The sequence below is a fragment of the Xenopus tropicalis genome, chromosome 8 (assembly GCF_000004195.4).
Source record: "Xenopus tropicalis strain Nigerian chromosome 8, UCB_Xtro_10.0, whole genome shotgun sequence".
Classification (NCBI taxonomy): domain Eukaryota; kingdom Metazoa; phylum Chordata; class Amphibia; order Anura; family Pipidae; genus Xenopus; species Xenopus tropicalis.
In genome coordinates this window covers 87,809,372-87,879,668 of record NC_030684.2, presented here as the reverse complement: position 1 = coordinate 87,879,668, position 70,297 = coordinate 87,809,372, and the positions used below count along the sequence as shown (strand labels likewise).

Genomic DNA, 70,297 nt, shown 5'->3' with positions numbered 1-70,297 from the left:
TGTGCTTGTAGACAGCCCTATAAATGATTTTGGCTTTTTAATTTCCAAGTTTTTACTGGCCCTATAACCCTTTCCTTGCCAACAAGGTAGATTCTAAGAATGGAAATTGACAGACTGCCAAAAGCCTAGAATCTGTTGTCCTGGTTTTAAGGTTCCGCTATGGGAAAAAAATGCATTGTTGAACAATCTGCAATTTTTTTAGGGCACCTAAAACTAGCCAAATGCTGTCAGGGAAAGCTTATAAGTCATCTGCTGCAACTTTACATACATTAAACAATTACAGTTATTTGTAATTGTGTCAGCTATTGTTAGCAGTATGTGTCTGTTTACATGCACTTTTTGCTCTGACTCAAAAATGAAAGCAATGTAGCAGCAGCCAGTTGATAACACACCTGGAGGAGAATTATTTCAAGAATCACAACCAAAGAACAGAAAGGGTTCACCAATACTGCATTCAGCGGTAATCACATTTACAAATAACTTTAAGAAGATTGGAATATTATAAAATTCTGTAAAAACATTTTTTTGGGCAAAGATCCCGTGTGATAGTGATATTGTACACTAATGCCTCTGAAGTCAGATTAACCATACCTTGCATTGGTAATGTAAGTAGTGTAAGTGCTAGAGAGGCAAAAAATAATTAATAGTGACAAATCAATGCAAATCAGTCCTTTAGGGAACATAAGGCAATTTAATAACCCTGAGCAAATTTGCACCTTGCAGTAAAATATAAAATGTTACATTTTTCTACCTGCAATAGCTAATTGTTGGTTGGTTGCTTTGAGAAACGTTATAGGGAAAGTTTAGCCAGTTAGTAATAAGCTCCAGTCTGACTTTTACAGTTTATAATACAGTCCTCCCTCGTATACTAAAATGTATAATTTGTTACATTTCATAGATTTAGTTTAACACAAACCAGGGCATGTAGTTTATTTCTCTTTTATTGTTTCTGTCTGTAAAAGATGCAGAATCAATCAGTTTGTAATTTGAGTTTGAAAGTTAACAGTACACAGGCGAGATCTAGGGGAAAGGACTTAAAGTCGTGCTGGTCTGAGAGCTAAGTGTCCCTGAAGAATGTCAAACCTCACACAAGGAGGATGTTGGAAAAATGCGACCCATGCAGACCAAGGATACATAATTCCCACAGTTCAGCTTTCCCACATCATCAGCTTTCCTTTCAATTTCAGGCTGGTGCTAATATAGCTGACTATATTGTCACATAAGGGGCCCAGCTGTAAACACTGACATCTCTCTTCATTTAAACAACTCCTTTGCTAAAATAAGTAAATATTTATTATGCATGTTTCTCTATTGATACAATCTAACATGCAGTATATCTTGTATTATAACTCCTAAAAATCCATAGGCATTAATCCCCTACTATTATTATTTACCTCTCTTTTCTAAAGGAATAAAATAATTACAATTTTAAAAAATGATTGGAGGCAAAATAATCCTATTGGATTTATTTAATGTTTAAATTATTTTTTAGTAATACAAATTACGGAAGGATACCTTATCCAGAAATCCTAGGTCCTGAGCATTCTGGATAACATGTCCCACACCTGTATTTCAAGAAACATTAACAATATTTTACACTGTCTATGTAGCCACTTATATAGGGAAATAGTAAAGGCTTAATGTTACAAGTTCCTCAGTTGTTGATGAGCTGTGCATTTTGCTCCCTTAGGCTAATGCCACACCATGCATATGGCATATATTTTTGGTAAGCCGAAAACACTTGCCGAAAATATGAGCCATACGCTCCTACTTGTGCTTGCACCTGAATTAATGGAATACGCTTGGGTGCAGGTACATGTAGCCGAAATCCACATAAAAACGTGAGATAATGCAAAGTTTTGTGTTTTTATGCGGATACCAGCTACATGTGCCTGCACCCGAGTGTATTTAATTCATTTGGGTGCAGGCACGGGCAGAAGCATATGGTGCGTATTTTCGGCAAGTGTTTTTCGGCTTGCTGAAAATATATGCCATACGCATGGTGTGGCATTAGCCTTACATTTAGAAAAATTGCACATATAGTAAGCTGATCTCTGTTTTAGTACATAAGTTAATTCCCCATAATAAATAACATACTTTCTTTGGTTGCCACAATTCACACAACAGTGTTAAAAAGCTAAAAATCAGCCAGGCATCTGGATCTTGCCAAAGAAGACTAGAATTTGGCTGAATCCTGAACCAAATCCAGGATTCAAGGGATCACTAGCAATATGGAAAATGACAGCAAGATGTCCATTTTCTGTTTTCCCAAACTTGTGGTTTGTATATGTGAGCAAGCAGTCTGTTATAGTAGCTGGAGCTCTGACTCTGCATTGCTTTAGTGATGTGTGGGTCAGGAAAAACTCAACCCGCACCCAACCCTAAACTGCAAAATGCTGCTATTGTAGGACCTGCACCCGCATGTTTCTGCTCTTTGCACTGCTTCTGGATCTGGATCAAAGACTGGGAATCTTTGGGAGCAGAAAAGGGTGTACTTCCCCAGTCTGACCTACACCCAACCTGCAGTGGTCACCCTAATTTCAACACAAACCTGTCTTAACTGTGGTAAACACATAGGTCCCTCAAGGCTTTGGGTCAACCCACACATCACTACAGTGCCAGGCCAACCTATAACAGTGCCCAAGGCAAGCAGCAAAGATTGGCACCCTTCCACCACCCTACCCCCGCAAGGTGACAAGTGCAGGAGGAGGGGCAGAGACCCAAAACACCCCCACAGACACTCTTATCACCTTTGTGCAGAAAAATGCCAGCGCTCAAATGCCACCAGTTAGTGCTGAGTGCTTTCTCTGCCAAAGGCCGAACTAGAGTTAAGCAGAAAAGGTAAGTGCTCCCTCCGGGTGTTGCACCATAGGTATGTGCTTTTTCTGTCTACCCCTAGTTCTGACCCTATACCCATATCCTCCTGGTTGACAATGAATAGAAAAAAAAGGTAAAGTCAACTTTTAAAAACTTTACTACAAATTAGAAAATCTGCAAATGGAAATTTTAAGCACAGATCCATATTTTCCATTTACCAGTAATATAAGGGTGAGTGGTGTTTAAGCATTAATAATGCTTTGTATTAATAAATTATCTTGTCTTCCTGCTCAGCACAGCTCTTCATACTTACCCAGCAGGCTTCACTATAATATTAAACATTTAATTAAAAGTGACATGCAGAATGACTGTGTGCTCTGATCTCTCACGCTGCAAAGTGCCACAATGAAAAGCAGACATTACTTAATACAAATAAGATCCCATTAATGTCTTTACTTTGCTGAGGCACAAAGACGTATACCTGTTTGTTGTCATGGCATCAAATCGGCTTTTCCAGTGTATAATCTAATATATGAAATTAGCAGAAAGCAGATGAATGTGTTATCTGGTTGGCTTCTTAAGCCTCAAGCAACATATTTTCATTAGGTCTAAGAAACACCATGCCTGTCATGTCTGTAAATCAATATTCCTACTAAAACTCAATTCACTTGATGATTGTTTCATTTGACAGTTATACTCATTACTAACTATAAGCAAGGCTCCTGTTTTCATCCATGTTTTCCAGAAAGTTCCACATTCTTTAGAAAATCTTTACCTTCCTTAATTTTCTTTCACAGATTTCATGTATTTTTTGTATTTTAAAAGTTCTGTGACTGATCTTGAGTTATTTCATTTGGTGCCTCATCTAATCTTTTAATCTCTTCCACTCTCATGCACATTGATTCATACATATTGAGAACTACTGTAGGTATACCAAAATCATTTCTCAGAAATCCATCATAGAAGAGCTGCTTTGTGAGCCTGCTCTGTTCCAAACTTAATATCTAGAATTCCTGCCATTAACAAAGGACAGTGCCACTTTGCCACAAAAATACTTACCCATGCAAAAAAAGGATAATCACTTTATCAGCAGTAAATAGAAATTACTACTAGAGATTACATTATATATTGTCTTCAGGCATAAGTAACACTGTAAGGGTATAGCCTAAACATACTAACTTTAAAGTTAAAGACATTGCAAAAGATCATAGTTAACCATATTGTCCTATTACATCTACCAATGAATATAAACATGATAACATCTTCATTACACAGTTATCCACAAGTCCCATACAATAGCTAGGCAGTGAGTGTCTGGGATCTAGTCGGATCTCAACGAGCCGATGTGGTCCCTGGACCGACTTTGTCTATACCCGCCGCAATAATCAAATTAGCCTGGATTCTCCCGATATCGCCCACCCATAGGTGGGGATATCGGGAGAAGATCTGCTTGCTTGGCGACATCGCCAAGCGAGTGGATCTTAAGGTGTATGGGCACCTTTATCCTAAAGAATACCCTGACTTAGCAAATTCTGGCCCTGTAAATGCATTAGGTTTCCAACTTCCTTCTCCTTAGATAGGTACCAGGTAGGTAAACTCTGTTCCCTGCTCCTATTGTATGGATTTTAATTTAATGCATATGAACAAAACTGGAAAGGAATCATCATCAAGTCAAATGTGCAATGTGGTATCCAACCAATTGCTACAATATACAATTCTAACATGTCTAACCAGTTTTTGTTAGGGAAAAGCACTGCAGAATGGTTTATTTCCCCAATGCTGACATAATTGCTGCCAAATTTCTATCTGCTTTGGGAACACTTGTAGAGCCTCAATAAATTCCTACTCTCTTAAATTGTTTGTGACCATGGAGAGCAATATTTATCAGCCTATAGTGCTGAGAACTTTGAGCAGTTGCCAGAATTTAACATCTTTTTCAGCAAAGGAACAAAATGGGATTTATGTATTACTTTTAAAATACTGAATAAAATGAATTTCGGCTTTGGTACAGTCCAAAGATACAGGGTAAGCTCTCAAACATGCTGTCCTTCAGAGGCCTGTACATAAAGCAGATAGATGCTCTTACAACAAGTAAAATGAAACAGCAGTAGAGAGAGGCACCTTTTCCTCTGGGCCATTGTACAAGCATACTGTAGTTAGGAGCTTACAAATAGAAGGTTATGTGACCTCCAAATCAAACCTTGAAATGTGTAAATAGTTATTAAGACATTTTGAAATACCCAGGAAAAGTAATAAATGGGCATACATTAATACAGTGATCCCCAACCAGTGGCTCTGGAGCAACATGTTGCTCACCAACCCCTTGGATGTTGCTCACAGTGGCCTCAAAGTAGGTGCCCATTTTCAAATTTTTGGCTTGGAGGCAAGTACAGAGACACAGTTATACTCCAAGCAGAGCCTCCTGCAGGTTACCAGTCCATACGGGGCTACCAAATAGCCAATCACAGTCCTTATTTTGCATCCAATATAATAATAAAAAAACAACAAAACACAAATACAAGAGTATGGCTTGGAGGCAAGTACAGAGACACAGTTATACTATCAAGTACAGAGACACAGATATCTATCTGTAACTTCCTAATTTATTGCTTGTAAACACTTCTCTTTGATCTATCAGTATAAATGTTGTGCCATTTCTGTTCTCATTTGTATTTTGCCTGATGAAGGGGCCTTAGAGCTCCGAAAGCTTGCAATGTATTTTTATTGTTAGCCAATATAGGTATCATTTCTACAATACTCTTGTATTTGTGTTTTGTTGTTTTTTTATTATTATTTTTGACACTGGCTAACACGGTACTACAGTTTTTGTTTTGTATTTTGCATCCCAAAGCAGGTACTGAGGCCATCTATATAAGCAGGTCGCAAACTCACAGCATCGTGTCACAATAGCTTTAGTTGAGGTATTTATTGGGTGTTTGCTCATAAGATTTATGTATTGATTTGCCAGTGACATTTCACAAACAGGAATCCCTCTAATCAGTGGGGCAGAAGGTAGAAGGTGAGGCAGAAGGTAATTACAGGGTCCCATGCTAAACTCTCTAATTGCACTAGTTAGTTCAAAATTCACAAATTTCTGCATCCAGCATGGGTGCCAGGTTAAGAACTGGGGAAAATTAAACCTGAGGCCCATAAAAAATAAGCCCTTGTTTGTGTACATTATTAGTAGTGTAAAATAAAACCTTAATATAAACCTCAATACAGAACTGTAGATAAGATACAAATAAAATAAATAAATCAATCAACAGCAAAAAGTATATAGTGAACTCTAATACAAACAAACAATAACAACAAACTTGTGCCTAAGGTTGATGGCATACATAGAGATTTATCGCCACAAGGAAACTTCAGGCAATTTCAAAGCATGACATATGTGGCACAGTCTCCCTGTGTGCCATCATCCTAACAACCCTGTGTGTGGTACACCAATATGGGTGCAATTTATCGCTCATTTTGTTAACCACACACAATTTATGGCACATAGTTGTTCCTTTGAATTTGTATATACAGATATTGCGTCACTTGCAGTCTGCAGCATCAACATCATTCACTTTTGATTCACTTGGTGCAGTTTTGTGGTGGCTTGTGACGCAATTCACTAAGGGAACACGCATGGAATTACCACCAGGTCAATGCTGATGGTTATTTATAGGTTTCTTTTTCTTACCTTCCTGCATATTTGGCAATGTATAGATAGGTTTGCATTTATTTTAGCTCCCACTACTTCACCGTCTTCTTTTCTCCTAATTCACAGCCACCGCATGCTCTGAGCTGTTGTTAGTTAGTAATATGATTTTAGGTGACAGCACAGAGAAAACACAATATACAGTAGAGCTGTAGATTCTGCATAAGAACTGATTAGTAATAATCCTGCCTGTATCTACTGCATCTACTGTATGACAGCTGTAACCTGACTGCACATGTGCAGTCTTCCTAACAGTCTGAGAATGGACCAACAAAATTAGAAATTGAGAAGCTGTTGTAAATAACGTTGTATGCAAGGATTCTTACTTTTGTTGGTCTTCTGGACCTCTATGCTGACATAGCAAGTTCAGTATATCGAACACAGTTACAACATTCAGTATATCTAGTCATTTTTTAGGCTTTAAATTTCCTTTACGTCTTTGGGACTATTCATTTCCTGGACTTGTTATGCTGACTAGATGTCAGATGCATATTTTCTCCCAGGATCAGTGATTATTATTGGCAGGAATTCAGCTTTCAAACTATTTGTATATTTTTAATAAAATTAACATGATCCTTTTGATCAACAACAACATAAGAATGTATCATTCTTATTGGTAGCAATTTCATAAGAAAGAGAAAAGAAACTTTAAATATTTACAAATTGTTAATGATAGTAGTTTCAAAAGGTCCATCACAGCTTGGCCACAAGGCAGGTAAATACAGTGTTGCATTTAATAATGAGGAGTTGCTTAATTCTCAGAGCCACCATCTGAGATGGAAGGGGGGGGGGTCAAGTGATAGACCTGGACTGCCGTAACAGTGATGAACTTGCCAAGAAAACATTGCTGGTTGTGGTTAATTGGATGTGGAACGGCTGAATATGGGTAGGAAAGAAGCTCTGTTTATTCCTATATTTCTATGAGCTTTGTGGAGCTAAAATTTTAGACTGTATAAGAGGTGTTAATCATAGAAGACCACTGCTGAAATTAGTACAAAAACATAATTTCTAAGCTTGTCTGACAAATGATGCTGTTCATTTGCAGCTGAAGCAGAGCAAAAAAAATGCAAGCATGTCTGTAGACAATGATACCAGCTTTTTCAGCATTCTTTTTATTCTCTCTAGATTAATGATGATACTTTGGGCAGAATGGCTAGTATACATTTTCACAGCAAGACTTATGGCAGAAGAATGCAGGAAATGGAGACCTAGCTTATGTGTTTACAGACACAGCACTGTAATCAGGTTGAGCCTAGTTAAAAACAATAAGCTATGTAGAGACCAGAAGCACTGAAGCCTGCATATGTGCACTGGCACCAAAGTGCAAAGTAAAAGTGCAAGATGGCAACATGTCAAACTTAAAGTATGACATGGCTAATGCTTTACTTTTAATTAGTGGAAAATATGGTACACAAAAAGATATAGGATATATTTTCTGTTAGCGCCAAAAAAAAATCATTGCTGGGTATAGCTTAAAGGTTCGTTTTTGATATAAATACCAGTATTTTCAGTTTCTTTATTACATGTCACAAAAAACAACAATATTTTGTCAAATCAAAAAGCATTTTACATGATAAATCTGCGAGTTAATGGACCAGTAGTATCTTAGTGAGGTGTCATTTACAAATGTACAGGCACACATCTTCAGGATGGCAGCTTATATTGCAGTTCAGCAGTGCATTAGTACAATAACAACAAGATGTCTCAATGATTACTTTTTTCCTGCTAATGTTTTCTTTGTTCTGGAAGGTGCTTTAGAATCCATCCAGCTGGTGTTAGAAGGCCCATTGCGAAAACTGAAAATCCAATGATGGTTTCCTAAGAAATAACAGAGAATAATCAATACTTGCCAATTTTAGTGCTGTATTTAAGGAAATCATTATGAAAAATTGCAGGCTATTTTGTTTTGCATTAACATTCTCTACCTGAGGGAATTTATAATGCAGCATTAGTACAAAAAAATCTATTTTGACTATGACAATTTGTTATTACACTGCCCTAATTAAAACGACAACCTTTGAGCTTTAGGGTTTCATTTACTATCTGAGGTCCTAGGAAATGAGCTTCTTACAGTCTACTACAAGATAAAAAATACAAGATCTAATTAGTTGTTATTCTGAATTGCATCAGGCACATTTCCCACTCTTAATTTAAATTAAGCTGGAATTATGGCGAGAACATTGCAATGTGGGTAAAAAACATGGTGACATGGAGTCTAAAACTGCATACTGCACTTTAACTTAGTTAAGTTTTTAGCTACTTTACAAGCTGGTGAAAAAGATTGCTATTTTCATAAACATTAATAACATTTTAAGCCTTTTAAATGAGAAACAGTGGCAAGACAATTTATTTCCAAGAAAATGTATGAATATGGTGTGTGGACAAATAAAGACCTGGAAAGTCAATATTAGTGCCACTTTTCAAGCCTCCATAGGTCGTACACAATACTCCCCAGCCCTTGTATTGGTTTTACCCAAGCAGTATGACTGTCAATTAGGATATAATTCATCAACAAGACTGAATCTCCATTCTTTATTGAAACAACTATTCAGAGACAAGAGTAAAAAAAAAGTTTGAAAGAAAAGTTTGCTTTGTGTAAATGTTTAGATTTTAAAAAGTTTTTTTTCAACTTTTTTTTACAAGTTGTTTTTCAGCATGCAGGAAGAAGTGGTTTTCCTTTGTTCTCCTCACTTCATTAGTCTATGGTACCCCAATATCTGCCAGCAAGCATTACGCCAATTCAATAAATGAATGGAGAAGCCCACCCAAATAATGTTTTTTTTCATAATGTAAGAAATGACCAATATACATTAACTTTTCAACAGCAACTTTCCAATTTATATATGTATATATATATATATATATATATATATATATATTCATTATCATTTTTCAGTGATGTTAAGGTTATTTGTAAATGATATTTCAGCTGAAAGCAATCTCTGTCTGTCCTCTGCCATTCCCTTATCAGATAAACTACAGAAATCAGCTCTACTCCAGCCAAAACTCCAATTCTGACAATACCTTGCATGCTTCTGTTATTCTTCTTAGATCTGTGAAAGGACACATAGCATCGAAAAAAATACCTACAGAGTGCCTACACTACATTAGGGTAAAACAATATTTTTTTCCAAATAATTGTTAATCAGCACTGGGAGGGAGCTCCTGGTGCAGATGGCCATGTTTGGGCACTCTCATGTGCAAATGGACAAGTGCATCATTTTGCTCATTATGTATAATGTAAAGTCAGGGAGTACAGGTGTATGTTACTCACAGTTGTCATGTGGGCCCTACTATTTGTATTATAAGCAATAGTATCTTATCACAGTATTCTGATTTTAGAGTCTATTTTAGAATACTGTGTAATCTACTCTTTATAATTGCTACTATGATCAGACCCTAAATGAATGTCAGTGGGAGGCAGACAAAAAAAATTCAAACAGACAGAGCCTCAAAGTTTGTGTATAGCCTATGTATAGTGGTGGACAGGGAACTATTACTTGCACAGCAGGACAATCAGTAATTGGACGTCAAAACTTACATGTTATAGTCATTATAGCTGTGCTTAATATATATATATATATATATATATATATATATATATATATATATATTAAGAAATTAAAAATATTACACATATCTGAACAATTAGCTCATTCAGACCTGACATCCAAATATTATTGTGCAGTTTTTGTAAAATATAAACCCAAAAAATTATTAATAACTCTACAGTGAAGAAATGAAAATAAAGTAAATGAAAAAGTACTTACAAGTGGACCAACTTTTCCTTTTGGTGGTTTGCTGTGGATGCTGCTGGACCTCTTCAGAACCAGCACTTTCCAGTAAGTGAGCTGAGAAGGTTTCAACAGGAGTTTTTGAATAGCCACAGACATGATAATACACAATTAGATGAAATAAACAGTGCACTGAGAAAAGCTCTGATATCAGATCACTGGAAGGAAAGGGACAGACACACTGCTCTTTCCTGATATGGGAAGAGATAATATGACAACTAATGGAGTAAGGAGGAGTTCTGCAGAAACCTCCCACTTACTGAGACCTCTGCACAAATATTGCAACCACTGTTAAATGCTCCTTTGATTGACACTAATTCTTATCCAACTCTGTCTAGAAAAGCAGCACTAGCTAATGTGAATGGACATAAAAGGCCCCTGAGCATGCCTTATTCATCACACAAGGCTTCCGGTTGATAGCCATTTGAATTATTATCATTAATAAATGTTATTGATATAGTATCCACAATTCTTTGCTGACATTTCTTGCCCCTGTTCCAGGTTACAATCTGTTCTTATTTATTAATAATCACTGAAAAATTACATTATTGTAGCAATGTTAAAAGGCAACATGTTGTGACAAAGAATTATGAGCAAATATTTTATGCATTCCTTGATTTCCTTTCCTATAGGTCAACATCCAGTGTGTTCTACAGACTGAAAAATGTATCCCCCCTACCCCCACCAGAAATATACAACAGTACAAGTGAACATCTTTTATAACTGGTAAAGCATTTTAAATATAAACACTGACAAACTGCTGACAAATCATGCAGACTTTTAAAAGGATTCCTATTTTTAGGGGCCACAGTATTCCTATTCTGCTTCTAAGCTGTTAATAAAAAAGGTGTTAATTGTGCTTATTTTATATTGCTCTCTGTTTACATGGGTGATAGCAACAGATGCTTGTAACCTGTGATGATTTGTTATATTTATTGTATGTTATATTGCAGCTATTGAATTATCACAAGAATTGCACTAAAACTTGCACATGATATTCACTAGAATTTTAGCTTTTTGTAGTGACTTTATTTGCAAATGAGTTCTTGCTACAGACGGATTAGAGGAAAAAAAAAGTGGGTGAATATTTCCATGGTGAGCGCTCACATTTTGATAAATCTGCCCCTAAGTATGGGCCAGACACAAAATTTTAAAACGGTGGACAAGTGTATCAGACTATAAAGGTGCCAAGTACTGTAACACTGAGCACTGAATGTGCAATGCTGGCTATAGAAGATAAGCACTGGCACCATAATTCTTTATAAAGTAACCAAGTAATTGAAGTTTGCTGAAGCCTAGTCATCAGTGTGGTCTTTTAATGACTTAAAGCACCCGCTAACAGTAAAGGAAATGTGAAGAACCTGTGTCTCTGTCTTTCTTAAATTCAGGGTAGTACATAAAACAGGGCATTCATTTTAAGTTGTCGTATTTAGAACCGTAAAAATCACAAAAAATTGCAGGCAACCAGGACAGTCATCAAAACAAGTAGAAATACATTTTGGCAACAAATGAAAGAATGCCAGTGTGGAGGGAGATGTACATTTAGAGTGAAGGGTTGACCAGATGTGATGACACAGGAGGACATAAACCGTCATGTGATGTTCCCACTCCTCACACTGGGGCTTTAATATTAAATCAATATACATTTTATTCATAAGGCAGCAAATTCATTGGCTACTCCTATACAGAGGGAACAATGAAAAGAAAAAATGTCTAAAAAAACATGCAAAAGTGCGTGTCATGGCAGTACAGTTTCCCTATGTTACATTAGTAAGATGCATTGCAATTTAGGCACGATTAACCCTTCCTTGTTTGGCTTAATGAGGAATAGTTTTCACAAAACCAGGATAAAGACATTCTGTTGTCCAAAATTAACTTCCATACATAATTTAGTTTGCAGTGATTTAGACGCAAAGACATAACAATATCAACAAATTGAAAGAAATCTGATGCCATTCCTGGCTAATTGTAGTCCTAGAAAAGAAAGAAGAGACCAATAAAATGCTAACAGACCAAGAAAATAAGGACAATTTCATTAAGAGATTGTACTTAAAAATACAAATTGATCCTAGGGGAGAGGTAAACATAGGATATTGCTAGAGTGATCCAGATATTGCAGATCATAGCAGCGCAAGAGAAAGTGGTAGTGCCTAGAAATGGATTAATGGAATTTTCAATTTCTGCCTAAAACACAAGATAAATTAAATTCCTCTTTCCTCAAAACAAGTGTATTTCGATCAATGCAGTTTACAGAGGATAACTGTTCTATAACCATAAGTCTCACTGACGATACATTGCGTTCTTAGCTGTTCCAAAATAATGGATGTTGTCTCTATCTTGATCACACTCTTGTGTCTAAGAAAAATTTTGTATTGTTCAACTTCTGAATTGTTTCTTCATATCATAAAAGCCACATACTGTAGACATTTAAGCATGTATACCACAAATGTAGTTTGGTGGGGGATTCTTGGGTGATGAACACTGGCATAGCTACATAGGAAGCAGACCCCTGGGGGCTTGGCGGACAGGGGGGCTATTGCTTAAAATTTGCGCATCTGCTGCAAATTTTGTGTAGTGGGCACGCACGAGCCAGCTGGAAAGGGGAGGGTGGGTAGGCTCACCAGGCCCCCCTGATGATTTTTTTATTTTGCAGGGAGCCCCATCACCACGTCGTCATGCTTTCATATGAGGTAATTCTCTGGGTCCTAGCCATCTGAGAATATGGAAGAAAAATCAGTGCACTCCCCATAAATTTTGATAGACACGTTACCTGATTTCTCTAAACCAGTCCTAAAATTAAATTTCCCTGGTGCTCTAGGTATAAGTAAAACAAATACTGCTTTCTTGACTATTTAAGTATACTATTAACCAGGGAAAAGAGTCCATGTTGCCCAATTATAATCTGGAATCATTTCTTGAATTCCAGCTCTCAGGTAGCTGTTGGAATTAATAACACTAATAACACTTACAGGGGTAAAGACATTTTAAAGGGGTTGCCCACCTTAGAGTTAACTTTTAGTATGATGTAGAGAGTAATATTCTGAGACCATTTGCAACTGGTCTTTATTTTTTCTTATCTCTAGTTTTTTAATCATTTCAGTTTTTATTCAGCAGCTCTCCAGCTTGGAGTTTCAGCAGCTATTCGGTTGCTAGGATTTCAGCAGCTATTCGGTTGCTAGGATCCAAATTACCTTAAAAACCAGGATGTGGTTTGAATAAAAGATAGAAAAATAAGTAATATAAAGTAACAATAACAATTAAACTGTAGCTTCGCAGAGCAATAGTTTTTTGGCTTAGGAGTCAGTGACCCCCATTTGAAAGCTGGAAAGAGACGAAAAAGAAAATAATTCAAAAACTATGAAAAACTAATAATGAAGACTAATTGAAAAGTTGCTTAGAACTGGCCTTTCTATAACATACTAAAAGTTAACTCAAATGTGAACCACCCTTTAACATTTAATCATTCAAATATGATTCTCTTTAGAGACATGGGAAAGATAAATTATAATACTATGTTATATAATATTCAAAACAGTGTAGATCTAGTAGAGGAACTGAAATAGTTTAAATGACAATGCATTGTGCAAAAAGCAGCACAGAAATAAATATTCCTGTGCCGGTTTTTACACAGCTTTATAACTAAGACCATTAGTCTTTTTGAGCTTTTTCAGTTCAAATGAATGGAGCGAAGGAGTTACCAATCACATTGTTACAGGTCATGGTAAACCTAATAGCTATATAACATTTTAAAACAAGTGTGAAAAAAATAACTATGGGCTGGTTTGCCTTATTGAAGCTGCTCTAATAATGCTTAGTAACAACAGTTTTTTTGCTAGATAGCTGGGGACATACAGTCATCTCATTAATAAGAAGTGTTGATGGCCTTTCCCAAGAAATGAGCACATAAGCTTGACTTGACTATAATAATAGATTTGTAATAGCACACAGCATCACTAATTAAACTTGACAGAAACTGAATAGCTGAATTGTTAATATACTGCATATTTTCTATACACAATGCACAAAACACCCTTGTATAATTCAGAAATGAGGACAAGTAACATCTCTTAAAAGCTTTGACAATTTTGGTAATAAAGCATCCAGTCTTGTAGACAATTGTTCATTCAATACTAACATATCAATGGGCTACATAAGTAATAAATAAATACATATTGCACTTAACTAAAAGTTAGTGACTTAGATGCAAGTCAATGAACATCAATTGCTTATAAGCTATAAGGAGTATGCCAAAAACACATATACAGATATACAATATGCAGTATAGCTTGGTTTAAGTCATAGTACTAAATATATATGCACAATACCGCATATTCTCAACTAAACAAATTTAGTTTTTTTGAAATTACATCACAGTAACCACCTCAGGTATGACTCCTTACGACAGATGTGTCTGCTATGTCATCTGCTGCAATTTTCTGCTATATCCCAAAGGTATTTATAGTTTTCCTGAACAGGTTTCGAGATGAGGGGGATAATTTACCAACCATCGATTTTGTATTTTAAACTCAATTCAGATTTTTTTAGAAGTTGTAGAGAAAAAACACTGCGACTTTTCCGAGATTTACTATGTGTTTAAACAGCTAAAAATCAGAAATTGAAAATTGCCCAGATTCAACTTGCGAAGTTCATGTTGAAGTCAATGGCAAAGATCCCTTTCCTTGAAGTTCTTTCTTTTGTCCTGAAAGATTTCACTGGGTTTTGTCCGAAAATCATGTCTTTTTTTAATTGTCGCAGCAACAATTTGACAATTTAGTCGAATGTGAAAATAAAAAAAAGAGTAATTATTGAGTTCTAGTAAGTCTGCCCCGATGTGTAATAAATATCAATGGCAATGGGCAAAGTGTGCCCATTACTATAACCAACTAGTACTTACTTTATATGTTATTTGGGGAAAATGTTTTGCTATTTTGCCACCTAGTGTGAATTTTGTTCAGTTTACTCCATAAATGTGTCAAACACAGGTATATTTTTATGATACATAAAAGGTGCATTTTGCATATATTGTCTACTGTGCAGTTAAAAAACTACATACTATAAAGTAAAAAACCTAAGCTCTTAACCATGAATAAATCTCTGAGCCTTAGACACATCTAAGGCTCAGACATCTATTAAAATGACAGTATACTCCCTTATGGAACATGAATGAAATGAACTGGGCTTATACTGAACATACTTTTTAAATATGTAATCATCAACAATCTATGGTTTTATGCACATAATTTGTCTGTACACTGGTAATTGGCTAATTGGCAACCTAGAACCAAACATGGAGTAGCTGAAACACAGACCAGTGACACACACACTTACATAAATAGAGTCAAAGATGAAAAGGGGACAAGGAGATGCATTTTAACGTCTTCCTAATTTAATTTCTTTAACCAGATCTCTTGATTGATGATCGCACAACTCTTTGGCTGGCCAGGCATAAAGCACAGCGCTTCCTTTGTGCATGAATCCCATCCACTGTAAAGGAAAATATACAACCTTTTTGACATGAGCTTATTCTGCTGGGAATATCTAAAAAAACGGTGCACAAATACTATCTGAACTACGAAGAATAAATTGTTGTTGTTTACACAGACATAGACCAACATCTAGATTGTAAGCTCTACAAAGCAGGAACCACCATCCTCTTGTCTCTTAGTTCTGTGGAACCTTTAATGCAACTGTAAATGACCAGTTTCCCAACTCCCCTTAGGCTCATAGTGTCATACAACCTCTTCCTTGACTTGTTTATTTGTGATGTGAAGGATTCTGGGATTTTCCTTATCAGTAAAAGAAGTCTATAGTTTGTTCCTCACACAAGCAGTGTAGAGGCAGACCACCCATAATATTTAACTACACTATAACAAGCTTTATGTCAGTAATATTTTATCAGTCAGTAATATACCACAAGCCCCACAAAGGTGGAAAAGGTGTTCCAGACACCCCCACCCTGCTGAGGAGTGTATTTGTCTGCAACTGCATCCGCTGGACACTGATTGAAAGGAACATGTCCCATGTTATTTTCTCCTGTTTTGATAAATGCTGAGGGGGACAAGTGGAAATGGCTCCTACCCTTAGAACTAGAACACCCCTTGGTTTACATGTTGGAGACTATTCCAGGGCTCCCATGGCTTCCAGGGCAAAGTATGTCTGGTAAAACGGTTCTTCATACATGCTCACCAACAAGCACAAGCAAATTGCATGAATGGCTATACAAGGTAGACTTCCCCTTAGAACCTTCATGCATGCCCCTAACCTGTACAGGTACTTGCATTGCCCACAGTGTATTGCATCAGTTGTGAACAAACTCACTCATTCCTACAAAGTCAAATTTCACATATTACATATATATATACATTACTGATAAATCAATACGTATTCACTTACAACATCCAACTGTTCCTCAATGGTGAAGTCTAATTTGAAATATTTATTTTAAAACAAGTTAGAGCATCATACATCAAATAACCTAACAGTGGGTTACTTTTGCTAGTTTGTATATTAAACAGACCTAGTACATTGTGTATAAGATGTAAAAACACATGCATTTGCACAGGTGCTTGGTTCACTGCCCTTGATAAACAGAAAACGTAATATGACTAGCTTTTTCTAATAAGAAAAAAAGATCGATTTTTTCATCAAATATTTGTTTTATGTTTTCAAAAATGTATATGCATTTTACACAGGCTTAATAACAGGTAAATTATTTTCCATTACATAATGCTGGTTGTTGAATCCATATTGTAGAACTTTTACAGCAATTAATTCATGTTTGAAAGTCTCTTTCAGGCACCACTGGACTCATATATCAAACTTGGGGCCGCCCGGCCTACATGCAAACTGCAAAAATAGGCATAGAGGACCCTGGGTTTTTTTTTGTTAGTTTGTTTTTGCATTTTGCCCTATCATTGAAGCACAGAACTTTGCACTTCTAGAACACAGGACCTCACTGCACCTCATTCTAAATGTGAAGGCGCCTGCATATGCAGCTGTGCCCACAGGGAGGGTGGTGGTCAGCACCTAGGCATCTCCTAAAATATTCCCAACTTTGCAAGTAATTCAAGGGACAATGTCAAATAAAATAACATTTTGCTTATTGAAAGAAAATGCAATTCTAAGCAACATTCCAATATAAAGTACATTTATCACACATTTTCAGTGGTTTTTAAAGTTATTTATACATATAATTTCTATTGCAAACAACATTTGTTTGGCTGTTTATACTCTGCCCTGGTGGCTCTGACATTTGAAACAGTGTAATGGAAGCCAGCTGATTACTAGACCTGTCTTTGCTAGAGAAAAGCCGACTTTGAAAAAGTCAGAGCAAGAAGTAGCAATCAAAGAATAAATTGAAAACTCATGACTTTCAATGCTATTCATTCCATTCCCTGCACTTCACTATATCACTTCTCTTGTGTCTCCATACTTCCCAGCCAACACTTTTATTTCTCTCAGATCCACCACCTGGTCACACTAACCACATCCACTTGCCTTAAAACTTTGTTTTTCACTAGTGGTTAACTCTGTAATCTCTTTAAATTAAACTGAAAGACTGGCATAAGGGCTCTGGCACACGGGGGAGATTAGTCGCCCGCGATTAACTCCCTGTTCGCGGGCGACTAATCTCCCCGAGTTACCTACCCCTGCCATCCCACCGGCGAACATGTAAGTCGCCGGCGGGATGGCAGACGCGGCGGCGCGATTTCGCGCAAATCGCTCTTTTTCGGCGATTTCCGGAAATCGCCCCGCCGCGTCTGCCATCCCGCCGGCGATTTACCTGTTCGCCGGTGGGATGGCAGGGGTAGGCAACTCGGGGAGATTAGTCGCCCGCGAACAGGGAGTTAATCGCGGGCGACTAATCTCCCCCGTGTGCCAGAGCCCTAACATATGATTCACAACTGCAAATTGCAGCACTAATTACCCTCTTATCTTTGCCTGTAACTCCTCTCAAGGCAACTTCCGCGATTTCACTGAAATTGCACCGCCGCGTATGCCATCCCACTGGCGATTTACATTTTCGCTGGTGGGATGGCATTTCGGGGAGATTAGTCACCCGCGAACAGGGAGTTTTGCCGCGGGCGACTAATCTCCCCGTGTGCCAGAGCCCTTAGGGTGAAGACACACAGAGCTACTAGTACCAGCTACTTGTCGTGGCTACTAAAATAGACAATGCTGATCATTTACTGATAATTGTATCTATGTTTGTTTTAGCAGAGACCATTCTCACTGTTGTCTATGGTAGGGGATTTTCTGGAGTTTAGAAGCCTTGAAAAAGTAGCAGCTACTAATAGCTCAGTGCATCTTCACCCTTAGGGCTCTGGCACATTTTTTCATGTACAGGTATGGGATCTCTTATCCGGATACCCGTTATCCAGAAAGCTACGAATTAAGGAAAGCCCGTCTCCCATAGACTCCATTTTAATCCAATAATTCAGAATTTTAAAACTGATTTCCTTTTTCTCTGTAGTAATAAAACAGTACCATGTAATTGATCCCAACTTAGATGTAATTAATACTTATTGGATGCAAAACAATCCTGCTGGGTTTAATTAATGTTTTATTGATTTTTTAGTAGACTTAAGGTATGGAGATCCAAATTACGGAAAGACCCCTTATCCAGAATACCCTTGGTCCCGAGCATTCTGGATAATGGGTCCTATACCTGTATTTTTAAGATAAAATAAAAACATAATTATAATTGGTATTTCCCCTTTACTGAAACTTTGTCATTTTGTGCCCTTAAAGAAATTATAGATTATCATTACGTATCCTATCCTATAGTGCATACAGAATATTTAATTTTTGCATATTTGGTAGGATGTGAGCTGCCATATTAACTGCTTCATATGAGACTCTAGCCATATATAAATAATATTGTACAAGTTATTAATCTTTTTTTCATAAATCAATTTAGAAAGTGTCTGCAAGCATAGAACAACAATGGCTCCTACAAAGCATTTTTAAAAGGAAATATATAAGGAAGTACAGTAATATTTACTACACAGGGTTCATTCTTTATGTTTTACATGCTTTCATTTTAAATGAGCAGAAAAGGTCAACAACCTCCATAAATATAAACGCAGCTGTTACATAAATATCACAAATGGTATAAGAATATTTATTTAATAAGGTATCCCATTCAGTTAACTGTCCCTTAATCAGTTTTATTGGTGAATATATAGCTTTGGCTTTCTAAACTATTTATTTAGAAAATAAAACAGCTGTTTGGCAGCAGTGTGTTTCCATGACCTAAACTTTACCAGATGCATCTTAGGAGAACTTTCTTCAGTAAAACTATTCAGCATATTTTGTATCCCACATCCTGCTGGGGCAAAAATAATCTATGCTTGTTTTGCTACTCTGATTAAACAAAAAGAACAATAATATACTGACTATACATAACCTTAAGAATATCACTAGAACACAAATGGTTTCACAATGCTTATAATCTAAAACACAGCCCTAAAACAACACTTCAGAATACCACAAAAAGTGTAATTTGTGCAGATGTGGAATCTGTACAAAGAAACTTTTGTAACATACCCTCAGAGGTGTAATCTAAGAGTATGTAATGTTAAGAGTATCCCAGAGCAAAACTGTTTACTGCCTGTTCCACTCTCAGTCAATTTACTATGATGAGACTGCAGAGGGTAAATGCATGTTCTCCCCCAAAAGCATCTGACTTTTCTGCAGTAGTTATAAGAACTCAAGTAAGCATTTTTCTGTTGGAATCTATACACAATAATGCAGAATCTGAACATTATTATTCGTTAAATAAAACCATAGTCCAAGCACCTTATTCAATAGCGGCTATCAGTGTGCAATTTTTGCAAACAAAACTAAGTGGCTCTGAAAATTTTAGAATCTTCACAGTATATAAATAGTTAGCCATGTTTGTGAAGTTCTAATACAACAGAAAACAAAGCGTTCTGCATTTTTTTTTATAATAATCACCTTCTATAACAGTAGCTAGATCAAAAATTGCATATCTTAGATGAGAGTATGGAAGGATGTCAGAATGTTTTTTCCCCACAATGCTGTGTTTTCCCATAATCCCAGCATAAGTGTGGTCACAAACTTGTGCTGTTCCTGGCATAGTTGCAGTCAATGTGTTACAACACACACAACTTCACATACACTATGACATTAATCAGACACAGTTTCAATACAAATCTTCAGTGTCTGTGATATCATAATATATGGTGCCCTGTCTATGATTATATACTGTAGGTGCCAAGGTATTTTAGGGCAAGGAACAGTTTTGAAAACATTTAATTAATGAATGGTGCTAATTTTTGCACTGCACATTTTTCTAGATATGCACTGAATCCAATATTTTGGTATTTGTTGAAACCCCAAATCCTTTGTGAAAGATTCGGCTGAATACCGAACTGAATCTTAATTTTCATATGCAAATTAGGATGAGGTACAGCTAAAGAGAACTGCACGCAAGGTGGGGAAAAGTGTGCATCTTCCATGTTTATTTGACAAAAATACACATGATTTTAAAGATTTGGATACGTTTTGGCCAGGAGCATGGATTAGGCCGAATCCAAATCCTGCGGAATCTTGGCCGAATCCCCAACCAAATGCTGGATTCGGTGCATCCCTACTTTTTTCCCGTGGCAATTGTGTTTCCCGTACCAAATGATCCCCTTAATCCCTGTAATTCTATCTGATTTTTTTTTTTTATTAGAAAAATGCATACCCTGCCATATACAAAAAACCAAAGGCCATTTTACAAAGGACAATATATACAAGTACAGGTATCAGACCCCTTATCCGGAAACCCATTATCCAGAAAGCTCTGAATTACGGAAAGCCTGTCTCCCATAGACTCCATTATAACTGATTTCCTTTTTCTATGTAGAAATAAAACGGTACCTTGGAATTGATCCCAACTAAGATATAAATAATCCTTATTGGATGCAAAACAATCCTATTGGGTTTAATTAATGTTTTATTGGTTTTTTTAGTAGACTTAAGGTGTTGAGATCCAAATTACGGAAAGACCCCTTATCCGGAATACCCTTGGTCCAGAGCATTCTGGATAATGGGTCCTATACCTGTAAATTGCACTGCATTGTTTTTAGGTCAGACCACAGAGACCTCACTATACAGTAGATAAGAGTCATATTACCTGCAGTGGGGCGAGCAATACAGTTCAAATGAATGTACATGTATAAATCCAGGAAAGCCAAGCAAGTGCTACAGTGCAACAAACTTAATGTGTATTGCCTAAGGCAGACCAACAATAAAGTGTAATGAGTGTCATATATATTACCCAAAACAGGGACAGTAATACAACACAAACATTTTTATGGCTAGCAATACAATAGCAATACGGTCTAAAATAAAGACATTGCTCCCTTTGGTTATTCTTCTACATTTTAACTATATGAGTGCTAGGGTCTTCAAATAAATACAGCATTTATTTTATTATCTGTCATAATGTAATCCATATGTAGAAAAATAGAACAATACCTGATTCCTGTTTCATAATAATTTGCAAAATGCATAATAACCCAACTGGCTCAATAGAGTGTAATTCTACCAGCAATTTACATTGGTAGGTAGGTAATGGTAGTGAGGATCCTTAAAGAGGATTAATTACAAAATACACCTAATATTGATATGCCTACATCTTAGCTCAGATCAGCACAAGGTAAAACTCATATTGGCCTAAATAAATAAGACAGACACCAAAACAACAAGACACAAAATGCATAGGCCCACAACTGAGCTCCTGCATTCTACCACATCAGCAGCTTTAGCTGTTAGAGTGGCACTACCAGTCATGAGATGGTGGTGCCATAGTTCTTAGCATACAAAAACATTCAGGGCATGTAAGGAAGACGTGCTAAACACTGAGCTCTTGTGCCACCCATAGCTTTTTTGACTGGACTGTATTTTTACACGGCTTGTGGTATCTATTACCTGGAATGCTTGGGACCCTGTTTTTTTAGGATAGGGCCATAAAACAGGATAGGACACAGTGTGTATTGTCAGCTGCTGGCCAGGCAAAATACTCCTCTCTACCTGTCACTACTCTATGTGCATCAGAAGGGCTACTTGTCATACTGAATTATTTGAAGGGTTGACATGCAGACGGGAGCTTCTTGACTACCTTGTTCTCTGCTAAGGAAAGTGGCAATACATCCTGAGTGGCAATATCATAAAAATCCAAGTTTCCAAGAATTCTGAATAATATCCATATGCTATATTCATTATTATACAAAATTTGCATCCTCCTTTTCTCACAAGCAACATATTCAGGCTGGGAAACTTCTGCTAATCTTTGTCCAAGCACTACACAGAAGGGTCAGCTGAAGAACTGCATGTGACATGTTGCAAAGATAAATGTACTTCTTTTGATACAGCACTGACTCTGCAGCTGCATTGGATAGTGACAGCAGGTTTCAAGTTGAATCTCTGCTGCAGTCTAATTCGTTGCTTGCCTAGTGCTGTATTAAAAAAAGTGTTAACTGCTAGATCTGCTACCAAAAGCCTCCTATTGCTGGGATTGGCATCCCTGTAAAGTAGCCTGTCCCAATCAGTTCATTTTAATTGCCACTGTTTCTATATCTTGTATCTCCCCACTACTGCCCTTGTTCCAGACCGCACCACCATCTTTTGTATGTCAGGTACAGTAAAGGACTACCACCTGTTGGAGGCCCTTATCCGCAAATGTGCTGTCCAGGACTGAAAGGACATAGAAAAATTAGTGGGAGAGTTACAGGTGAAGTATGAGTCCAGTAGAAAATTTCATAATACACAATCTGCTTGAGGTGCCAGCACCCAATGCATTTCACTGTACAAAGTGCTTGGGGTTCAAGAACCTCTGACTACATAATGGGGCCCATTCACAAAACCACAAATTTTGTGTTGTTAAAAGCACGATTGGAAAGAATTCGGAGTAACCACAATAATAATTTCTGATGTGCGAAAATGTCACAAAAATGTTTTTCTTGGTCATACAAATATATTGTGGTTGCGATCCGAAAGTCACAAAATTTTCGGATCGTAAACAGCATGAAAACCTTTCTGGCTTTGAAACTTCAATGTATGATTTTGCAAGCCTTCTATAGGACTCAATGGCACTCTACAGATCCAACCTGGCAAAAAGACAGTCATGATACCGAAGCTTGAATGAATTGTGAAATGGCCGTAGTCTTTTCAAAAAATACGACTTTATCGTGGGAGTTAACGAACACCACAAAAAAGTTGTGGAATTTTAATGGAAATATCGTGGACATAACGAAAAGTTCTATAAATTAGAAAAAATAAGATTTTTTCTGAAAAAAAAAAAAGTGCTTTCATGAATGGGCCCCAATATGTTTGGGTTGCTATTTAAAACTGCCATTCATTTTATTTTGTTCTTGGGATTCAGAATCCACTGCTCTAGTTATATAATATGACGGTGCTGTCATTACCTATTTTTCTAATGGTATAATGTACTGGATATGTCATTGACAGTGTACACCTTCTGCATGCTTGCCACTAAATGCTACCCAAATCACACACACTTTTTTTGTGCTCCTATAGGCAAGGAAAGGCCACATTACTACTGCAGAGAGCAAAATTGCACTGCTTGCACTAGAAGAGATGAATTTCCAGCACTTAAGGACAGTGGCACATGAGATTAGTAGCCCCGCAACAAATCTTTGTTACTGTGGGCGACTAATCTTCCTGCAATGCCATCCCACCGTCAAGAATGTAAATCGTCGGTGGGAAGGCATATGCGTTGCTACGATTTCCCGAAGTCACCCCAGGGAAATCGTAGCGATGCGTATGCCATCCGACCGGCTATTTACATTCTTACTGGTGGGATGGCATTGTGGGGAGATTAGTTGCCTGCGGCAATGAAAATTTGTCGCAGGACGACTAATCTCCCCATGTGCCACTACCCTAAAGGAGAAGGAAAGGTTCAATCACTAGGGGGTTCCAAATGTTAGGCATCCCCCAGTGATTGTAATCATTTACCTGCATCTGTGTGAGCAATCCTCTTCCTGTTTCTTTCTTCGCATGGGTGTAGACACTCATTAGAGGGAAAAGCCGAACATTAACAAAATAGATTACTTTTTCACTCTATGGCAGGTGCGTTGGCCCCATGATTTTAAGGAAAGAAGAAGAGGATCACTCGTTCGCATGTTCCCTGGGCCGGTGCAGTTTTCTACAAACAGGAGCCCTGGTCCAGGGTATCAGGTAAGTGACTACAATCACTGGTGGTGCCTAACATTTGGCACCCCCTCATTGAGTGAACCTTTTCCTTCTCCTTTAAAGTTACTAGGGGTGTTTTATTTGCAGACCCTGGTAACCTGCAGGCACTGCTGCCTGAGGCGAGGGTCTCACCTTACAGGAGCACCGGGTCTAGCACACACTGAAAAATTGAAATATCTGGTTGCTGATAGTTATCAAACGTGATTCTGCTGAAATAGTATTAATCATTAGCATGAAGGGGTTTATAATATTTGTGTAAGCAACATTTAACTTTTTTTTTAAAGAAGTCCCACACAAACTTATCTTTTCCACTTAATTCCAGCCAAAAGCATCTTCTGCTACCTGATGATTATACAAGTATAGTTCAGCACAAATAGCATGGTTCCCATGGTCGTTTAGTGGGTACCACCATACTGGGTTCCCGGGTTAAGCCCTTAAAGGACAGTAACACCAAAAAATTAAAGTGTTTTAAAGTAATTGAAATATAATGTACTGTTGCCCTGCAATGGTAAAACTGGTGTGTTTGCGTCAGGAACACTACTATAGTTTATATAAATACACTGCTGTGTAACCATGGGGGCAGCCATTCAAGCTGGAGAAAAGGCACAGGTTAAATAGCAGATAACAGATATGACACCATTGTATTCTAGAGGGTTTATCTGTTAGCTGCTATATAACCTGTGCCTTTTCTTCTTTTGAATGGCTGCCCCCGGGGCTACACAGCAGGGTTTCTATAACCTCTAGTAATGTTTCTGAGGCAAATACACAACTTTTACCAGTGCAGGGCAGCAGTACATTATAGTTTAATTTCTTTAAAATATATACATTTTTTGGTGTTACTGTTCCTTTAATAAGAACTCTCTCAGTATCTATAACGCACTGTGTACAACGTATTGTTGCTATATAATGAATAAACTAGTTCTGTTTTAGCAGAAAATCATAGTCGTAAATTGAGATAAAGACATTTAATGCTATGAACTCTGACATTCCAAAGTATAATATTGCTTTCCCTGTCCATGCATATGTACGCCACCGGGTGCCATCGTTTATATAAGACTGAATCTTACATTTGCAACATATTGCAGATGACTTTTATTGTACAGTTTGCTTTTTTTTAAGTATTGCATTTCCTGCTGCGGGGCTGACGGTGACAAGAGACGAGAGAGATCCCACAATTACACAACATACATAGGTCCCCTCCTCTCCGGCCGCCCTGCCGCTCTATGATCCGCGAAGCTCGGAATTGCGCCTGAGCGCGCTGGCAAGCCTCGGGTCACGTGGCCGTGTTGGTGACGTCGGCGGAGGGGGGCAGACGCAAGATGGCGGTGGGGATCTGAGTTGGAGGGAAGGGGAGGAAGCCGAGCGCCGAGTGTTACCATCCGCCGAGTCTCTTAGGGCGATGGCCTCCGCTGGAGAAGTTAGCGGGGAAGCAGCTAGCTGTGGCGATCCTTCATAAAGTAAGTGGGACCTGTAGTAGTACTACGGAGGGAGGGGTTGGCAGGCCCCGGGCTGTAGGCAGGGCTGGTATCGTTCTAGGCTGTAGCCAGAGTTCGGAGTTGTGCTGCTCAGTACTAGAGGCCGGGGACTGGCAGCGGCCTACGTGTTGGTGCGGGTTAACTGAACCAACACCGATATTCTTGCTAACCTGCTATACAAGTTATGGCTGCATTGTATGCGGGCTGCGATAGTACTAGCTCGTTTGGGTTTCTTGAGGAATTGCAGAATCTCTTAGCTGTCAGTCACCGTCCTAATTTTGCAAGAGCTGCTGCTGTAGCTATACGCTGCTGATGGGTACCTTGCCTGTACTGCACTGTGGCGTCTGCTTGGTGTTGGGTAAAGTCAGAAAAATATAGGTCACGGACAGACATAAATAAGCAGACCAGCTGTTTTAGTACAACTCCCCCCCCCCCCCCCAACAGTGTGTGCTGGGAGTTGTAGTTCCATAGCTGTGGGAGTGGCACTTACCCTAAATTTAGTTAATACTTAATTGTTTTGGTTGATGAGATCAAGAAGGTGAGTTTCCTGTCTGTAATGTAGCTATTGCCTCCTGACCTGGAGTGTCATTCCCAATGTATACATATACATACAAACTGTTGTTCTGTTGATGTATATTTTTATTACTTGGTTGTTAGTACACGTTTGTTATTGCAATATATAACTTCACCCTTAGCGAGTGCTGTAAAAATACTGTGGTATTGTGTGTGTGTGTGTGTGTGTGTGTGTGTGTGTGTATATGCAGTGAATAAAGTACCCTCTATTGTAACATAGAAAAATATTATGGAACTCCTTGGTGACTTATAACCATATAAAAAAATTATGCCGAAGACCAAGCGGGCCAAGTGCTTTTATACAGGTTATAAAACTTCGAGGTGACTTCTGATATCCTTAATTTTCAACAGGGGGTTCTTTATAATAAGCAAGATTCAATAAGGCATGTGATGAATTACATCACTAAGCCCCAATTATCACTGATGACATCACTAAGCACCTTCGTTAATTATATAATTTACAGGATTTTCATGTTTTTTATGTATTTTATGCAGATATATAATAATCTGTTTATTTGTAAAGTACTGCATAACTTGCTGCAGCTATATAAATAAACAATTGTGATCTTTAAAGTAACAGTAACACCAAAAAATGAAAGTGTATAAAAATAATATATTATATACTATTGCTCTGCACTGGTAAAAGTTGTGTGTTTGCTTCGTAAACACTACTACAGTTTATATAAATACCCTGCTGTTTAGCCATGGGGGCAGCCAGTTAAATTGAAAAAAGGAGAAAAGGCACAGGTTACTAAGCAGATAACAGATAAGTAGCAGATTCCCATTGTATTCTACACAGTTTATCTGTTATCTTCTTATGTAACCTGTGCCTTTTCTCCTTTTTTCAATTTAAATGGCTGCCCCCATGGCTACACAACAGCTATTTCTATTAACTACAGTAGTCTTTCTAAAGCAAACACATAACTTTTACCAGTGCAGGGCAACAGTACATTATATTTTAATTATTTTAAAACATTTTTATTTTTTAGTGTTACTGTTCCTTTAAGCTAGGAAAAGTAAAATTTTACCTGAAATAATACTAAACTCTGTTTACAGTCTGCAGTTGTCTTGAACCATATCTATAACTTGGTCTGTTGGTTAATACATGTTTGTATGTGTATTTATATGGTGCTACTTATGTATGCAGTGCTGTACAGCAGAACCCCCCCCTGGTGGCGATCTAACACCACCGCCGCCACCCGCTCGTGCAACACCCCCTACCGGCACGCACCCCACCACTCGCTCCCCGCATGCCTGCTCTGCGTGCCTGCTCTGTGTGTCACATGATGGCCCAGGGGAGAGGAGGGGAGCGCATTAAAACTATGCAATGCGCTTGCGCCACCTACAGAATCCTGGTCACATAGTCAATGCAGGAGCGATGCATTATGGGAATCCTCTTTATCCAGCTCGGCGTTTATTATTCCTGTTTGGCTTCAGATCTTCTGAACAGGTGAAATATGGGGAGACTTAAGGTGGCCATACATGCACCGATAATATTGTACGAAACCTCATTTCGTACGATATTCGGTGCGTGTATGGTATGTCGGCGAGTCGACCGATATCGCAGGAAGCTGCTGATATCGGCCATAGAAGGCGCCTGACCAAAATCTCCCTTCAGCGCTGAATCGGCAGAAGAAGGTAGAAATCCTATTGTTTCTACCTCCTTACCTGCCGATTCAGCCCTGAATGGTGTGTGGCGGATCTGACGATGTTTCGTGCGACCGATGGTTGCACGAAACATGGTCAGATCGCCACGTGTATGGCCAGCTTTAAGGGCACTATTGAGACAACTGAAGGTATGCCTGCAGCTTGAGATTAACTCTTTGTTAACCTTTCCTTCTCCTTTAAACAGGGTGTCGTTGCAATAATACATTCATAAATACAAAATACAATAAAGAATACAAATCATTAAAAACTATAGAGTCAGCATCTGGAGTGTTCCTTATTGGTGCTGTTATTCTATTTAACAGAGAGACCTCTTTGGTCAGCATTAGTTTTCATGTGTCATTTGCATGAGATTACAGTGCAGTATTTTAAGCCATTTAACCTTTCAGTAATCCATTCTATTTCCACACCTTTTTCTGAAGGGAATTACTTTTCAGTTTTGTCTCTTTTTATAATGCAGAATAAAAAATACAAAAACGCTAGTGGGGGAATGAACCATACGTTGTATTTAATGAGCAGTCTATCTAGGCTTATTTAATTTTCGTTCTAAAGCACTAGTTTTTCTGTATACATACACTTGAGGGTAATATTTGAGGGTAAGTATTTATCTTAGAAACACTCAAACAATGTATTGCATTGGCCCTTCCTTCCATTGAAGGTGCCCGAGCAAAATCTACGTTCAGGGCTGAATCGGCAGGTGGAGGTAGAAATTCTATTGTTTCTACCTATATATCTGACGATTCAGCCCTGGATATCAGTGGAGGGTGGGAACGATCTTTCGTTCTTGCTATGTGAATGGCCTCCTCTATATGTGTTAAAACTGAAATCATTTTTCCCCAGCTATTGTTTTAAACAGGTGAAACCTAGGTCTTAACATTTAAATTGTTAAAGGGAAACTCAGAACCCTTGGTGTAAGAATAATGGCATATAGGGCTGTTGGATTGCTCTGCTTCTTGGGAAATAACAGTCCTGCTGAGTAGGAGTCACTGCTGATCATTTCCTACAGTGGCCAGTTTAAAGTTTTTCGTTTATGCTTCTCGTTAGCAAGTTACAAGAGGATGTAGATTACATGAGCAATCAGTTTACCTCTTCCCATCAACTTCAATGGGGATAATTGGCAGTAGTTCCCCCTTCTTTGGACAAACAAAGAAGGGGGAACTACTGCCAGTTATCCCCATTGAAGTTGATGTCTCCACAGACAGTTGCTGCAGACCAAAAGTCTAGTGTTACTGGCCTGCCTTTGATGGGCCAAGAGATGTACAAAGTTGTGTTTCAGGTTTTTATGCTAAAGTTCTTCACTGTAAAGTAGACGAAAGGAATCCTGTGCAGTCTACGGTATGCTTGCCTTGCTGATTAAAAAGAAGATACTAATTTTTCTAAGAAATGTTTTATCCTATTTTACTAAAAATTACCAGTTTCTTGCTAAATTATCCTCACAGCATTATTGTTGTGATATTGTATTAAATGCAGTTCTTATGCATAGATTGTATTTTGGGCAATGAATGGCAGAGTATGTGAAGAAAGAGGAGGTATGTGACAATGTCTGGACACTGGAAGGGTTCTGTTACCAGTATTTACTGTGGACCTATCTTGTGAAAATCTATCCCTTTTTAAATAGTTTCACCAATATAAATCAGATTACAAGGCACACTAACATGTACACCACATAGCTGGTGTCACACGTATTGTGTCCACGAATTTTATAAGATCTACCTGTCGGGGTTGTTAAAGTCAAATCCCACTAAAACAAAACTGCACCGAGAACAGCCTTTGCATTTGTACATACCCTCCCTTGGTGGTCCTAGGAAGGTGAATTTCCTGGGTATGGGGGGGGGCGGGGCGGACCTCGGCTCTTACCAATTTACCACCTATGGTACTTCCCCTCCGAAAGGACATCATAGGGGATCACTGAAAAACTGTAATGGAAGGAAATGATTCCCTTAACAAGTGCCAATGTTTATTCAGAATAGACTGTAGCCGACCACTTTGTGCATGATACTGATAGACAAACGTCATTTGTTATCCTGCATTCTGTTTAGGGTGTTTAACATTGTCCCTATGTTTCCATATTTTATAAATATTATAATATAAATATATATCAAAAAGATGTTCTTGAAGTTTCAAAATGGAGAAATGTCACCTGGACAAAAAAGATGTTAGTTTACCAGTGTAAAGCAAATTTGCCAAATCATATTTTACTAATCTTTTAATCAATTGCCAATATCAAATATATATTTTTTTGGTGAAAACATTTTAACTTTCACCATTTTAGTAAAAAACAAGATAAAATTATAAACAGCTAGTGATAGCTTAGATTGTAAAACACACTCCGGCAGGGAATAATTTGAATGGAATGTTTTGAGGCTGTCTAAATAAAGAATAGTGAAACACCTGGAAGTAAACTGACTCCTTTCCCATTTTAAGAAAGGGATACACATTCTGCTTCTGCTAACATTTTCAAATGCATTTAAAATGTTCAAAGGTTTTAAAGTTATTTTAAAAGATGCTTAGAATTTATTATTCTTTCATTAAGCACAAAAAATGTTTATGGGTGGAGCACTCCTTTAAGAAACTGAAACAAGGCTATTGCATGTTGGCACAGAAGATGTACTAAAAGCACCAACTAGTGTAGAAAACTATAGATTGATTATTTTTTTTTTTGCTTTCAGGTAACCTGTATTAATTACCTTCCAGTGACCGTTACAGTATGTTTAAAAGGGCCTGTAACATAAAAGAATAAAACCTGTATACATTTAAATATAAAACTTGCGTAAGTTGGCTTGAGAGGAAACTTCCGCAATTTCGGGGAATTTTGTGGCGCCGCGTATGCCATCCCACCGGCGAAAATGCCTCGCGAGGCAACTTCGCTATTTGGCGAAATCGCCTGCGCAGCGTGTGCCAGCCCACCGTCGACTTACATTTTCGCGGGTGGGATGGTAGTTAGGGGAGATTAGTCGCCCGTGACAAGGGAGATTTGTCGCGGGCGACTAATCTCCCCATGTGCCAGAGCCCTAAAAGACTTCACATTGTAGTTTGACAACATCTGCAGACCTTGTTTATGTATGTATGTATGTATAACTTTATTTATAAAGCGCCACAAGGGTACGCAGCGCTGTACAGTCTTACAGAATACAAAATTACACACAGGGAGGACAAGTGATATAATAAATAAATACAATAAATACATATATGTATACATATATATATATATATATATATATATATATATATATATATATATATATATATATATATATATATAAGTGCCATGTGGTATGAGACACAGTAGGAAGGAGGTCCCTGCCCCGTAGAGCTTACAATAGGCTTAATAGGCTTAAAACTTGGTGGCTTACCATCATTCTTGCATTATGGTTTTTAATCTACATGTCCCAGGAAGCCTTTGTGTGACTTGTGTTTACATATGAATGGTTAGATCCAGTTTTACAGTTGTGTTACATTTAAAAATATATATTTTCTTAAAATTATTTGGCTGGCAATCAGGATAAACTGTGGCCTGTTTTCCATTATTGTTTATATTTAATATTCTGTAAGTTTGTTTATAGAACATACTTTATATTTCGATATATATACAAACGAGCAGGAGCTGCCATGTTGCTTTCTTCGTCATAGATTTTTTAGCAGCATTTTGTCTTTTTAGATAGCACTTTTGTCTTGCAACAGTAACACCTTAGGCTTTATCTGCAAGTTTGTATGTTCTACCTGTGTCTGCGTGCAGGGCCGCCATCAGGGGGGTACAGGGGGGACAATCGTACCGGGCCCGCTGAGTTTTGGCTCTTAAGGGGGGCTCGGCTGTGTTGCACTTACTTTTATTAGCCGGGCCCCTTGCTGTCAGCACCTAAAGCTCGGATATTTTCCTTTACCAAGCTCGCTGCACTGCTTGGCCCAGCCCACCCCTAATCCGATTGGCTTAGCCCACCCACAACCCGATTGGCTTAGCCCACCCACAACCCGATTGGCTTAGCCCACCCACAACCCGATTGCTTAGCCCACCCACAACCCGATTGGCTTAGCCCACCCACAACCCGATTGGCCCAACCAGCCCCAGCCCGGATTGGCCCAGCCCGGATTGGTCCAGCCTGGACTAGCCCAGCCTTCCCCCAACCTGGATTGGCCCAGCTCTCTGCCATAGAGAAAAAGATAGAAAAACAAGGCAGAGGTAAGAAAGTTTTGAGCAGAATAGTATGTTAAATGGCAGTGAAGAGATTGGGAGAAACAGAAAGGAAGAGTATGTATAGAAAGCCAAAGAAGTTAGGAAAGGTAGCAGAGTTGAGGGTGTGGGTGAAATTTGGACAAAGAACTCTGCTCCTGCTTCTGATAAACCTCTATTGGAAAGTAGTAACTTAAAATACTGTGCATTTTTTAGTGAAGCAATGTTTATATTGGGGTTCCTTAAATGAAAAATAAAACGATCCCATGCACATGTACACATCAAGCTGCATATAATGTTAGGAGAGAAACTGCAGTGGACCCTGTCCTGTTATTCTTAATTCCTTGAAAAAAATATATTTTTTTTTGTTACAGATTGCTGGTCCTTATATACACATTGAATAATTTAATAGGCCTAGATATCTCTGCTGGCTTCAGTATATTAAAAAAAAACAAAAAAACAATTCAATTTCATTTTTAAAACCAACCTATTTAGTTATTGTAATTTCAATAGAGCGACAGATCTTCTGAAAATACCACTCCCTTCACTAAAATGCACATCACAGCATATAAATCACCTTACTTGTGGCAAATTAGCATAATTGCTGAAAAATGTGTAAGAAGGGAGAGGTGTTTTCGTGAGATTTGTCGCCCATGTAGCGAACAGTTCCCCCAGTCTCCTCTTGTGCCATAACCATTAGCACTGCTGTTGCCACGTCTCCCTCTTGTTGGTTACGTGGTTCCCCTGACCATCAATATGTGCTCTGGTTTTTAACCATTAGGCCTCTGGGGGGCCCTGATAATTTGGTTGTTCGGGGCCCCGTGATTTCTGATGGCAGCCCTGTCTGCGTTGGTTGATGCTCAAGTATAAGTGTTGGAGTCATATGAATAACATTTGATTTCCTCCATAACCTCAATACCTGTTTATGTACCAGATGTATTTTTTTCGAACATCACTTCAGTAGATCCTAAAAACCCCTTTATCACATTTCAGGGCAGCTTAATAGCTTATGCAGTGTTTAACATGCTGGATAAAGATTTAGTGCCATTCGGAAAATTGCATGAGCTGTTATGCTGCCCTGAAATGTGAAAAATAATGGTGCTTTTAGGATTCTGTTGTGCACCTGTGTATAAAATAAGCTGAGATGTTTTGCGTTTCTTTTCTTTAATTTTGCATCAAAACTGCAGTGCATGTCCATACATGGTCACACCTAAAACGTGTCAGTTAATATAATATAGTGTATGTTTGTAAAATATGAAATTGATGTATTATGTACCTTTTTAGGCACACATTTCTTATTCTTGAAGTATGCACCCCCTGTAAAAGTTAGAGGCCTTATTTGTAGAGAAGCACTGTTTTGTTCTTCTGTCGGTATATATTTTAATATGTTACACTTACTCACTCTGTATATGCTGTGCTTTGCAGTCTTTAAATATCTAGCTACTGAATTCAACATTTTCAACATCCCTTAATGGTGATGATAGCTTGATGTAGGCATAAAGCTAAGGAGAACAAAATATTGTTGACTCTATTTCAGTCTAAAACTGTGCCTGATACATGAACATTGAGGGACTGTCTCTATGCCCAACAATAGGCTGGCCACAAGTCCCTATTTGTCTCCCTTGAATTCTATTGTATTTATAAGACTACTCAATAAAACCAGAAAGGAACATGACCATGACAATTTATTTCTGTAATTACAGAGACTGTAAACCTAAGCAAGTACTAAAGATAGTTCTGCAGATAATTTGAGAGTAATAGCAACCTGTTTTTTTCTTTTCTTTTTGCACTTTGTTTTAACCTATAACAGATTTTTAATAATTTGCGCATTTCAGGTGACTTAAAATGTATTTATAAAGCTCCAACCTACAATTTATACATTGAACATAAAGATTTACATACAAAGCAGTCAATAACTAATATAAGAGTTTAAGAGGGCCCTGTCCAACTGATCCAGATTAAATCTCAAGAACAAGAATTACACAAACTGATTCTGAATGAAGCTGCCTTTGGGGGAACAAGACACATATTTGTGTTAGGGCGACACACAGGGTGATTAGTTGCTGCAACTCAAAAAACTCAGCAGCAACTAATTGTGGCAATTTAGGTGCCATGATTAATATACAAGCTGCTGCAACTAATTGTGTGCCGTGTGCAGTGACTAATTGCTGTGCCGTGTGTCTTCGCCTTTAAAGCTCTTCACGATGATTTTGCTCTTTGGACAAGTTACACCTCCCCCTTAATCTGATTTGGGTTGTGAACAGGGTATGTTATTGCATTGTATCACTAATATTGAATGTTCAAAGACTTAATGACAAATTACAGCCCTAACCCTGCAACACACTATTAATTAATTTGCCAGTTGAGCTATTTTCATTAGAAATGGATTTCCCTTTGATATTCTATAATTCCATTAAAGTCAAACTAAAATGTATTTTTTTTTTGTCTAATAAAACAAAAAAAACAAAAAAATTCTGAGCAACTTACAAATGCAATATACATTCATTACAAATTTGTAATGGTTTTTGAGTTATTTGTGTATATATAATTGCCATTAAAAGCCTGTCCTTTTCTATTCTCTGCCCTGGCTCTAGTATTTGAAACAATGTAACACAAGCAACAGATTTTACAGACCTGTCTTGCGGATGGAGACTGACCTTTGCAACATTGTTGCAAAACAACAACCAGGAGTTCAGCAAATTTTTCATAAATTCATATTGGAAAGTCGCTTTGAATTATGTTTTCTTTTATTAGGCAACCAGTTATTTTTGGGGTTGACATGTCCTTTAGAGGGGTTTGGTAGATTTGTGATAATGGCCAGATTCTCCCTTAACACTGTAGATGCATGTATCTTGAGAGTATAGTCCAGTGAGGAGCACTCCTTTTACAAGTACCTGGGAGTTAATGAAAAATCCAAATATAGATAAAAACATCACCACACACACAGGATTTGAACAAAAATAATTATTAGATTATTCCAAGGTTTTGGTCTAGCAGAAGCATTCCCTATTTCTTATGATGCTTTGCAGGCTTGTAATCTGCATGTTTTTTTTATTACTGCTTTGTTTCTACCCATGTTACCTATGCAGGCAGCAGCTTTTGATAGCAATTAGATATAAAATAATTCTTACAATACAAATAATTCTGAAAATGTGTTATGGATGTATGATGGAAAGCAAAAAATGGAACTGAGAAAGGAAGTGCCTTTAAATTCTATCTAGTTGCATGGCCTTACTTATGCTAATTCATCAGAATGGTTGGAACAGAGGTTTTTTTTTCTTTTTAGAAATGTGATGAGTATTATCTATAAAACACTGATAGCCTGAGTTAGGATAAGGACCCCCCAAGATGGATTTGTCTGCCTGTGTGTAAGCACAAGCTGACAATCTGCCAGAACACTTGAAAAATCTTTTAATTGCGCCTGCATCCGGAAGCATTGAAAACGCCCGGGTGTAGGCACACTTAGCCGATATTTGCCAACAAATGAGATTTGATGGCGAATATCGGCTGAATGTGCCTTCACAATCCGCCTCGTGGGGCCTTACCCTTTAAGTGAGTGGTTTATTTATTCTCTCTTTCAGTACCTCTATGAGATAACTGCAGCTACCAGACAGATGTCATGCATTCACTTCAATTTGGTTCTAGCCAAAACACTTAACAAAACACGTTGCCCTACCCCAAATTTTGCTAATAATACTCTGACCAGATAATTGCACTGTATACCACTATTGCAATATTTATTGATAACACAGAAGTAATTACAGCGCTGACAAAAGAAAAGCACCTTCATTATGGTTTGCTTTCAGTGGATCCAGCTGCCACAGGTCAAACCATAAAAAACACCCCAGACCAAACTTTACAGTTAGCATTACACATTACATGCAGGTGACATTCTCCGAACATGTGCTTGACCCCGGCTTGTCCATCAGATTGGAAAATATCACAGGGATTTATTGCTTCACAGAATGCAATTCTACTGCTCCAGTTCAGTGGCTGTGAATTCACACTGATTCAGCTGATGCTTGGCAGTGTGCATGGTGAATTTTGACTGACTTTGTTTTTGATTGCTGAGTTCATAAGATTTTCAGAACATGGTGCACCTATTTATCCAAAACATTTGAAGAAAATACTTAGCCGGAGGCTTTCGTTTATTATTTTGTATGAACCTGTGTAGCTGGCTTTGAGAAATCTTTTGCTGAACAGATGTTTAGACTAAAACAGAATACATGCTGCTGATGTGAATTTTAGAGCATCAAGGGAGCAATGTCACAAACATGTTAACCAAGGATATATATTCAAATGAATGCATTACTACAGATATGGGATCCATTATCTGGAAACCCGTTATCCAGAAAGCCCTGAATTATGGAAGGCTGGTCTCCCATAGACACAATTTTAATTAAATAATTTAGATTTCTCTGTAATAATAAAACAGTACTTTGTATTTGATCCCATCCAAGATACAATTAATCCTTGTTGGAGGCAAAACAATCCTATTGGGTTTACTTAATGTTTTATAATTTTTTTTATGGTATGAAGATCCAAATTACGGAAAGACCCCTTATCTGGAATACCCTTGGCCCCAAGCATTCTCAATAATGGGTCCTATACCTGTAATTTTATTGGATTGTTAGGTCACAATACCGGTTTTTGAAATAATTTAATAAACGTATACATTAGCAGGGAGCTAAACATCTGTTGTGTGCTTCAGAAGCAATAAATTAAGTGGTTTTTGTGTAATTTATAACACCCATGTCATGTTTCTTCTTTTACATAAATCCGCCAGTTTAAAAAAAAAAAAAATGTAATGTTTTGTATGAGAAACATTTTTATTAACTGTGTTTTCCTACTTTTTATGTTACATCAACAGAAATGGATAAGGAACTTTTCCCCAAAACCTGGATTTATGAAAAGTACAAAATGCCAAACTGTACCTGGAAGAGCCAACAGGCAAAATGTCAGAGTGACTGACAAGATGGGAGCAAACACATCAAACTACCCTCACTCGTGTTCCCCGAGGGTAGGGGGAAACTCGCAGGCACAGCAGACTTTTATAGGTAATATGATTTGCACAAAGACATATAAAAATAAGCTTAGAGAAATGAAGTTCCCTGCAAACTAAGGCACATTTTATAAATGTTTTCAATAAATATATCAAGTATTCAGTAACTTTACAAACAAGCTACTATGTTCTACAGCTTATAAACCAGCATGGTTTGCTGTATTTGCCATTTAAATGTCCGTCTAATTCATGATATCTATCTAAAACAGGAGATGAATTTTATTATCAGAAACATTTTAATCAATTTAAAGGGCAATCAACACCTTGGTAGTAATTGCATCTTTTTTTCTCCATAATTTCTAGAATGCATGCTTACTTTTATATAATATGCATTGTTTCATTTTGTAGGCCTATATGACCTAAGTCATGAATATGATTATTTAACATTTAATTGTTTGCAACTGACCTGGAATTGAATGGCTTCCAATTTGTATGTGTTTAACAATGGGGATTATTTAGCAAGACTGAGCAAATAAGCAGTAACCCATAGCAACCAGTCTACCTTTTTTTGTTTTTTTTTGTTTTAAGCATAAATTTATTGATTTGGGCTTATGTTAAAAGGTGCATGAATAAACAGTAACTGAACTGTCAAAAATTGACATACCTGATTCCAGAAATTGAAAGGAAACCATCATAATCTTCCTGTGCATCTGCTTTCTGTAGAGGGACTACATTATATTCTAGATCAGAGATCCCCGACATTTAAATGTAAAAAGAGTTGGGGAGCAACACAAGCATTTAAAAGGTTCCCGTGGATGCCAAATAAGGGCTTTGATTGGCTATTTGGTAGCCCCTAATGAAAGGTTTGTAAGATATATGTGGCACATATGGCTCTGATTTCGATCCCAGTGTGTGGAATCTTGTGAGGCTCTTATGAATGTATTTCATTATTGTGTATGTATAATTTTATTGATGAAGATAAGGACATTTATGAAACATCTGCTGCGACAAAAAGTATCTTTAAACCGACATGAAACATTTTCAGAAACCTAACTAAAAGGGGTAACTGGCACCATTGGTACTTTAATGGTATGTCCGTAATAAACATGCCACACAACAGACTTATTTTTGGATTGGATTACCCTGATATTTACTTGAAGGTTAATTTTTAATTAATATTTGGTTCTGTATTAACTTTTTTTTAGGAATAGTCCTAGTTTTTTAAAATTGCAGGCTACTTGTGTGTATGCTGCTTTAATTTATCTGTTAATGAACAAACTACCATAATACATTGTGTTAGAATTAGGAACCTGAACTGTGAGTACATTGCATGATGACTTGGAAATATGGCCTAGACAGTATTTCATACAAGTCACTTAAATCTGACAAGTGCATGTTTTAGAAATCTAAAAAAAAAAAACATGAACAATGGTATAGTGTATACATTAACATGTACTGATCTGCAATCATTTCTATTCAGCCATTGTTGTATTTACAATTTTCTAAAATACTATTTCACCCCCCATCCCTTTTCATTATAGGAACATCATCTTACTCTCATCAAGGCTATGGCTATGAATCAAAATTGTACAGCCTTGATCATGGTCATGAAAAACCACAGGACAAAAAAAAGAAAACGTCTGGCCTTGCTACACTTAAAAAGAAGTTTATTAAACGGCGTAAATCGAGCCGATCTGCTGATCATGCTAAGCAAATGCGAGAACTGCTATCGGGTTGGGATGTCAGAGATGTGAATGCACTTGTGGAAGAATATGAAGGCACAGCAGCCTTAAAAGAGCTTTCACTGCAAGCAAACTTGGCACGACCAGATGCCAGGACTCTGCAGAAAGATATGGCTGAACTTTATGAATACAAGTACTGTACAGATGTTGATTTAATATTCCAGGAAACATGCTTTCCTGTACATCGTGCCATATTGGCAGCAAGATGTCCATTTTTTAAGAAGTTGCTTTCATCATCCCCTGAGTATGGAGCTGAGATTATTATGGATATAAATACTGCTGGTATAGATATGCCTATGTTCTCTGCTCTTTTACACTACCTTTATACAGGGGAGTTTGGCATGGAGGATTCCAGATTCCAAAATGTAGATATCCTTGTACAACTAAGTGAAGAATTTGGTACACCAAACTCCTTGGACTTTGATTTGCGTGGTCTGTTTGATTACATGTGCTCTTATGATGCAGTTCTCAGCTTTTCTTCAGACTCTGAACTGGTGGAAACATTTGGAGCACAGAGTTGCCTAGAAGATGAACTCAGAGCTCACAAAGCAGTTCTTTCAGCCCGTTCTCCATTCTTCCGTAACTTACTGCAAAGGCGAATAAGGACAGGAGAAGAAATTACAGATAGAACATTAAGGACTCCAACTCGGATAATTTTGGATGAGTCCATAATACCAAAAAAATATGCAAAGGTTATTTTGCATTGTATGTATACAGATGTAGTTGACCTGTCCTATGTCTTGCACTGCAGTCCATCAGTTGGGAGCTTAAGCGAAGTTCAGGCTCTAGTAGCTGGAAAGCCAAACATGACCCGGGCTGAGGAAGCTATGGAGCTGTATCACATAGCACTGTTCTTAGAATTTAACATGCTGGCACAAGGTATGAAATCTTTATATTCATTTATTTGAATGTTGGTTAATTCATCAGTATCCCCTACTTGATTGTCTTTTAATCACATAATTGTTGAATGACAAAGCTGGCAGTTAGGTAACAGGTGGAATGCCACAGGTTACTCATCATAGGTGTAGAGTGTAGCCTCTTTAAATATAAAACTGGCAAAATTCAGGGCCTCACTAATTTGGATTCTCCAGAGCAGTTGTAGGAGGAAAAGTTAAGTTTGGCTATTTATGCTCCCAAGTATAATTACATTATCCTTACCTATAAGCCCAACACACAGGCAGCATGTAGAAAAAGGAAAGAATCATTATACATCATTATACAGCACCCCCCTTACCCACACTGTGCTTACCTCTTCCATGTCAGAGTGGGTCCTGGGGGGCTGCGTTTCTAGTGCAAAGAGAGCTATTGCACTCTGCACTAGAAAAGATGAATTCTGTATCAAAAAAATGGAAATTCAGCTCTTAAAGTTATTATAGGCTGCTTTTTGCCACCCCTGGTAACTAGCCGCTTTCTGCGGCACTGAGAATGCATATATAGCAGCAACCTTTGTGACATTTTGCACATTTTGGTATGTGTTTATATCGTCTCTTGCGAGAGTAAAAGCAGAATATGTTTCAGTTCAAGCCCTATTTGACTATACTGTTATATATTTGTTCTCATATGTTTACATACTCCTGGCAGAGTGGACCATTTTTTTAAGAAAACTTAATTTATCAGACAAAACAAATTTCCTTATTTTTATAAAGTGCAGTAAAGAGTCCTGTTCAAATGTTTGCATACACTTAAGGGTAGTTCATCTTTAATTTAACTTTTAGTATGTAATAGAACAGGGGTCCCCACACTCATGTGAAAAGTCTTGGAGAGCATCACAAGCATCATAAAAGTTCATGGAGGTGCCAAATAAGGGCTAAGATTGTCTACTAGGCAACCTCTATGCATCAGCTTACAGGAGGCTTTATTTGGTAGTAAATCTTGTTTTTATTCAACCAAAACTTGCCTCCAAGCTAGGAATTAAAAAATTAGCACCTGCTTTGAGGCCACTGGGAGAAACATCCAGTGGCTTGGTGAGCACAAGCTACTGGTTTGGGTCACTGTAGAATGACCCATTCCAAGCAACTTCTCTATTTGTCTTCATTATTTATTTCTTATAGCTTTTTAATTATTTGCCTTCTTCAAACTCTTTGTAGCTTTCAAAAAATAATTGCTCCATGAGGCTACAGTTTTATTATGCATACTTTTTATAACTTTTTTTTTTTTCTATTCAGTCTTCTCCTATTTATATATCAGTCTCTCATTCAAACCACTTCCTGGTTGTTAAGGAAATGTTGACCTTAGCAACCAGATAGCTGTTATAATTCCAAACTGGAGAGTTGCTGAACAATTATTGAAATAATCAAAAAAAACTACAAATAATAAAAAAATTAAGCTATTTTTTTCAGAATATTACTCTCTACATCATACTAAAGGTTAACCTAAAGGTGAACAACCCCTTTAATATTGCCTCCTGATAATTTTAAATTTTCCTCCAATTTTTCCTGATAATATGCTGAATTGATTTTGCTATTATTTTTGACTGTGCCACTGTAGCTGGCAAAACAGCAGATATCCACCTTCATGCTTCAGATTAGGTATGGTGTGCTTCTCTTAATAAGCCTTGTTGCCTCTCCAAACAAGGGGTTTATAAGTTCAATTTTGGTTTCATCATTCGTAGTGATTTTGTTCTAGATGGTTTGTACTTCTCTAGGTGCTGTTTTGTGGCATTGATGCAGCAATGTTTTTTTCTAGCAGCTATAGCAGCCTGTTTTTGTTCGTTTTTTCTTATTGTGTGTGATGAAACCCCTGTCCCACTTTGTTTCAGAGAAGCCTTTATTTCAGGTTGATTGCTGGTTTTTCTTTGCAGCCCAACAAATTTTGCTAAAATCTGAAATCTTTCTTGGTCTTCTTGACAGAACCTCTAATTTTCCTCTTCTTGATCAGAGTTTGAACATTGTTCAAGTTTGGCATTGGGTATCTTTTTATATTCTTTTTCCCATGTATAACATTAAGTTACTTTTGCTCACAGATCCTTTGCACCAGGACGGCCCTATAGTCGGCAATAAACAACTAAACTGTAGCCTTTCTTTCTGCTGTATATATGGGTAGCTACCTAAGCTCAGCACACATATTTGTAGCTTATTTTTGTAAGGATTTAGTTACAGATTAAGTAAAATAGTAGGAAAGGGGAGTTATAAATAGAATTTCCTTTATACTGCACAGCTTCTCCTTATTATGGATTGTCTTTAGTGTGTTGTCTCATTTCTACCCAGGCTGTGAAGATATTGTTGCTGAGAGCATCTCTCTTGACACACTTATCACCATTTTAAAGTGGAGCTCTCAGCCATATGGTTCTAACTGGGTTCATCGGCAAGCATTGCATTTCCTCTGTGAGGAGTTTAGCCAGATCATGACTTCGGATGTTTTCTATGAACTTAACAAAGATCACTTGTTAAGTGTAATCCAGTCTGACTATCTTCAGGTAACTATAAGTGTTGCTACATTCTGTACATGTGTTTTCTTGGGTGTAAAGCTTTATTCCTGAAGGCACTGAACAAGGTAAGGTGATCCCGACTGCAACTTCAACTTAGTTAAAGGTAAGGTGGCCATATACGGGCAGATTTAAACTGCTGATTTGAGTCATTCAGATCTTGCCACTTATCTGCCCACGTATGGGGACCCATGATGAGCCTTCCCGACCAATATCTGGACAAAAATTGGTCAGGTGTTGATCTGGCAGGTTTGTGTTTCTGTCATATCTGGGGCCCCAACAGCTCATTGGCCATAGGGCCACACAATATAATTAAAGGAGAAGGAAAGGCTAGTAAAGAGTTAATCTCAAGCTGCAGGCATACCTTTAGTTGTCTCAATAGTGCACTTAAGTCTCCCCATATTTCTGCTGTTCAGAAGATCAGAAGCCAAACAGGAAGAAATAAACGCTGAGCTGTGTAAAGAAAGTTCCCATAATGCCTCACTCCTGCACTGAGACCCAGACCAAGTGAACATGCTCAGTTAGTAAGACTATGAATCGGCTTCCTGCTGATTGGCTCAGATCCACATTCCTAAGGGGGGGGGAGTGAGTTCTTAGCATTCTTGAGGGAAGGGGGAGCAGAGAACAACAAATCTTTTTTCAGTCAATGCAGTGTTTCTGTGAGTGCTTATGACTGTATTTACATAGACTCTTCTGATAAAGCTTACTTAGTTTTACCTTTCTTTCTCCTTTAACATGATATTGCCCTGATATTTAGAGAAGCTACAGCTATAAACTGTACTTTAGAAGTTTCATGTGTCATTTAGCATATATATAATTTTAGAGGCCTTTTCCTTCACTACCCTTTATGACTGTTCCTTGTGAAGCCTGCAGCAGATCCACAAATCCATAGGTATAAATCTCGCTTGCAGTCTTTAAGTGGATGCAGTTATTTATTGTATAGACAAGCATGGCTTTTTGAATTTATATTGCTAGATGTATTGATGAGAATATAAATGCAGGATATTTTTTTTTTTGATGCTTCATGCTTAAATTGTTTTCCTTCTTTCATTTAAGGCAAGTGAGCATGATATACTTAAATATCTTATCAAGTGGGGTGAATATCAGCTGATGAAAAGGATAGCAGATAGAGGTAAGTGTGTTCCTTGACATACAATCCATTTTTAGGCAGTGGGACATTTTACATTTAATGTGGCATATTTATATAGGTGTGTAAAATGGTTTAGAGTAAAAAGCAGTGTAAAATAAATGTGTTATTTATAAAGATGTGTAATTGTCCTTATTTCTGATTTAAGGATCTTTGATCCATGAGCAAAATTATAGTAGGCACCTATTCAGGCCATCAGGAGATGGCTGCATCAATGAGCTAATGCTGTACTCACCCTGACAGGATTTTTAAAGCTGTTCAATAAATATCTGCTCAATGAGGGCCCATACACAAGGAGACAAATCAGCCACTTAAATCTGCCCGTGTTTTACACAGCATTATCATTTTCTTTTAGTATGTTAGAAAGCATATTTTTTTTTATTCATTTATTTTTAGGGTGTGGCTTGTTCTGCTTTATTTCAGTCTTCTATTGAAAATGCTTTCCGGTTGTTTTGGTCCCTGACCCTAGCAATTAAAAACACACTGAACTGAGGCTTTAGTTTTTTGTTATTTATTTTTTTTTATTAGGCTGTCTAGACTAATTAACTCTAACAACCTAGCCCAGGCTCTGCAGAACAAAACTTTTAAAACAACAAAAACAAAAACTAATTGCAAAAAAGATTTATTTTATGGTAACCTTCCCTTTGTTTGTCCTTGGAGCCAACTGAAGTGAAATGCATTTTTCCTCTTATGCAGAGCCTAACTTACTGAGTGGCACAGCCCATAGTGTAAACAAGCGAGGTGTGAAAAGAAGAGACCTTGATACTGAAGAGTTGAGAGAGATCCTGTCTCCACTGTTGCCATTTGTACGCATTGAGCACATTCTCCCGTTGAACAGTGACATACTAAGTGACCCTGTGAGTGATTTTTGTTTTCCCTGAGCAAAACCTGTATTTTGGTTCTAGCCTATACCTGTAATAAATATTATTAGACATCTCATCTTTGGTCTCTCGATCATAACACCTCCTCTATAAAATGAGCTTCTTCCCATTTGCACGCATATGATATTGTACAAGTTGTCCTACAAATCAACTTGTATTTGTATAACATGCATTTTAAGGCAGTTAGATAGTTAAGTTGGGTTGAAAAAACTCCATCAAGTTCAACCCTTCCAAGTGAATCCCAGTGCCCAGCACACACAGACCCATACTTACTAATCTATGCACTCACTTACATAAACTTTGCACTCTCTAGCTCATGAATTTCTTTAAGGGCTGGCGGACAAAACTGCACTACATTCAACATGAAACCTATAAATAGACAAATTTATGTTTTCATCCCTTGAGTTAATGTCTTTTTTATACAAGAGCAGTTTATTTGGTTTAGTAGCCATGGAATGACACTGCCTAGAATTAGACAACTTGTTATCTACAAAAATCCCCAGATCTTCTCAATTAGGGACCCCCCCCCCAAAACGCTACCATTTAGTGTGTAACTTGCATTTATATTATTTCTACCAAAGTGCCTAACTTCGCACTTTTCAGCATTGAACCTCATTTTCCATTTTGTTGCCCAGTTTTCCAATTTTCCAATTTTTACCAAATCGTTTGGCAGCATCCTACATAACGACCAAGGACTGACCTTTGCGGGGGTCCACTAACAACACTGGTCCAATTAGAAAATGTTCTATTTACCACCACTCTGTAATCTACCCTTCAGCCAGTATTCTATCCAGGTAGAAATATTATGTTCCAGGCCAATATCAATCAATTTTATAATTAAATTTGTGCAGTACTGTTTTATATGCTTTAGCAAACTCCAAGTACATGACATCCATTGCCATCCCAGAGTTGAGATTCCTGCCCCCTCTTCTTGAAAGCAATTAAATTAATCTGTAAAGATCTGTTACACATAAAACCGTGCTGGCAGAAACTAATATAATTGTGATTTGCAAGTATCAAGTATCTTATACCTTATTCAAGTATCTTTTACCTTATTGCCCCTTCCAAAAGCTTTCCTACTACTGATGTCAGACTAACAGACCTATAGTTTTCAGGCTGAGAACGGGATACTTCAGCTTCGTTAGCAGTTTGCCAGATCTCAATGAATCCTGAAAAATTAAGTGAAGAAGTTTGGCAATCACAGCACTAATAGTACCTTGAGATGAATACCATCCAGTCCTGGACCTTTGTTTACATTTACATGTTCAAGTCTCTCTTGCATTTCTTCCTAAGTGACCCATGTATGAGTAGTTATATTACTAGAATTGGGTCTTTATTAGCAGACTTCTTCTAGTTGTCTAGACAGATACCCACACCTTGTGTCTCAACCCTTTCTCCTTGTAGATTGTAAGCTCTTTTGGGTAGGGCTCTCTTCACCTCTTGTATCGGTTATTGATTGCTTTATATGTTACTCCTATATGTCCAATGTATGAATCTCACTTATTGTACAGTGCTGCGGAATATGTTGGCGTTTTATAAATAAATGTCAATAATAATAATACAAAATAAGTTTTGAATTTCTGCTTTCTCCCTGTTTTCATCAACCCTGTGACAAAAAGGGTCCCACGCCTTGTTGCTCGTTTTTTTGTTTTTTTTGTTTTTGTTTTTTTACTATTTACATATTTAAAAAAATAATTTCAGATTCATTTTATTCCTAGCATTCCCATGCTTAGTAGATGCTACAAACACCTTTTCTACTCTATTTAGATGAAGCGAGGCCTAATAAGCACCCCTCCTACAGACATGTTGCCAACTTCAGAAGGAGGAAAATCAAATTCTTGGTTGCGGCAAAAGAATGCTGGAATTTATGTTCGCCCTCGGTTGTTCTCTCCGTATGTAGAAGAGGCCAAGGTAATAGCTAAATTAAAAATCTGATGCTTTGACATTATATTGCTTACTTTTTTGAAGGGGATTGTACTGCTAACTAGTACTTACGAGCGAATAAACAATTTTTACAAGTTCTAAAGCTATGCACATGAGTACATTTTTTGGTAGCAGTGAAGCCCACCAATCATTGTCTTGTAGGGCCTATGGTATGATTTATCATAAATAGTTCTGATCATGGTAATGCACAATTTGATCACCCCCTTACCAACCATATGGTATTTCATACATGCAGCCCATAGTGTTCTGACTACTGAGGTAGTATTTCTCTGAGGCCAGTTCCATTGTATGGAACAGACACTGCCTAGACAGTGGTGTTGCTTAGCTCTACATTGGTTAATACTGTGGCACCTGTATTATATTTGCAGTATAGCAATATTTTGCAAATGTATAACATTGCACACATGCAAATCTAAATATATGTTAGGAATCACTTGAAAATCAAGGTGAGATGGGTCCTAGTGCAGCTGGGAGAACTGGCTCAGGAAAAAAACTTGGGCAATCATAAGTTAATTACGTTTTTTTTTTCCCACCCAAGAATTGTAATTGCCCTATCTTTGCCAGTAGAATTGCATTATTACATAAAGGACCAATTTATTTTGATGACTGTACTGCTAAGCATGTGGTGATTTCAGGTGTCTTCAATACAAAGGCAGTTTTGAGCAGGGAACAAAATCCCCATGTACCATTAACATGGGTCAGTTTTTATATACAATGGTTTTAGTACTTGGAAACAATAAAGCGGTCATGCATCATTCATACCCTGTTTTCTCCCATGCCTAGTTTACTTATTTCCAGACACTCTTTTGTGGCCACGCTGGTACTCTCTCACTGCTGTTGGCCAAATAAAATTGGAATTGCCTTGTGTGTGCCATTAGAACAGCGTTATCGTAGAAGGGAGCAATTTCTTACAGTAAGGCGGTTCTGCTGCCAAAGTGAATGCAATTGACTTATTTTTTTTTGCAATTGACGCACACATTGGATGAAACCCTTTTAATGCTTATTTATATAAAATGCATTTTCTTAAAGTCAGTACTTGATGAGATGATGGTGGAACAGACGGATTTGGTTCGTTTGAGGATGGTTCGAATGTCCAATGTCCCAGACACACTCTACATGGTGAACAATGCAGTACCTCAGTGCTGTCATATGATTAACCACCAGCAAATAAGCAACAGCCAGACAATCCCTCCTACTGTGGTGGCAAATGAAATACCAGGTAATTTTCTTGTTGCGTAATCTTGAGCAAATTTTAAGCCATAAAATTAAATTCTATAATCCTATATGTCCTGTACAGGCATCACAGTAACACACATTTTATAACAATGTTATGAACACAGAAGGCCATCTCCTATAGACACAACTTTAAGTGCATGCCATATCTGGTAAACCCCAGATCCCAAGCATTCCGATAATATATTCTATACCTGTATTCAGCATACACACTCTGGTGCTTAAGGACTGTTACTGCAATAAATATAATATTAGGTTTTGCAAAATTCACATATAACTCTCTTGTCTCTTGCTTTTAGTTCCTCCTCTTCATGTGGTGAAAGAAATGATAAGACGGCTGCAGGAGCTTCGTCATACTGAGCAGGTTCAACGTGCATATGCCCTAAATTGTGGAGAAGGTGCTACAGTTAGTTATGAAATTCAGATAAGAGTTTTGAGAGAATTTGGTCTTTCAGATACAGCAGCAGAATTATTACAGGTACTGATATGGACTTAAAAAACTAGTGGTTTCTTTGATAAAATAACTGAAGTGGTTTTCTGTTATTTTGTGTATGTATTGCCATTTTATAACACTGATGTGTTTATGTAGTACATTTAACTTTTTCTTTCTTGTGGATCTTACAATCCAAGATCCATATGCACAAATGCACAAGATAGGTTAGTTTTATCAGGAGTCACTTGACTGTGTTTTTAGCTGGAAGAAACAGGTATATCCAAAGGTACTAATACTGATTTTATTATAGACTCATATGTTCCTAGGCTACTGTATGCTGTGAATAAAGAAGGCAGCAGCCCCCTGAATCATTGCTGTACTAAACGTTTGTGGGTTTTTTCTTGAGTTGCTATTTTTTTTTTTTTGTCTTTATGACTGACCAAATAGCCTGCAATTTACTGCATTTGTGTTTATGCTAAATAATAATTCTAGATTTTATTTTTTTTAAGCTTTGATTATAAGAATGTTTGTCCCAGTTTTTATTATTTTGCTACTGCTAAAACTTTATGTACTTTTTTTTTTTTTTGTGTTTTTTTGTTTAATTGTTAGAATCCTCACAAGTTCTTCCCTGATGAGCGGTTTGGGGATGAAAGTCCGCTTCTAACTGTGCGGCAGTCTGGAAGATGCAGGATAAATAGTACTCCTGCTGCTGAAACAATGTTTACTGATATAGACCCTTATGTGGCCTTCCATCCTCCACTGCCCCCACCACCACCACCTTACCAACCACCAGCGACTCCTATGCATAATCAGTTCAAATCTGGTTGGAAGCATCGAGTACCCAGCCAGCATCCCTCCCGCTCTTTCTCTTACCCCTGCAACCATTCACTCTTTCACTCTCGAACAATCCCAAAAGCCACGCCTCCCACATACTTGCCAGGATCAAAAGCAGTACCACCTGATTGTACTAACAATACTGGACTTGGGAGGCAAACAGTGGCAGCGGCAGCGGCAGCAGCAATGGCAGCAGAACAGCAAGTGGTAAGCCTGTCTTCAACAATTGGTTTTGTTTCAGTAGTCAAATCTAGTGGTTCACAGGATATCAAAGGAAAACTGATATTGTTTTTAATAGCAATGCTGTGTACCAATAATGTGAAAACCTATGTAATAAATATAGTTGAAAGAAGCTGATAGTACCCCATGGTGTATTTGCAGAAGCACCGGCTTCTGTAAAACCTAATGTATGGCCAGCCCGCCTCATCCGGGCAGAACACTGAAAATGGTATTGTTGCAGTGGACCCACACTTCGCTTAATGCAGCATTCTTTTGCTCTTTGTAAACGTCTCTTAAAGGAAAAGTAACCCTAAAAATTTTTAACTAAAAAAATCTATTCTACCCTCCCCCTAATTGCCCTATCCTGAAAACCATTTGTTATTTTGAATGATTTCAAATGGTTTTCAGGATAGGGCAATTATTGGGGGAGGGTAGAATAGATTTTTTAGTTAAAAATTTTTAGTGTTACTTTTCCTTTAAAATTCCTTGCAGTGTTCTCCTATGACAGTTATGCAACACTGAGGTTTGCCCCTTTGGGTGGGGGCCTGCATATCAGTGTGTCTTGATGTACATTTCTCGCCCATGACCAACACTGTACATCATTTATACAAGTTTCCTCAATACTTGTTACAGTGTCACATGTGACACAGTGGCTGATTTCTCTGACAGCCCCTCATGCCGTAGGCCACAGTTTCAAGCCTGCTGGGGATGTACTGAGGTCACTTGTATCATTAAATGTGTGGCAGCAAATATCCCCAAGATTTTTTTTTTCTTTGTCAGTGCTTCTTAATCCAATATCTGCTGGCTTACGTGTTAAGGGCTCCCTGTAACAAAAGCAAACTTACTGTGCCAGGATGTGGGTAAAAAAAAACTTCACTCAATAAACGTGTTCATTTCAGTCAGATCAGCAGTCTGGATGACTACTATCATTATTATGATTATTATTAAGTCTTTATAAAGCACCATGATATTCTGCTTTACCTCTGTAATAGAAAGATATCTGTCAGCAGAACTGTTAATTCCCATGTAATTAATTAAAAAGAAAAAATTTTTTTGTTCCATCTGTCATTTTTTTTATTTTTCTTACCAGTGTGGTGAGCCAGTTCTGAATGAGTTCATGCCGGATATTGCAATGGGTGTATCCACTATGACACTAAAAGACAGAAGATTGCCTGAACTAACAGTGGACACACAGCTCAACCAGCAAGTGTCGGAGTTGATGACTGGCCCTCCTCCACACATTTCATGTATTTCAGCCAGGCACATGCACAGTGCAAGGAAGAAACAGAGTGTAGAGCAAAAAATGGAGGCAAGAGAAAGCCAGACTGAGTATCCAGACTTTTATGACTTTTCAAATTCGGCATGCAGGCCATCTACCCCAGTCCCCAGTAGACATTCCCCTATACCCTCCCAGGGTATATATTTTGGTCCTGATTTGTACAGCCACAGTAAGCTACCATCAAGTAGCTTAAAATCTGCTTATCGCTCGAGCCAGATTTCTCCTAAAAAGCAAGAGGATTTGAGGAGAGAATATATGTTTTCCCAAGACAGTCATTCACACAGACAAAAGAATGAACCATTACACCTCGATGTCTTAGAACAGCCTCCACAACGACTAGATTTAGCTCTAGCTACCCAGGAAAATGCAAACCATGGTCCTCACCACACAAGGGGAAGAACTAAAATAGAAACTGATTTAACTTACGGCCTGACCTCAAACAGACCTTTGCATCCTGCCTATGGCTCTGATTTACAGGAAGAGCGATCCTTTAGAAGAATCATTGACAGTGATTTATTGGATCATGGTGCACAAAGGAATATGGACCTTGAAAGAGACGATGCAGTAGGCAGAGAAAGGAGGTCTCCAAACAAACCAGACTTTCTCTACAAAAAATCTGCTCTTTGAAAATCACTTGATTTCTCTGTGCCTGAAACTTGTGGAATACTACAATTTGGCCTGAGCTGTGTCTTTCAGTGCTTTGGGCCGGATAGGTGGCCCAGCATCATAACTTCAGCTGCATGCACCTAGTTTCTATCAGCACTGCATCTGGTGATTTTTCCATTGAATAGACTTTGCAGTCTTTTTTTAAGTTGGCACCTTTTTACAGTTAAATTTTGCACCTGTACATTTTTACTTACATTTTTTGTAGCGCTACAGTCAGTGAAACCCATAACTATATTTTTTGACTGGCTTCTTTTGGTTACGGTCAGTTAATCTCCCATTTTCACTCTCCACTCAGTAAAGCACTCTGAAACCTATTTTCTTAAAAGAAACAAAGTATTTATTTTTGAATCCAGAAATCCAAAGAAGAGCAAATAGGTGAACTACTCATTTCCTAAAGTCTGGGTTTGTGCAGTGTTTGATGCCATCCTAATGCATGTATGTTTGCTCTTGTGGTTGTCCTGTAAGTGGCAGGAAATTGTTCAGCCCCTGCACCAAGCATAAATCCACTCTTTAAAGTAGCAGAATGTGGGCATTTATCACCACCCTTTCACCACATAACTCCTTGTAATATTAGAGCTGTTTATTTTTGATGACTGGACGTACTGTTTTAGCTTTGCATGTTTCCAGCCAGTTTTCTTTTAGCAATGCTGTCCTGCCATGTTCTAATTTTTACTGGGTAGGTTCCTTTTTGATAGTGACTCTTCTTTTATATGAAGTTACCGACATTATATATCTTTCTGCTTACTTGCTTAAACCAGTATACTGCTTGTGACATCTATAAACCAACTTTACCTGCAATCTCATGCACTCAGTCATGCCAAGGATTTTGCTATAATACTGCTTTTTGCTAGCAAAAAAAAACAATTATGCTAACAATATATACCACAGGCACTCCTTTGCAATCCAGTTCCTTTAGATGAACATTCATTAGGAATGAAGGTAAGCCTTTGACCTACCTCTTATTAAGCTTAATATTTTCTTTTGACCAACAAAAGTTTTTGGTTTTATAATGTGGCATAATGGTATCGGAATTAAAGAAATTTGGGTTTTGAACAGCATCTTACAGCAGATTTTTAGCCTCTCATGCTTAGCAATAACAAGTTGAGAAAGCAGTTGCACAAAACAAAGGTCAAAGACTTGTCGTGATTGCTTTTGGAACAGGACTGGCATAGCCTTTTTACTATTAGTTATACATAAATAAGGTTTGGTAGAATTAATATTTGACAGTCTCATGGGTTTTCAAGTGGAGTTGTTTGTCCTTTTTCATTGCTAGGTTGTTGTGATGAGAATAACAAAAGTTTTCCTCTGTCCTCCTGTCTAATTGAAGAATGCAATTGGTGCATTTGAAACTGCATATATTTTTTTTTAACGGATTATTAATTTCATGCACTTCATGGTCAGATGGACTTGGATTTTAATGAAATATACCTCAGAGATGCCTTTGCTTTTTAAAACTTTTTATCCTTTGAAAACTATCTATGCCAAGCTGTTAGGCAACTGTCTTCTATAATATGCTGTCAATCTTTCATTTGTAGTACATATGCATTGCAATATTATGGTAGCCTATTTATTCAGATATCTTTTTTTTAATTGCACTGACAAGACAGTTCCCAGTGACAAAAGGTATGTGCATTTTAACTTAATTTCTTGCAGGCTGAGAGCATTTAATTAATAGGACGTACTAGCTACTTTGCAATCAGGAATCTTTTCTTAATATAGTACAGCACATTTTTATTTTTGTTCTTTTATCCTAGACCAGCTCAGTTCACTTTAACATTCCTGCTCACTAAGAACCTCTTCTACAGCAATGTTCTTGCTAATGTCCTTTAAGTGCTCACTTATGCTATATGCAGGTCTTCATCCTCTATACTGGAATCTTGTGACTGCACCGTAATAACACTTGCAACTCTCTCTGTATACAGGCTGAAAAATCATTGGCTGAGGCTTTTCTACTGTTAAAGGAGACGTATGGCCATTTTGAGAAGTTATCTGCAGATTTGCTTTAAATTAGTAAAGCACATAAATGAAATCTTATTGTGGCCACTGAACTTTAATTTTGCTTTATACTAGCCTGTATTCATATGGGTTGCAGCTTTGTTACTGACATAAGAGTACCATCAGAGATGTTGTTGTCAATGATAAATTGTGCCCATCTATTGCCGACTTTGGAGAATAATTTAGGTAATAAAGCAATATAGTAGTTTCCAACCATGTTAGTTTTTACTGGATAATTATTGCCTGTTTATGCCCCCACACCCAATACACATGACAGGCTCTTAACCTTGTATGCAGAAAACTTATTTCCATTTTTAAAGGGGCATGATAATAAAGCAATAGTTTGTGCCTATAAACAATGTGTATTGCTATGGTAAAGTCTAAAAAATCTGAAAGCATTACCTAAATTTTGAAAATATAAGTAAGAGTTTCTTTAAATTTGTGATTTTAGGTCATCTGCAAGAGAAAATCGCTTGCACTTTTTCTAAATTTGGATATTATTTCAAAAGTGACTGAATAACATTTAATTTTACTTCCTCACGGAAACAAGTACAGAATCATGCACTCAAACAGAAATACCAATGCTAATAAAAATAAGGCTTTCTAGCAGGCTCATACAGATAAGGGAAATCCAGGGTTAACGCAAACCCTTATACCCAAGTTAAAGCACTCAGTGGCATTTTAAGGACAATTCATAAACCGTGACTGTAAATAAATCTGTAATATGTATGTGGCTGAGCTGTTCTGGGATCTCTTTTACTAAGTAATCTCTGATTTTTTTTTTTTTAAGTATCATGAATTTTAAGGTGTTGCCCACGCCCAAAAAAATGTGATTATTCTAAAGCAAAAGTAGCTGTGGTAGAAGCATACAAGCTGTTTTTCACATGATGTCCTCCCAGGGCATATAGTCAAGGCTGATTGTTGCCATTTGCTGGTGTATAAGCAGCAAGCATTGAAAGAACGTGTACATCTTCCATTGAAGGCGCCCGAGCAAAATCTCTGTTCAGGGCTGCATTGGCAGAAGGGGGTAGAACTCCTATTGTTTCTGCCTCCATATCTGACGATTCAGCCCTGAATGTCTGTGGAGGATGGGAACAAACTTTTGTGCGACTAATGGTCGCACGAAAGATCGAAAATCGCTGCGTGTATGACCACCAGTAAGGCTCTCAGTAACACTGAATCATTGAGTAGCAAGAATGTTACAGAGCAAAGTAAAGTATTGTTGAGCAAGGATTTGGCAATTCTTTGTGTTTTGTGCTTAGAACTCTTGATTCAGTGTAGTTTCAATTACCTTTTGTTTCTAGTAGACTGCAAGCCTTCCCTGCAGGAACCGGAGGTGGCTATACATGTTAAGATGTTTCTCTCTAACGACCAATTTCAGTGCAATCCGTCAAACTATCGTAATGTTAGTGGGCACCGAACGATCGTACATCTAGCAATTTTTCATCTGACATTAGTCAGAAAATTGATTGGGCTGGTTTGAAAATTTGTCATTAGCAATGAAATTTGCACATTGTCCAACTGTTTGCAGGACCAAGCAGGTAGTTTTCCCAGCGTCAACTAGATGAAATGGTTGTTTTCGTTGACAAATTGTACTTTAACATTTGATTGTTTCAGGATAAACGTTGTCCTGCCACAAAGAAAAGAATCTTTAAAAAATCTTAGTGTGTGGCCAGCTTAAGTCTGGAATGTTTTCTTTCACCCCAGTGTTTCTAATATCACAATCTACAGAAATAGTTGGACTTTGGTGCTTTCTTTCAGTTTGAGCATAGTTTAACAAGTACCGCTATCAGGTGCTAATATTGTTGCCTTCAACAAACCTCTGAAGAGGGAACTTTAAAGGGCTCCAGTCTAATCCATTTCTGTTGTCTTGGCTCTTAGATTTCTTTTGGAGAAACGGTAAAAAAGCTGACATTCTCCCCAGCATAGAAATTTTAGCTGATGATTGTGACGGTAATTAATTAAATCTTGATTTTGACGTCACCAAACTAAAATATTTTAATGTAATATTTGACTTTATAAGCGGCAAGTTCTGGTGTTAGTCTGTGTAAGTGACTAGATGTGATAAGTGATTTGACTAGCTGTAAGAATCTTTGGTTAGAATGAAGGTGTTTGTGCAAAAAGAAACAATCACATTTTTAGGGTTCATTTTCAGAAGCTTTGTGTTGCATGATTACACAATCCTTGCATGCTCTTGGAATATAAATGATTTCAACATCCCTTCATGACAATCAGGCCTTTAACTGACAATCAAGTTGGTTGTTTGCCCCCTTGCTGAGTTTGTGTTTGAAAGTGGTTAGAACGTTATATTTTGTGTTGACATAAATAAAGTCTTGCATAAGAAAGTTAGATTGGGACCATGAACCTGACATTTCCACTCTATGGTCCAAAAGTATCAGGCTAACAATTAAAGTCCTATGCAGATATAGAAGACCTGTCGCAATTGACCCACCCATTTGCACTTACCCCATCCCAAGTTCTGATAACACTTCTGCCTGATTCCATTGCCAATTTTGCTTTTCAGTAACGCAGGCAATAGTAATTTAGCACTATACAAGCAAAGCCCCCCTTTTTTTCCCCCAAATGTTCATTTGGTTTAGGAACACTATCCAGCTACAGGACAATACATATATCTGTTGACAGAGATGTAAGTCCAAACTAACATTTTGCCTAATGTAAACTGTAAGGTAATGAGGTTCTAAGCAGCTTTCCAATGGTTAAGATTTTTGTATGTTAATTGCAAGAAAGAAGCATTTTTTCCTGCAGTGCTGATTGTAAATCTGGTAAAAATGCTGCCGAACCTGCTCTCCTTTAGCCAAGATTCTGTCTGCCTTGCATGCTTCTTTACAGTCTTTTACTTAACTGGATTCTGCAACATTGTTTCAGTAGCCAGAACTGACTGCAAGAAAGCGACAACTATGTAAGTGCAATTGCATTTACAAACAGCATTAATCCATCCCATTGTTTACTAATGCATATTGGAAAGTTGCTTACAATTGTAATTTCTTTTAGGAAAAATTTTATCCATGTGGCCCCTTTAAAGATACTGTAAGTGCTAAAGTGCTTTGCTCTGTTGTGCTAAGTGCATGGGGAAATACACAATGTACACATTTGTTTTGTTCCCATACTTTTTTTGGCTATGAGCAAAGTGTTGCTGTTTTCCCTGGGCTTGGCTGTGTTCACAGATTTTTAGCTAAAAGTGCCAGTTTTCTGACAATACATGGTTACACTGACATATGCAGTTTATACGTCTTTGGTGTTGTTTTAAAGGGAAAGTCCACCTTAAAAAAAAAAAAAACTGTTAGTATATTATAGGTGACCAAAGAAACTTTCAAGCTGGTCTTTAGTTTGAGTTTTGAATAATTAGATTTTCTTTTCTGACATTTTAAGCCTGCAGCTCTCTGGTCACTGACCCTGCAATCAGATTGATTATGTGGCTTTATTTTTTATCTTTATTATACTATCTCCTGTGCATCTTCCACTCTGACATCAAAACTGCCGCCTGGTACAACCATATAGTCTAACTCAGAGAGCTGCAGGTCAAAAAATCTACTTATACAAAAAAAAGTCATATTAATACTACTTGCATTTTCTTAGAATACTGTACTAAAGTTAAAGAATCATTGAAGATGTTAACAAGTCTAGTTACTTTAGATTTATTTATACTAGATATACCATGACCTGGATGAATGAAAATCTTCATAGTCATATGTACTAAAGTTAATTCTAAGGGCAAGTACCCCATTAAATACAAATACATATTCCGGCATTCCATTTTTTATTTTTTTTTTGCATTGCCTCCCTTATATTTACCAGCTCACATTATGTGAGTACAGATGAGCAATAGAGCTGTAAATGATTGCAGCACCTCTCTTGAGTCAGAGCCACCATGACTGGGAGCCAGAATCTATGATACCACATTTTAATAGGCTGTATTAGACTTTGTATATAAATTGTTTGCACTGGGATGGAGCTGAGAAAGCAGAGGCTCATGTTACAGATTATTTATCCAATAATTAGTCATTTGAAGCTTATTTAATAATTCCCTGTTTTGTATGGGTTCTGTGTGTGCTATGGTAAGGAAACATAAAATGTACGCATTTTAAATGCTATTTAATGGTCAACCTTACATTTTCTATTCGACTTTGTACATTCCAACAATTATTGGGAAAGACCATGTATGTGCAGGCTTCAGTTCACTTTTGTAACCCAGTTGGCGTTTGCTTGCATAAGTTATGTTTATTGCCAGCACAAATTTTCAGCATTGTTTCCTTGTATTATATACATTATTGACACTTATGTTACTGGTGAGGTTCATTTGACTTTCAGGGTTTCAGATGTTCTCGTGCCAACCAAATTTGTAACACCAGTTCAACTGACATATCCCTCATTGGCGTCTGGCTGACTTGGTGACTGAATCATTGGTAAAAAAAAAAAAAAATGCCAGCAAAGCACCCTAAATCATTCTATGTTCTTGCCCTAAACCGCCAAGTGCTCTGGAGAATTAGCTTTTTGCATATCTATGCATAGATCTAGACCAGAGAAGTTCCCCAGCTTACTGCTGAAAAAGTCCCATTGAATTATTATATACACTTAGTTTGGTATCATTTACAAAACCCTTTTTCTTTGGACTTGCAGGGAATGAAGCTTTGGTGTATTCTGTTACCTACAGATTTGTGATTGTGTGCATGTGTCTTACTTCTCATACATTAACTAGTTTCCTATTGGGCTAAGATTTCTGAAACAATAACACAAAAACATGCATTTTTGTAAGCAGTTATCTCTTTACTTGCCGTACCATAACATTCACTTCCATTTTTCCCATCTATTTTATTATCCATTTGTTTTGGTTTTATTAATAATAAGTATTGGCATTTATCCTTGTCAGTGTGACATGATTGAAGGTGAATCTTTGCATAAACAGTACAAACTATATGGCTCCACATAAAATGTTTGTTTTCAATGTTTTTCCTGCTGCTGTCTTGTGGATTGTTTGCTGTGGGTAATTAACCAAAAGCAAATTTGCCCAGTTTTGGTAAATCTGCCACACTGATAAGAACTGACCTGGGGAAAAGTTCATTAAAACATTTGTTGTGTCCCTAAATCTGTGCCCGCTGGATGAAAATCTTAGGCTGATGTCCCACGTTGAGATTAGTCGACCGTGATAGATCTTCGCTACCATGAATCTCTGAAATACCTTTTTACTGGCAATGATGTGAATCACATAACCATTGCCAAGTCGCCCAGAGTTTCCTTGCGAGGAAGGACAAGTTAGAGATACATATGCCTTTCCACCAGCGATTCACATTATTGCAGTATTGGTATTTCGGAGAACTTAGTCATCTGCAGTAGCAGAACCGCAGGCACCTAGTCTCCCTGTGGCCCATTACCCATATGTGTTCGTGTATACATACACAGCCTCTTTCTTAGTTGCTCTCCTCTGTGTTGGCTTTCCTGGCTCCTAACCATGTTATACAGGTACTTGTGTCCATCCCTAAAAGATAACAATGGCTAACCGTGTGACCTGTTGTATTAGCAGTGAATAAGCATTCAAATGAAGCTTATCATTCAGTGAAATAAGTAATCAAGCTGCTTTGAATGAATTATATTCACTATAGGATCCATTATCTGGAAACCAGTTATCCAGAAAGCCCTGAATTATGGAAAGGGCATCTCCCATAGACTCCATTTGAATCAAATAATTACAATTCTTAAATATGATTTCCTTTTTCTCTGTAGTAATAATAAAACTGTACCTTGTACTTGATCCCAACTAAGATATAATTAATCCTTATTGGGTGCAAAATAATACTACTTGGTTCAATTAATGTTTTAAATTATTTTTTAGTAGACTTAAGGTATGGATATCCAAATTACAGAAAGACTCCTTATACGGAAAACCCCAGTTTCTGAGCTTTCTGGATAAAGAGTCCCATATCTTTATTGCAAAGTTTGGACCGAACCATGAATTTTTGCTCTAAAGGGCAACCATCATACTTATGTTTCATAGTTTTGTTTTTGCTTACAGTTCATATATATCTACAGTTTGGTTGCAAATTTATAAGGGCAGATCCCTTTAAGTGCAAATCTATATACAATCAGGTGGCATTTTGGTCCACAAAGAAGAAAAGAAACTGCATTCCAAGCAGCATGCTTTAAGTAAATGTTATTCCATAAACACAACATTTGTGTGAGAAAACTGCATTACCAGGCATTTCCTGCTTTTCTTTAACACCTTTTAATTATCAGTGGCGTAAAAAAAAGTCCATCAGTTGGAAGAAGAGTTACTAATGTACTGCCTGGTATTTGTTTCAAGATCAGTATAGACGACCATAAAACCTGTGAACTAGATTGAAGTTGTCGCTGTTATCTGCTCATTTTGTTGGAATGGGATTTTCAGTTTGGAGTGGTTGTGGTTATACATGCAGTTTTACATGTTCTGGTACAAGTGCCTTTAATGCTTAAGGCTCAGACAAAAACTCTTAAAGATCTGATTTTATGTCCTATGCAAGTGTTTTCTAGAACCTGCATAACAAATACTTTGTAAGATTTGTTTATGATCCAATTGTACATAGTGTTTTTAAAGAATAGTATTTTTATTTAGAAACTTCCAAACTTGAATTTGTGTCTCGTGTGATGCATTGTATTACACCTTTCTCTTTTGACTACCATTGCAGTTGTACAAATGTTTTCACTGGTTCTATTTTTCTACTGTTACTGACAAGCATGTAACATGGACTTTATTCTACATTTAGTTGGCATTTCAAAATAAATGGCTTGTATAGAAAACATGAAGTGTAAGTTTGTCTTTTCCTCATCTGCACTAACCTCACATGTATTCTACACCATAAAAAGGATTTTTATAGCAGATCTGTCGAGCACACAAGTGACCAATTTTACAGTTTCAATAGCCTGCAGTAGCTTCACCAACCCTTTATAGCAGTCTGTAGAGCAGTTATGATTGAAACATGGGGAATGAGTGCTGGGTCTTAGCAGCGAGAAATGTTGTATCTTGCTTTTCATCAGATGCAATAAAAAGTCCGCCTTTTTGTGACCTTAATAAATACAATCTTTTCTCATGGGAAAAACTGTTGCAGTTGCGTTTTGTCATTTCTAATTTTACATATACCCCAGGCAGTGGTAGATAAAGCAGTGCCCTCCTTTTTAAACAGTAGGAACACTGCATGTGAAACATGGAGAATTGACAGTAGAACCTGTTTGTATGTATCGTGTTCCAACTAATCTGACAGGACACAGAAGTACCTGGAGGAAATTATGTGTTGGGGCATACATTTATAGACAACAAAACCAAGCAAGCCAGCATACCCACCATAAACACATTAGCCTTAAGTTGCATTTTATGAAATACAAAGATATTGGGGAGTTGTGGGAACCCCCCAGGCTAAATGAAATACCATATTATAGCTACAGATCTGGCCAAAGCATGAAGTACTATCCACAGAACTTTTTCTGTGTAACTTCATACATTTACATTATTATTATTATTTTTTTTAATAAAGTAAGGCCTTAGTTTTGGTTATGAAGCAATCCTGTGTTCATACTATGTGGGTCTATTACCACTTCCATATTAAGGAGGCTTTTCATTGAATGTAATGCATAGTGGTCTGTTTATAGCATCTTTTGGCCCACCTTATACTGGCTGTACACATATCGATAAATCTTGCATATCGGTAAATCTATGCATATATACTATGCATATCGGTATAGGGACTGGGCATCGGGGTGATTGGCTGGATACTGTACAAGGCTGGACAGTGTATTGGAAAATTTCTTGTAATGACAGAGGTCATGTCGATCCTCAAAAAGCTCCAGTCATAAAGGGCACTTATTGTAGTGGAAATCACGTGAACCCCAGAATGGAACTACGCACGCATGGAAAAGATACACTAAACACAGGAAGCCAAAAGAGAACATAGGTGACACGGGTCACCATGTGACTGGGTGGAAGTTGGAAACCTGCTCAGGTATGTGTGGGGATTATTGTTTGTCATATACTGATTTTCCTGTTTGCTTTATTTACATCTATGTACTGATACAGATTGGAGCAAGAATGTACTTTTTTTTTTTTTGCCTTGGGTTAGTAGTTATTATTGCATAACTAAATATGTTTGTAAGTGGTGCTGTGTAGCTATCATTAGGGTCTGTTATCATTATTCTTTGTAATATTCTGATTTTCCTCTTTGCTTTATTCACATCTGTGTACAGGTAGTACAATGGAGTACAGTCAGCACCCGAAGACTTAATATCTACTTTGGTTGAGAAACATCGCTAGAGTGATGATACAGACTGTGCTTTTTTATGCCTGGGGTAAGTGGTTATTATAGATATGTTTGTAAGTGGGGATAATTAGTTATCATTAGGGTTTCACCCTGTATGTAATTGAAAAATAGGGAGAATAGTTAAATGTCCAAAACTATCATATGATTGATCACCTTGAAGGGGGACCCTCTTACAAAGGCGTACTTTACATTCCCCATGTATTGGTACGTAAGAACTGGAGGAAGATTGTTATGTAGAGTTGAACCAATATTTTAGCACCTGTCTCAACTGGCTGTGCAGTTGGTTTGTCTCTTACAGCACTGATATTGTACTACTTGCTGTTGAAGGCACAATCTCCATAGTTCCAACCTAAATACAGAAATGTGTAGTGATTATCCTTAGAATATGTCCTGTCTCTTTAACAAGCAATAATCTGAGCAATATATATTAATTTTGCTGCTTACTTTATTCACATGTTTACAGGTGTTTCAGTGGACTGCCATCAACATCTATTAACTTAATATCCACTTTGGTCGAGCAACATTGCTAGGGTGATGATACAGATGAAGCAAGTATGCACTTTCGTGTGCCTTGGGTAAGTGGATATGTTTATAAGTTGGTGATATTTAGTTATTTAGTCATTTAGTCAGCTTTATACTCTATGTATATGAAAAATAGGGAGACTTGTTCAGTTACCAAAATTAAAGCATATGATTGATCACCTTGAAGAGACCCTCTTACAAAGGCGTGCTTTACATTCCCCATGTATTGGTACGTAAGAACTGGAGGAAGATTAATTAGAGTTGAACCATTTTTATAGCACTTAACTCAACTGAGCTGTGCAGTAGGTTCAGGTCATACAATGCTGAAATTTAACTACTTGTTGAAAGCACACAGTGTCCACATTCACACAAGAAGTTTCCAACCTAAATACATAAACATATATTGAATAGCCTTAGTATATGTCCTGTCTCTTTAACAAAACATTGAGCAATATATACTAATTTTCCTGTTTCCTTTATTCACGTCTGTGTACAGGTGGACCAATGGTGTACAGTCAGCACATGAAGACTTTACATCCACTTTGGTTAAGCAACATTGCTAGGGTGATTCAGATTGTATCAAGAATGCACCTATTAAATCCTTGTGTAAGTGGCTTTTATTGCTTAAGGTTATAATTGGTAATATTTAGGTGTCATTTGGGTTTTGCACTGCATGTAAATGAAAAATATGATTGTTCACCTTAATGAGACCCTCTTACAAAGGCGTGCTTTACATTCCCCATGTATTGGTACGTAAGAACTGGAGGAAGATTAATTAGAGTCCAATAATTATTATAGCACTTGTCTCAACTGAGCTGTGCAGTTGGTTCAGCTCTTACAGCACTGATATTGTACTACTTGCTGTTGCAAAGTCTCCATAGCTACAAAAAAAGTTACTAACCATAATACAGAAATGTGTGGTGATTAGCCTTAGAAAATGTCCTGTCTCTTTAAAAAAAACAGTAAGCAATATATACTGATTTTCCTGCTTACTCCACATCTGTTTATAGGTACAGTGGACTGCAATCAACGTGCATTGACTTAATATCCACTTTGGTTTAGAAATATTGCTAGGGTGATGATACAGACGGAAGCAAGAATGCACTTTTTTGTGCCTTGGGTAAGTTTATATGTTTATAAGTAGTGAAATTGGTTTGACATGGGCTTCATACTATAGATAAATGCTACTGATCTGTTGATGTACACATGTACAGCATGTTTAATTGGTTATGTTTCGAAAGATTCTTATTTTCCTGATCTCATATAATTTTTTTCCCTTTCACTATAGTTACCCTTTATTTTGACATGGTTGTTATCATTCTATTAAAAGTCTGCATTGTATTCTTATTTTTTTAGCTGCTTGGCAAAAGCAATAGGCCAGGCATTTGCAGTTAGGATAACCTTGCTCATGACTTAAGCAGATATTTATGGTTCATTTGTTTGGAGTCTCCTGTCCTAAAGGCATTTGGATTAATATAGCCGTTAAGATTTCATGTGCAAAGCGCTTCATCCTGTGTGGAATGCTGATTTTTTAAAAATTCCCATTATGTAAACTGTGGTGCCCGTTATAGTAACATGCTACATCCTTTCCTATTTCCAGGTTTTTAACCTAATTGTGAGTGTTGGAGCTCAAGGGGACTAATCCTCAGTCTCAGTCACTACACGTGGCTTTATGTGGGCATACTGTATGTAAGAAGTTATGCCTCAGAGCAGAGTCATTTTAGGTGGAACAATGAAACACATTTGCAACTGATACTTATATTTTCATTTAATTTACAAAGCTAATGTCATGCTTTTTTCACAGCAGCTTTGAGATGCTGCGCTGGCCAGCCGGCTGGTATCCAAAGGATTAAAGGACTAGCGCAGGCAAAGCTTCCTCACACTACTCTGCACAGTTGTTATCCATCATCCTCAGCTTATTTTAGATTTTATGGTTGATAAGAAGGGCTTTTATCATACATTACTTTGATGTTATGTTAATCAAAATTGCATTGATCAGCATACAAGTGATTATAAATGTAACATTTGCTATCTAATAAGCTAGAAACATTTTTCATTTTGCCCTGGGAAAGCACTATGCTATACACAGATATATTTGTTTGTTTGGTGAGGCCACAGGCCAAAGCCGTGAAGTTCACACAGACAGAGCTTTTAAAGCAAAATATACCCTCCATTTTGGCATAAGCTAATTCATTTGGGCATATGTAGAAAAGGTACATAACTACTATCTGAACTTCCAGATATAAATATAAATGTTTTATTTTTGCACAGACATACCTAAGTCCACTGATCGAAAGAAAACCCATAAAAAAACGGTCAGTGTGTTTGCCAGTCCTTATAGATCTATATTTATATCTGGAAGTTCAGTTAGTGTATATTCACCTTTCTACATAAGCCCTTTTAAAAATGCATGAACTAGGGATGGGCAAAATCATTTTATGCAGTGAAAAAATTTGCCACGCATCACTTCACTTTCTATGACGTTTTTTTGTTTTTTTTTATGACGTGGTTTTTAACACATGTCTGAGTATATTAACTCAGTTACCTGCGCCTTCTACAATGTTACATTAAAGGAGTGGTTCACCTTCAGGTTAACTTTTAGTATGTTATAGAATGGAGCCTATCCTACTTTTCAATGGGTATTCATTTTTATTTTATATAGTTTTTTTTTTTATTATTTGCCTTCCTCTTCTGACTCTTTAGAGCTTTCAAATGGGGGGTCACTGCCCCCAGCAGTCAAAAAATGATTTCTTTCTTAAGGCTAGAAGTTTACTGTTACTGTTTATTAATTATTTTTTCTGTTGAGGCCCTCCTCTATTTATATTCCTGTCTTTTAAACTTCTGTCTGGTTGCTTAGTTAAATTGGACCCTTGCAACCAGATAGCTGCTGAAATTCCAAACTGAAGAACTGCCGAACAAACGGCTAAATAAAAAAAAAAAAAAAAAAAAGGCCAAGTGTAAATTGCCTCAGAATAGCATTCTCTTCCTCATACTAAATTTATTTAAAGGTAAACGTTCCCTTTTATTTATAAAAACTGACACTTTCGTAATGCAGTCAGCCAAACTTAAATTCTCATTGGGAACTTTACCATCCTTAACAGGTTGCATAGTCATTTTACCCTACACACATGTTAATGCCTTTTGAGGAACGTTTGATCTGTTTAGTAATTATTGGCTGCTTTCACTCTCCCCTCCTACAAAGGCGTGCCTGATTGGCTCAGTCTACAGGTGCGTAAGAACTGGAGGCAAAGCATTAAGATTGTGCGGATTGTTTAAGTGGATGTCTCCTATGAGCAGAACACAAACCATCAATCTTACATCTTTGGCTGCTACAGGAATTACTGAGATTTTATTGTGTATCATGTTTATTTTTCTGTTAGACGATAAATAAACTTTCATTTCTTTTTGCAGCTCCTGAAGACATCTGAACACAACTACTACTTCTCCTTTAAGAGAAGGGAGTGGGCAGACATTCAGTGCTCATGGATTGCTTGAACAGACACTGCTGTCTGAAGATCTTTACTGACACAGGCGTCATTTCACCGTTATGTATTAAGATTCTGTGTAAAATTAATTATAGGGGTTGTTCACCTTTGAGTTTACTATTAGTATGATGTAGAGAGTGATATTCTCAGACATTTTTCAATTGGTCTTCATTTTTTATTATTACTTTTTGTTTCCCAACTCTCCAGTTTGGAATTTCAGCAGTTATCTGGTTGCAGGGAGTTGCTAATTTAGAGTTGCAATAAAAGCCTGGAATATGAATAGAAGAGGGTCTGAATAGAAAGATAAGTAATAATAACACTAAATCTGTAGCCTCATCGAACAGTAGTTCTTTGGCTGCTGGGGTCAGTGACCCCCATTTGAAATTTGGAAAGAATCAGAAGATGGCAAATAATTGTAACTATACAAAATAAATTATAAAAATCAATTGAAAAGTTGCTTAGAATTGGACATTATATAACATACTAAAAGTTGACTTAAAAGTGAACTACCCCTTTAGCTTAATATTTAAACCAGGGTTGCATCTTTAGATCTGTCATAGCTATAAACAAAGCAATATAATTGCATATGTCGGGAAACCTACCCATTCTCCATGGAGTCCTGTTTAACTAGCAATTCTTTATTTTTCAGTGATGTGCTTTTCTCTGTAATGACACAGTACTTGGAAATAAAGCAGCATAAATTCACAACCCAATCCTATGCTTTATGTTTAAATGCGTCGTTTTTTTGTTTCTCATTCCAGAGTGACTACATATGCAGAAAATAACTCTGGTCTCGTATATTAGTCTTTTCATATTTATTCAATGTAAAGCATTTATATCAAATCCTTTGGGAACCTCCGTTTCTCGTTAAACACTGTAATTCTTTCTTCTTATCTAATTTTTTTTTTCCTTCCTGGGTATAAATTTCCCTTCAAAATATTAAAAGTTGAATAAATAACTAATAAATGAATAGTTTTTTATTTTGCTCTGCCCAAACTTCTGTACCTCAGGCTGCAGTCTTGCTTCTGCTGCCATCTACCCAAAGTCTGGCTGCCCATAACATTCTTATTGTGTGTAGCTCCCCTGCATTGTCACCTCCAAATTTGTAGTCAGAAGGGGTGTTGTATTTTTCACTATATCTTCATCATGCCCAGCTTTCCCTCTTGCATTTATCTTTAGTTTATGTCAGTACAACTTTGCTTTTTACAAGAGAATCAAAAGTTTGTGTCTTAGAGATGTTACACATGTTTTTGTTTTGTCTTTTTTTTGTTTTTTGCAATGGACCTTTCATGCATTTCACTGCATGGAACCGCATGACAAACAGACTTCCCCCAATGAGGTTATACTTGCATTTCCTCAGGGACGCACCAAATGCAGTTCCCATGGCAGGATGAGTACAGCCTCATTGAAAAGCATAGCCTGATTTAGTATATATTTTAGGATGCTGATGTGGTTTTTTGTGGTTTTCATCCTGAGCAAATTCTGCTCTATGAATACCAAGCAGTGGAATTGAGAGGAAAACAAAAATAAAAGTCTCTAGTACGAAAAAACCTAGTACCAACGATAAAGCAAATGCACCTAAAACAGGAACGGTCCTCTATGAAGTACTGGACTTGTCAGTGACAAACAAATACAGCATAGACCTATTGCAAGAGTAGTGCTTGGGGCCAGTTCTTTTATAAAAAATAAAAAAAAAAAACATGTACACTTTACATGGGATTTTAGTTTAACTAGAAAAAATGCAAGAAAACCTCAAATAAAAAAAATTCTGCAAATCAATGAAATAACAAAGTAACTGATCCAACGGTATAGTTACTGGTCCAAATACCTGTTCTAATAGTCATGCTACAGAATAATTGTTTTTAGGTAAACAAAAGCCTAAAAAATGTTAAAGGTTAAAAGATTTGTGTGTACACTTCTAAAAGCTGCATGATGGTATATATGTGTGTATGTAAGTGTGGGAAAAAAAGTATGTGTGGGTAAATAAAGGCCGCTGGAGTGTAGGGTCCCTGGTGATCGTAACTACACTAGAGTGTTGCAAAAGAGGGATTGATTTGGCAGCACTTGAAAGTGGAAGAAGCAATCTAATAAGCAGACCTGTATCTGCTGCTTAGAGGTCAGTCCTGTAATGCATTTATCGCAGGACTGACATGACAGCCCCCTTAGCTTGCTCAGGGGGCTGTCATAGCTCCTAACTGCTCTGGAGACAAAAGCTGCCAGTGTAAAAAAAAAAATACTCTTAACTGAAAAGAACATAGGTACTACATTCTTGGCAGTTAAAACCTTTCCTGTCAGCACATAGAAGCTACGTGCGTGGCAGGCAAAGGATTAATGGAACAGTAACACCAACAAATGAAAGTGTTTTGAAGTAATTAAAATATAAGGTATTGTTGCCCCTACACTGGTAAAAACTGTTTTCTTCAAAAACACAACTATAGTTTATATAAATAAGCTGCTTTGTAGCCATGAGGCAGCCATTCAAGTTGAAATAGGGCAAACACTCAGCGCACCATTGGCCACCCCTTTAGATTAGAGAAAAGGAACTTTCATTGGAAGCAGCGTAGGTGGTTTTCACGGTGAGGGCAGTGAGGTTGGGGAATGCCCTTCCTAGTGATGTGGTAATGGCAGACTCTGTTAATGCCTTTAAGAGGGGCCTGGATGAGTTTTTGAACAAGCAGAATATCCAAGGCTATTGTGATACTAATATCTACAGTTAGTATTAGTGGTTGTGTATATATATATATATAGTTTATGTATGTGAGTGTATAGATAGGTCAGTATAGGTTTGTGTGTCCTGGGTTTACTTGGAAGGGTTGAACTTGATGAAGCTCTGTAGAATACAATGAGTTTAGTTCTTACACGTGAATGTAAACAGGGGTCAAATACAATTCATGGCTCTCTAGCTTACTACAGACTAAAAACCCCTCACACAAAACAGGACATTTGTTGCCAAGAAATAGTTTATATTTTGGTTCTAGATCAACTGATACAAACTTTATATATATATATATATATATATATATATATATTCCAATTAATGATGCGCACTCCTGTAATCTTTTAGTTCATTTATTGTTACATTATAAAGTTAAAAACATCAACGTTTCGGTCCAGGTCTAGGACCTTTATCAAGATGTTAAGCCATAAAAAGTCACACACATAATGAGTCTTTATATAATACAAAATGCCTAACCCCGCCCACCTTGAGCATAGCCACAACCCCACTTCACAACCCTTATCCTGTAAAACACATACCCAAATTGTGAATGAAAGGAATCATATCAGTACAATTAATAAACACTATTACCAGCCTCTGAAATCTTTTTGTTGCATGATTTTATCTCGTTGGCAAAAAACAATTATAAGAACAATATTCATTCAACCCTCTTGGTGCCAAAGTATCTAGCTTTTTAATCCAGAATGTTTCGCGTTGGAGAAGAAGTCTTGATCTATCCCCTCCTCGTTTTGGCATCGGCACATGGTCAATTGCAATATATCTAAACGTTGGCAGTCTATGCCCCATCTCCAAAAAATGTTTAGCCACTGGTTTTACCGATTTGTTATCATGATATGCTATATTAATGGCTGACCTGTGGGCATCCATGCGAAGGCGCAACATAAGATCTGTTTTGCCCACGTAGGACAACCCACACGGACATGTTACCAAATAAATTACATGTGTCGTGGTGCATGTAATATAGTGTTGTATCTTATAAAGTTGCCCTGTATGGGGATGGGTAAAACTACCCCCAGGAGTCATGAAGCGGCAGGACATACATGAAGGACACCTAAAGCAACCTTGTTTGCAATTGGGCAACCATGTAGAGGGGCCTTTCTCAGGTAGATAACACTTCACTGGATCACTCACCACTAACAAATCCCTAAGGTTCTTACCCCTACGGTACCCTATAGTGGGTGGATTTGGACATAACCCGCCCAGAGTTTCATCCGCCTTAATAATGGCCCAATTGGCTCGTACTATTTTCCCCAAATTATGGATTACCTCATTATAATTAGTAGTTAGAACAAGGTTGACGTTATGATCACCATCTCTGTTACAGTTACCATTTACCACCTTCTTAGCCTTAACTAAAGCCAATCTCAATGCCGACTCGTCATTACCCCTTTGTAGAAATCTGACTTTCATTTCCAATAATTGTTCCTCACATTTCCTTGCATCTGAATTATTTCGTAAGACCCTACAAAACTGAGATACTGGTAAGGAGCGTTTGAGGGCCGGTGCATGTGCACTAGTTGCATGCAATAATGAATTACGGTCAGTCATTTTTCTATAGAGAGCAAAATCAATCCTAGTGTCACTAATGGTCAATTGTAAATCCAAGAATTGTACCTCCTTACCACAAGTGGCAGTGGCAATATATATATATATATATATATATATATATATATATATTTTTTTTTTTTTTTTTACTTTCTGACATTACTGGTTCTTTTAAGTTCTGCAGGGAAAAAATGGATGTAAAGGTCAGGCAACTTAAGTTTCAAGTATAAAAAATATTTAGGCTTAGTAGTTTTTTTATGTTAAATGGTGGCTCTGGTTTCTCAACCAACATTTTTTAGAGCCACACAGAAACCCCTAATATACCTATCACTGTAATCTGTTCATTCAAAAAGTAGAAATACCATTTTTATATGCTGAAATCCAGCTGCAAAACAGCTCTCTTTCTGCAACATTTGAAATCCTGGTAGGGGAGGAGAGACTAAAACATTGATGTAATAAATTGTAACATCATCTCCACAGCTTAAAGA

The 70,297-nt window shown here is 37.4% G+C and overlaps 1 protein-coding gene and 1 long non-coding RNA gene across 3 annotated transcripts; one reads left to right on the top strand and one right to left on the bottom strand.

Annotated features, from left to right (window-relative positions):
* Positions 1–8,022: 8,022 nt before the first annotated feature.
* LOC116406765 lies at positions 8,023–10,493 on the bottom strand. The gene is made up of 2 exons (XR_004219804.1): positions 10,291–10,493; positions 8,023–8,338 (listed from the first exon to the last, which is right to left on the bottom strand). It is a non-coding gene; the product is annotated as an uncharacterized LOC116406765 (long non-coding RNA).
* Positions 10,494–25,566: 15,073 nt separating this feature from the next.
* On the top strand, positions 25,567–66,240 carry btbd7 (BTB (POZ) domain containing 7). Of its 2 annotated transcripts, XM_031891290.1 has the most exons (16): positions 25,567–25,997; positions 37,292–37,478; positions 38,965–40,044; positions 42,372–42,580; positions 43,646–43,721; positions 44,433–44,593; positions 46,385–46,528; positions 47,591–47,780; positions 48,094–48,272; positions 48,837–49,268; positions 50,371–61,205; positions 61,447–61,548; positions 61,984–62,095; positions 62,539–62,648; positions 63,053–63,162; positions 65,454–66,240. In XM_031891290.1, the coding sequence occupies exons 2-11, from the start codon at positions 37,328–37,330 to the stop codon at positions 51,184–51,186; spliced, it is 3,438 nt and encodes a 1,145-aa protein (XP_031747150.1). In that variant the 5' UTR covers positions 25,567–25,997; positions 37,292–37,327; the 3' UTR covers positions 51,187–61,205; positions 61,447–61,548; positions 61,984–62,095; positions 62,539–62,648; positions 63,053–63,162; positions 65,454–66,240. The 2 variants fall into 2 exon arrangements, with proteins under 2 accessions (XP_031747150.1, XP_017952113.1); XM_018096624.2 differs by having other exon boundaries at positions 50,371–61,548.
* Positions 66,241–70,297: the final 4,057 nt, after the last annotated feature.

Bases quoted from the DNA above. Each gene is read 5' to 3' on its own strand.
- btbd7 (XM_031891290.1), top strand. From the start codon at position 37,328: ATGAAAAGTACAAAATGCCAAACTGTACCTGGAAGAGCCAACAGGCAA. The intron at 37,479-38,964 runs GTAATATGATTT...TTTTCATTATAG, and splicing joins GGCACAGCAGACTTTTATAG to GAACATCATCTTACTCTCAT. The intron at 44,594-46,384 runs GTGAGTGATTTT...TACTCTATTTAG, and splicing joins GTGACATACTAAGTGACCCT to ATGAAGCGAGGCCTAATAAG.